Source organism: Panulirus ornatus, chromosome 1 (genome assembly GCF_036320965.1).
Source record: "Panulirus ornatus isolate Po-2019 chromosome 1, ASM3632096v1, whole genome shotgun sequence".
In the NCBI taxonomy this organism is placed as follows: domain Eukaryota; kingdom Metazoa; phylum Arthropoda; class Malacostraca; order Decapoda; family Palinuridae; genus Panulirus; species Panulirus ornatus.
In genome coordinates, this window is record NC_092224.1 from 36,213,881 (window position 1) to 36,285,969 (window position 72,089).

At 40.4% G+C, this 72,089-nt stretch overlaps 2 protein-coding genes across 7 annotated transcripts; both read left to right on the forward strand.

The window, feature by feature from the left end:
- The first annotated feature begins 6,579 nt into the window (after positions 1 to 6,579).
- LOC139748609 (glutamate receptor U1-like) lies at positions 6,580 to 33,574 on the forward strand. Its single transcript, XM_071661749.1, has 13 exons — positions 6,580 to 6,685; positions 16,452 to 16,604; positions 18,522 to 18,688; positions 19,164 to 19,354; positions 21,781 to 21,925; positions 22,531 to 22,634; positions 23,310 to 23,400; positions 25,304 to 25,462; positions 26,680 to 26,830; positions 28,678 to 28,892; positions 29,783 to 29,908; positions 32,509 to 32,657; positions 33,103 to 33,574. The coding sequence occupies exons 1-13, from the start codon at positions 6,610 to 6,612 to the stop codon at positions 33,326 to 33,328; spliced, it is 1,953 nt and encodes a 650-aa protein (XP_071517850.1). The 5' UTR covers positions 6,580 to 6,609; the 3' UTR covers positions 33,329 to 33,574.
- Positions 33,575 to 35,766: 2,192 nt separating this feature from the next.
- On the forward strand, positions 35,767 to 58,342 carry LOC139748613 (uncharacterized). Of its 6 annotated transcripts, XM_071661803.1 has the most exons (8): positions 35,767 to 35,897; positions 36,153 to 36,253; positions 43,942 to 44,048; positions 44,737 to 44,967; positions 48,021 to 48,102; positions 49,780 to 49,941; positions 54,779 to 55,269; positions 56,781 to 58,342. In XM_071661803.1, exons 4-8 carry the CDS (start codon positions 44,774 to 44,776, stop codon positions 57,385 to 57,387), a joined length of 1,536 nt encoding a protein of 511 aa, XP_071517904.1. In that variant the 5' UTR covers positions 35,767 to 35,897; positions 36,153 to 36,253; positions 43,942 to 44,048; positions 44,737 to 44,773; the 3' UTR covers positions 57,388 to 58,342. The 6 variants fall into 6 exon arrangements, with proteins under 6 accessions (XP_071517904.1, XP_071517883.1, XP_071517873.1 ...); XM_071661782.1 differs by lacking the exon at positions 43,942 to 44,048; XM_071661772.1 differs by having other exon boundaries at positions 35,807 to 36,253.
- Positions 58,343 to 72,089: the final 13,747 nt, after the last annotated feature.

Here is a 72,089-nt window from a genome sequence, read left to right on the forward strand (position 1 = left end):
TGTGTGACCCAGCTGCTTGTCTGGAACTCGAACCCGAACCCTTAAGACTCGAGTCGTGGTCTTGACGAGTACGATATTTATCATTGTGTGTGTTGTGTGTGTGTGTGTGTGTGTGTGTGTGTGTGTGTGTGTGTGTGTGTGTGTTTTATATACTGATTTATTCATGTGACTGTGTTGCTTATCCGGTGATGAGAACACATCCCGTGCTAAAGATATTGTAATGAGACTGCCTGCGGGGCAGTTAATGTTTCCTTAATGGGAACTTGTGCTGTATTGTAATAAGGTTATAGTCTTTTTGAGGTTTGTATGATATATATATATATATATATATATATATATATATATATATATATATATATATATATATATATATATTTATTCATATATTTATATCTATTTTGCTTTGTCGCTGTCTCCCGCGTTAGCGAGGCAGCGCAAGGAAACAGACGAAAGAATGGCCCAACCCACCCACATACGCATGTATATACATACACGTCCACACACGCAAATATACATACCTATACTTCTCAAACATATACATATATGTATACACACAACAACATATATTACACATATACATAATTCAAAACTGTCTGCCTTTATTCATTCCCATCCCACCTCGCCACACATAAAATAACGACCCCTCCCCCCTCATGTTGTGCGAGGTAAGCGCTAGGAAAGACAACAAAGGCCCCATTCGTTCACACTCAGTCTCTAGCTGCCATGTAATAATGCACTGAAACCACAACTCCCTTTCCACATCCAGGCCCCACAGAACTTCCAATGGTTTACTCCAGACGCTTCACATGCCCTGGTTCAATCCATTGACAGCACGTCGACCCCGGTATGCCACATCGTTCCAATTCACTCTATTCCTTGTACGCCTTTCACCCTCCTGCATGTTCAGGCCCCGATCATTCGAAATCTTTTTCATCCATCTTTCCACCTCTAATTTGGTCTCCCTTCTCGTTCCCTCCACCTCTGACACATATATCCTCTTGGTCAATCTTTCCTCACTCATTCTCTCCATGTGACCAAACCATTTCAAAACACCCTCTTCTGCTCTCTCAACCACTCTTTTTATTACCAAACATCTCTCTTACCCTTACATTACTTACTCGATCAAACCACCTCACACCACAATTGTCCTCAAACATCTCATTTCCAGCACATCCATCCTCCTGCGCACAACTCTATCCATAGCCCACGCCTCGCAACCATACAACATTGTTGGAACCACTATTCCTTCAAACATACCCCTTTTTGCTTTCCGAGATAATGTTCTCGACTTCCACACATTCTTCAATGCTCCCAGAATTTTCGCCCCCTCCCCCACCCTATGATCCACTTCCGCTTCCATGGTTCCATCCGCTGCCAAATCCACTCCAGATATCTAAACACTTCACTTCCTCCAGTTTTTCTCCATTCAAACTTACCTCCCAATTGACGACCCTCAACCTACTGTACCTAATAACCTTGCTTTATTCACATTTACTTTCAACTTTCTTCTCTCACACACTTTACCAAACTCAGTCACCAGCTTCTGCAGTTTCTCACATGAATCATCACTAGCGCTGTATCATCAGCGAACAACAACTGACTCACTTCCCAAGCTCTTCATCCACAACAGACTGCATACTTGCCCCTCTTTCCAAAACTCTTGCATTCACCTCCCTAACAACCCCATCCATAAACAATTAAACAACCATGGAGACATCACACACCCAGCCGCAAACCCACATCTACTGAGAACCAATCACTTTCCTCTCTTCCTACACGTACACATGCCTTACATCCTCGATTAAAAACTTTTCACTGCTTCTAACAACTTGCCTCCCACACCATATATTCTTAATACCTTCCACAGAGCATCTCTATCAACTCTATCATATGCCTTTCCAGATCCATAAATGCTACATACAAATCCATTTGCTTTTCTAAGTATTTCTCACATACATTCTTCAAAGCAAACACCTGATCCACACATCCTCTACCACTTCTGTGTTTCAGGTACTGTCATGAGACTACGTGTCTGCGTTGCGGGTACCGTCATGCTGTCCGTACCGTTGCTGGTGCTGGCCGCTGCGGCAGGTGTTCCTCGAGGTGCGGCCACCACACCAAACAGTCGGTAAGTCATGCAGACAACAGCAGTTTCTACGGCTGCTGGCATAAAATGGAGATATTGAAAAAATATAAACTGTAGCCACCTAGTGTCAACCGCTACAATGGAGTGTTTTTGAGAGATACGAGGAAAAGAAAACTGAATCAAGTTGGATATGGTCAGCAAGGCTTTGCTTCGAGGTAGCATGGTGTAATTGCATGATGTGATAATTACATGCATGCAGCACGTGTGTTGCACAGTTATGCTATGTCCAGTCTCTTGTCATGTAAATACTCGTAATACCTTCCACAGAGCATCTCTATCGACTCTATCATATGCCTTCTCCAGATCCATAAATGCTATATACAACTCCATTTGCTTTTCTAAGTATTTCTCACATACATTCTTCAAAGCAAACACCTGATCCACACATCCTCTACCGCTTCTAAAACCACACTGCTCTTCCCCAATCTGATGCTATGTACATGCCTTCACCCTCTCAGTCAGTACCCTCTCATATAATTTCCCAGGAATACTCAACAAACTTACACCTCTGTAATTTGAACAGTCACCTTTATCCCCTTTCCCCATTGTACAATGGCACTGCATGCATTCCGCCAATCCTCAGACACTTCACCATGAGCCATACATACTGAATATCCTCACCAACCAGTCAACAACATAGTCACCCCCTTTTTTGATAAATTCCACTGCAATACCATCCAAACCCGCCGCCTTGCCGGCTTTCATCTTCCGCAAAGCTTTCACTACCTCTTATCTGTTTACCAAACCATTCTCCCTGACCCTCTCACTTCGTATACCACCTCGACCAAAACACCCTATATCTGCCACTCTATCATCTAACACATTCTACAAACCTTCAAAATACTCACTCCATCTGCTTCTCACATCACCACTACTTGTTATTACCTCCCCATTAACCCCCTTCACTGATGTTCCCATTTGTTCTCTTGTCTTACGCACTTTATTTACTTCCTTCCAAAACATCTTTTTATTCTCCCTAGAATTTAATGATGCTCTCACCCCAACTCTCATTTGCCCTCTTTTTCACCTCTTGCACCTTTCTCTTGACCTCCTGCCTCATTCTTTTATACATCTCCTTGTCATTTGCACTATTTCCCTACAAAAATCGTCCAAATGCCTCTCTCTTCTCTTTCACTAATAATCTTACTTCTTCATCCCACCACTCACTACCCTTACTAATCTGCCCACCTCCCACGCTTCTCATGCCACAAACAACATTTTGCGCAAGCCATCACTGCTTCCCTGAATACATCCCATTCCTCCCCCACTTGGGAGGCAAGTTGTTAGAAGCAGTGAAAAGTTTTTTATCGAGGATGTAAGGCAAGTGTACGAGTAGGAAGAGAGGAAAGTGATTGGTTCCCAGTGAATGTCGGTTTGCGGCAGGGTTGTGTGATGTCTCCATGGTTGTTTAGTTTGTTTATGGATGGGGTTATTAAGGAGGTGGATGCAAGAGTTTTGGAATGAGGGGCAAATATGCAGTCTGTCGTGGATGAGAGGGCTTGGGAAGTGAGTCAGTTTTGTTCACTGATGATACAACGCTGGTGGCTGATTCGGGTGAGAAACTGCAGAAGCTGGTGACTGAGTTTGGTAAAGTGTGTGAAAGAAGAGAGCTGAGAGTAAATGTGAATAAGAGCAAGGTTATTAGGTACAGTAGGGTTGAGGGACAAGTCCAATGGGAGGTAAGTTTGAATGGATAAAAAGTGGAGGAAGTGAAGTGTTTTAGATATCTGGGAGTGGATTTGGCAGCGGATGGAGCCGAGTCACAGGGTGGGGGAGGGGGCGAAGGTTCTGGGAGCCTTGAAGAATGTGTGGAAGACGAGAACATTATCTCGTAAAGCAAAATAGGGTATGTTTGAAGGAATAGTGGTTCCAACAATGTTATATCGTTGCGAGGTGTGGGCTATAGATAGGGTCGTGCGGAGGAGGGTGGATGTGTTGGAAATGAGATGTTTGAGGACAATATGTGGTGTGAGGTGGTTTGATCGAGTAAGTAATGAAAGGGTATGAGAGATGTGTGGTAATAAAAAGAGTGTGGTTGAGAGAGCAGGAGAGGGTGTATTATAATGGTTTGGTCACATGGAGAGATTAAGTGAGGAAAGATTGACTAAGAGGGTATATGTGTCAGAGGTGGAGGGATCGAGAAGTGGGAGACCAGATTGGAGGTGGAAGGATGGAGTGAAAAAGATTTTAAGCGATCGGAGCCTGAACATGCAGGAGGGTGAAAAGCGTGCAAGGAATAGAGTGAATTGGAACGATGTGGTATACCGGGGTCGACGTGCTGTCAATGGATTGAACCAGGTCATGTGAAGCGTCTGGGGTAAGCCATGGAAAGTTTTGTGGGGCCTGGAGTGGAAAGGGAGCTGTGGTTTCGGTGCATTATACATGACAGCTAGAGACTGAGTGTGAACAGAATGTGGCCTTTGTTTATCTTTTCCTAGCGCTACCTCGCGCGCATGCGCGGGGGGGGGGTTGCCATTTCATGTGTGGCGGGGTGGCGACGGGGATGAATAAAGGCAGCAAGTATGAATTATGTACATGTGTATATGTGTATATTGTCTGTGTATGCATATATATGTATACGTTGAAATGTATAGGTATGAATAGTGCTTGTGTGGACGTGTATGTATATACATGCGTATGTGGGTGGGTTGGGCCATTCGTTTGTCTGTTACCTTGCTCTGCCTCGCTAACGCGGGAGACAGCGACAAAGTATAATATAATAAATATATATATATATATATATATATATATATATATATATATATATATTTATTTATTCATATATTTATATCTATTTTGCTTTGTCGCTGTCTCCCGCGTTAGCGAGGCAGCGCAAGGAAACAGACGAAAGAATGGCCCAACCCACCCACATACGCATGTATATACATACACGTCCACACACGCAAATATACATGCCTATACTTCTCAACATATACATATATGTATACACACACAGACATACATATATACACATATACATAATTCACACTGTCTGCCTTTATTCATTCCCATCCCACCTCGCCACACATAAAATAACGACCCCCTCCCCCCTCATGTGTGCGAGGTAGCGCTAGGAAAAGACAACAAAGGCCCCATTCGTTCACACTGTCTCTAGCTGCCATGTAATAATGCACTGAAACCACAACTCCCTTTCCACATCCAGGCCCCACAAAACTTTCCATGGTTTACCCCAGACGCTTCACATGCCCTGGTTCAATCCATTGACAGCACGTCGACCCCGGTATGCCACATCGTTCCAATTCACTCTATTCCTTGTACGCCTTTCACCCTCCTGCATGTTCAGGCCCCGATCATTCAAAATCTTTTTCACTCCATCTTTCCACCTCTAATTTGGTCTCCCACTTCTCCTCGTTCCCTCCACCTCTGACACATATATCCTCTTGGTCAATCTTTCCTCACTCATTCTCTCCATGTGACCAAACCATTTCAAAACACCCTCTTCTGCTCTCTCAACCACACTCTTTTTATTACCACACATCTCTCTTACCCTTACATTACTTACTCGATCAAACCACCTCACACCACATATTGTCCTCAAACATCTCATTTCCAGCATATCCACCCTCCTGCGCACAACTCTATCCATAGCCCACGCCTCGCAACCATACAACATTGTTGGAACCACTATTCCTTCAAACATACCCCTTTTTGCTTTCCGAGATAATGTTCTCGACTTCCACACATTCTTCAATGCTCCCAGAATTTTCGCCCCCTCCCCCACCCTATGATCCACTTCCGCTTCCATGGTTCCATCCGCTGCCAAATCCACTCCCAGATATCTAAAACACTTCACTTCCTCCAGTTTTTCTCCATTCAAACTTACCTCCCAATTGACGACCCTCAACCCTACTGTACCTAATAACCTTGCTCTTATTCACATTTACTTTCAACTTTCTTCTCTCACACACTTTACCAAACTCAGTCACCAGCTTCTGCAGTTTCTCACATGAATCATCCACTAGCGCTGTATCATCAGCGAACAACAACTGACTCACTTCCCAAGCTCTCTCATCCACAACAGACTGCATACTTGCCCCTCTTTCCAAAACTCTTGCATTCACCTCCCTAACAACCCCATCCATAAAGAAATTAAACAACCATGGAGACATCACACACCCCTGCCGCAAACCCACATCTACTGAGAACCAATCACTTTCCTCTCTTCCTACACGTACACATGCCTTACATCCTCGATAAAAACTTTTCACTGCTTCTAACAACTTGCCTCCCACACCATATATTCTTAATACCTTCCACAGAGTATCTCTATCAACTCTATCATATGCCTTCTCCAGATCCATAAATGCTACATACAAATCCATTTTCTTTTCTAAGTATTTCTCACATACATTCTTCAAAGCAAACACCTGATCCACACATCCTCTACCACTTCTGTGTTTCAGGTAGTCATGAGACTACGTGTCTGCGTTGCGGGTACCGTCATGCTGTCCGTACCGTTGCTGGTGCTGGCCGCTGCGGCAGGTGTTCCTCGAGGTGCGGCCACCACACCAACAGTCGGTAAGTCATGCAGACAACAGCAGTTTCTACGGCTGCTGGCATAAAATGGAGATATTGAAAAATATAAACTGTAGCCACCTAGTGTCAACCGCTACAATGGAGTGTTTTTGAGAGATACGAGGAAAAGAAAACTGAATCAAGTTGGATATGGTCAGCAAGGCTTTGCTTCGAGGTAGCATGGTGTAATTGCATGATGTGATAATTACATGCATGCAGCACGTGTGTTGCACAGTTATGCTATGTCCAGTCTCTTGTCATGTAAATACTCGTAATACCTTCCACAGAGCATCTCTATCGACTCTATCATATGCCTTCTCCAGATCCATAAATGCTATATACAACTCCATTTGCTTTTCTAAGTATTTCTCACATACATTCTTCAAAGCAAACACCTGATCCACACATCCTCTACCGCTTCTAAAACCACACTGCTCTTCCCCAATCTGATGCTCTGTACATGCCTTCACCCTCTCAGTCAGTACCCTCTCATATAATTTCCCAGGAATACTCAACAAACTTACACCTCTGTAATTTGAACAGTCACCTTTATCCCCTTTCCCCATTGTACAATGGCACTGCATGCATTCCGCCAATCCTCAGGCACTTCACCATGAGCCATACATACTGAATATCCTCACCAACCAGTCAACAACATAGTCACCCCCTTTTTTGATAAATTCCACTGCAATACCATCCAAACCCGCCGCCTTGCCGGCTTTCATCTTCCGCAAAGCTTTCACTACCTCTTATCTGTTTACCAAACCATTCTCCCTGACCCTCTCACTTCGTATATCACCTCGACCAAAACACCCTATATCTGCCACTCTATCATCTAACACATTCAACAAACCTTCAAAATACTCACTCCATCTGCTTCTCACATCACCACTACTTGTTATTACCTCCCCATTAACCCCCTTCACTGATGTTCCCATTTGTTCTCTTGTCTTACGCACTTTATTTACTTCCTTCCAAAACATCTTTTTATTCTCCCTAGAATTTAATGATGCTCTCACCCCAACTCTAATTTGCCCTCTTTTTCACCTCTTGCACCTTTCTCTTGACCTCCTGCCTCATTCTTTTATACATCTCCTTGTCATTTGCACTATTTCCCTACAAAAATCGTCCAAATGCCTCTCTCTTCTCTTTCACTAATAATCTTACTTCTTCATCCCACCACTCACTACCCTTACTAATCTGCCCACCTCCCACGCTTCTCATGCCACAAACAACATTTTGCGCAAGCCATCACTGCTTCCCTGAATACATCCCATTCCTCCCCCACTTGGGAGGCAAGTTGTTAGAAGCAGTGAAAAGTTTTTTATCGAGGATGTAAGGCAAGTGTACGAGTAGGAAGAGAGGAAAGTGATTGGTTCCCAGTGAATGTCGGTTTGCGGCAGGGTTGTGTGATGTCTCCATGGTTGTTTAGTTTGTTTATGGATGGGGTTATTAAGGAGGTGGATGCAAGAGTTTTGGAATGAGGGGCAAATATGCAGTCTGTCGTGGATGAGAGGGCTTGGGAAGTGAGTCAGTTTTGTTCACTGATGATACAACGCTGGTGACTGATTCGGGTGAGAAACTGCAGAAGCTGGTGACTGAGTTTGGTAAAGTGTGTGAAAGAAGAGAGCTGAGAGTAAATGTGAATAAGAGCAAGGTTATTAGGTACAGTAGGGTTGAGGGACAAGTCCAATGGGAGGTAAGTTTGAATGGATAAAAAGTGGAGGAAGTGAAGTGTTTTAGATATCTGGGAGTGGATTTGGCAGCGGATGGAGCCGAGTCACAGGGTGGGGGAGGGGGCGAATGTTCTGGGAGCCTTGAAGAATGTGTGGAAGACGAGAACATTATCTTGTAAAGCAAAATAGGGTATGTTTGAAGGAATAGTGGTTCCAACAATGTTATATCGTTGCGAGGTGTGGGCTATAGATAGGGTCGTGCGGAGGAGGGTGGATGTGTTGGAAATGAGATGTTTGAGGACAATATGTGGTGTGAGGTGGTTTGATCGAGTAAGTAATGAAAGGGTATGAGAGATGTGTGGTAATAAAAAGAGTGTGGTTGAGAGAGCAGAAGAGGGTGTATTATAATGGTTTGGTCACATGGAGAGATTAAGTGAGGAAAGATTGACTAAGAGGGTATATGTGTCAGAGGTGGAGGGATCGAGAAGTGGGAGACCAGATTGGAGGTGGAAGGATGGAGTGAAAAAGATTTTAAGCGATCGGAGCCTGAACATGCAGGAGGGTGAAAGGCGTGCAAGGAATAGAGGGAATTGGAACGATGTGGTATACCGGGGTCGACGTGCTGTCAATGGATTGAACCAGGTCATGTGAAGCGTCTGGGGTAAGCCATGGAAAGTTTTGTGGGGCCTGGATGTGGAAAGGGAGCTGTGGTTTCGGTGCATTATACATGACAGCTAGAGACTGAGTGTGAACGAATGTGGCCTTTGTTATCTTTTCCTAGCGCTACCTCGCGCGCATGCGCGGGGGGGGGGTTGCCATTTCATGTGTGGCGGGGTGGCGACGGGGATGAATAAAGGCAGCAAGTATGAATTATGTACATGTGTATATGTGTATATGTCTGTGTATGCATATATATGTATGCGTTGAAATGTATAGGTATGAATATGTGCTTGTGTGGACGTGTATGTATATACATGCGTATGTGGGTGGGTTGGGCCATTCGTTTGTCTGTTACCTTGCTCTGCCTCGCTAACGCGGGAGACAGCGACAAAGTATAATATAATAATATAATATAATAAGGAGATGGAATGAGTATTTTGAAGGTTTGTTGAATGTGTCTGATGACAGAGTGGCAGATATAGGGTGTTTGGGTCGAGGTGGTGTGCAAAGTGAGAGGGTTAGGGAAAATGATTTGGTAAACAGAGAAGAGGTAGTAAAAGCTTTGCGGAAGATGAAAGCCGGCAAGGCAGCAGGTTTGGATGGTATTGCAGTGGAATTTATTAAAAAAGGGGGTGACTGTATTGTTGACTGGTTGGTAAGGTTATTTAATGTATGTATGACTCATGGTGAGGTGCCTGAGGATTGGCGGAATGCTTGCATAGTGCCATTGTACAAAGGCAAAGGGGATAAGAGTGAGTGCTCAAATTACAGAGGTATAAGTTTGTTGAGTATTCCTGGTAAATTATATGGGAGGGTATTGATTGAGAGGGTGAAGGCATGTACAGAGCATCAGATTGGGGAAGAGCAGTGTGGTTTCAGAAGTGGTAGAGGATGTGTGGATCAGGTGTTTGCTTTGAAGAATGTATGTGAGAAATACTTAGAAAAGCAAATGGATTTGTATGTAGCATTTATGGATCTGGAGAAGGCATATGATAGAGTTGATAGAGATGCTCTGTGGAAGGTATTAAGAATATATGGTGTGGGAGGCAAGTTGTTAGAAGCAGTGAAAAGTTTTTATCGAGGATGTAAGGCATGTGTACGTGTGGGAAGAGAGGAAAGTGATTGGTTCTCAGTGAATGTAGGTTTGCGGCAGGGGTGTGTGATGTCTCCATGGTTGTTTAATTTGTTTATGGATGGGGTTGTTAGGGAGGTAAATGCAAGAGTTTTGGAAAGAGGGGCAAGTATGAAGTCTGTTGGGGATGAGAGAGCTTGGGAAGTGAGTCAGTTGTTGTTCGCTGATGATACAGCGCTGGTGGCGGATTCATGTGAGAAACTGCAGAAGCTGGTGACGGAGTTTGGTAAAGTGTGTGGAAGTAGAAAGTTAAGAGTAAATGTCAATAAGAGCAAGGTTATTAGGTACAGTAGGGTTGAGGGTCAAGTCAATTGGGAGGTGAGTTTGAATGGTGAGAGGCTGGAGGAAGTGAAGTGTTTTAGATATCTGGGAGTGGATCTGTCAGCGGATGGAACCATGGAAGCGGAAGTGGATCATAGGGTGGGGGAGGGGGCGAAAATTTTGGGAGCCTTGAAAAATGTGTGGAAGTCGAGAACATTATCCCGGAAAGCAAAAATGGGTATGTTTGAAGGAATAGTAGTTCCAACAATGTTGTATGGTTGCGAGGCGTGGGCTATGGATAGAGTTGTGCGCAGGAGGATGGATGTGCTGGAAATGAGATGTTTGAGGACAATGTGTGGTGTGGGGTGGTTTGATCGAGTAAGTAACGTAAGGGTAAGAGAGATGTGTGGAAATAAAAAGAGCGTGGTTGAGAGAGCAGAAGAGGGTGTTTTGAAATGGTTTGGGCACATGGAGAGAATGAGTGAGGAAAGATTGACCAAGAGGATATATGTGTCGGAGGTGGAGGGAACGAGGAGAAGAGGGAGACCAAATTGGAGGTGGAAAGATGGAGTGAAAAGGATTTTGTGTGATCGGGGCCTGAACATGCAGGAGGGTGAAAGGAGGGCAAGGAATAGAGTGAATTGGAGCGATGTGGTATACAGGGGTTGACGTGCTGTCAGTGGATTGAATCAAGGCATGTGAAGCGTCTGGGGTAAACCATGGAAAGCTGTGTAGGTATGTATATTTGCGTGTGTGGACGTGTGTATGTACATGTGTATGGGGGGGGTTGGGCCATTTCTTTCGTCTGTTTCCTTGCGCTACCTCGCAAACGCGGGAGACAGCGACAAAGTATGAAAAAAAAAAAAAAAAAAAAAAAAAAATATATATATATATATATATATATATATATATATATATATATATATATATATATATATATATATATATGGTTCTTGCAGGATATGATGGCAGGTGGATCTTATGATTTTGTTGATTTCACATCTCTAGTCTAAAAGAATTCGTATTTTCTCCGAAATGTTGGATTTCCTCTTGTTTCAAGATCTGTAATCGATGGAAAATGTCTCATGATAACATGGAACGTGCCACTTTCCTGGTGATTTTATTCGTCTTAGTCTCGAACGTTTCACATCAGAGTTGCTCCAGCAACGTTCCCTTTACTACAAGGCTCGGGGCTTTCTGTAGGAATGTATCTGTCCCTTCGTAGCAGAGCGCTAACCTCGCGGTATCTGTGCTTGAGACATGATAAGCACCACAAGCAAGAATGCACTTGGTGTAGTCTGACAGTTATTCTCAGCACCTGAAATAAGTGTCGAAGATTCCTTTTTTTGTTTTTATTTTTTCGTGTATGTGGTTGACGCTGACGTCCTAAATGACTAAGCAGCCAGCCAGCCAGCCAGTCGTTACGATGAACGTAAGACATTTGGTTAACGGTGATCATATTCACTGAATGTGAAGTGCCCTGATTAGCCTATGGGTCGTTTATTCACGAAGACCAAACAGGCGCAGGTTCAAAGAACATCCATCTTCTGTTAGTTTTCGCCTTTGACGTTGAGCATATTTTGGATTATATTTCTTGACGGGCATTAGCTCGACAAGATTGTTTGATATTACTACCGAATACCTCTGCACTAGCCAATACTTCTAAACATTCAAAGTTGTATTAACGACATACTTATGATTGTGTGTGTTTGCATATGTACATATTCATGCATAAAGATGTGTGTAACATGTGCTTTGACACATATTTATATCTAAATTCACGAAGGCGTGTCTGTTTACTTTTTTGTACGTGAATCTATATGTCTGTGGATGAATGAATGTGTAAATGAGGACGGATATGTGTGTGAGAGGGTGGCCACGTGAGTTGAGTGAGTATCGCACATGCTTATGGTAGAATGTGTGCCTTTATGCACATGTGTACGAGTACGCTTTACATCCTCGAGTTTATACATCTTCTTGTTTGTTCATGTGTGTACAAGTAAGCGTGTGGCGGAAGGAGGAGCATCAATTATGGCATGCAAGAAAAAAGTTACGTTAGATGTATGTGGGAACAAATCGGCCGTGGCCGGCTGACGACCGCCTCCCCGTTGATAAACGAGTTCCCTACCTCCTGGAAATTGCTGGTACAGAGGACAAAACGTGTAATAATAACCATAAAACATGCGCATGGTATCCTTCCTTTATGGTACTCTCTGATTCATAGGATAAGTTGTAAATGTCTGTGTTTATACTAAAAATCAGTCAAGTGTCTCACTTAAGAATTGAATGATGATTAATGATATTTGAAAAAGGTAGATTAACGACTCCGCCATACGTCATTGTTGAGATAATTGTTTTGTTATCGCTGACCTTAAGTGTAGTTGAATGTTGGAATGAGAGAATTACATTAGCAACATCAAGGAGGCTTACCACTCATGAGTATCTCAAGAGATCTGTATAAGACTCCATTCACCTGAAGAGTGTAGCCTTGTCTCCGGCCTTCTGCCACATTAAACTCTATACGAGAGGTCCTTCTTAACAAAGTAATTCGCGACATACGCCCTTGGATATATTATTACTCTGCTAAGCTACAATTGTTCAAATAGTTTAGTATGGGAGGCAAGTTGTTAGAAGCAGTGAAAAGTTTTTATCGAGGATGTAAGGCATGTGTACGTGTAGGAAGAGAGGAAAGTGATTGGTTCTCAGTGAATGTAGGTTTGCGGCAGGGGTGTGTGATGTCTCCATGGTTGTTTAATTTGTTTATGGATGGGGTTGTTAGGGAGGTAAATGCAAGAGTCTTGGAAAGAGGGGCAAGTATGAAGTCTGTTGGGGATGAGAGAGCTTGGGAAGTGAGTCAGTTGTTGTTCGCTGATGATACAGCGCTGGTGGCGGATTCATGTGAGAAACTGCAGAAGCTGGTGACGGAGTTTGGTAAAGTGTGTGGAAGAAGAAAGTTAAGAGTAAATGTGAATAAGAGCAAGGTTATTAGGTACAGTAGGGTTGAGGGTCAAGTCAATTGGGAGGTGAGTTTGAATGGAGAAAAACTGGAGGAAGTGAAGTGTTTTAGATATTTGGGAGTGGATCTGTCAGCGGATGGAACCATGGAAGCGGAAGTGGATCATAGGGTGGGGGAGGGGGCGAAAATTTTGGGAGCCTTGAAAAATGTGTGGGAGTCGAGAACATTATCCCGGAAAGCAAAAATGGGTATGTTTGAAGGAATAGTAGTTCCAACAATGTTGTATGGTTGCGAGGCGTGGGCTATGGATAGAGTTGTGCGCAGGAGGATGGATGTGCTGGAAATGAGATGTTTGAGGACAATGTGTTGTGTGAGGTGGTTTGATCGAGTAAGTAACGTAAGGGTAAGAGAGATGTGTGGAAATAAAAAGAGCGTGGTTGAGAGAGCAGAAGAGGGTGTTTTGAAATGGTTTGGGCACATGGAGAGAATGAGTGAGGAAAGATTGACCAAGAGGATATATGTGTCGGAGGTGGAGGGAACGAGGAGAAGAGGGAGACCAAATTGGAGGTGGAAAGATGGAGTGAAAAGGATTTTGTGTGATCGGGGCCTGAACATGCAGGAGGGTGAAAGGAGGGCAAGGAATAGAGGGAATTGGAGCGATGTGGTATACAGGGGTTGACGTGCTGTCAGTGGATTGAATCAAGGCATGTGAAGCGTCCGGGGTAAACCAAGGAAAGCTGTGTAGGTATGTATATTTGCGTGTGTGGACGTGTGTATGTACATGTGTATGGGGGGGGTTGGGCCATTTCTTTCGTCTGTTTCCTTGCGCTACCTCGCAAACGCGGGAGACAGCGACAAAGTATAAAAAAAAAAAAAAAAAAGTTTAGTATCAGAAAGTGGTGTTGACAACTCGAAGTTACGAGGTTTGGACAAACATCTGCTGGATACTGCCCCATCATGACACCGCCTGCCTCCTACGGTAAAGTCTTGAACCCTCACGCGTAGACTCAGTGCATGAAGGTGTAGTTATCGAACAGTTACACAAGCTTCAAGGTCAAGCGCTCGACGACGCCATGAGACTCGGCGAATGGTTCTCTTTCGTTTTAGCCATTCACCTCAGTTCCATCAGTTGCGCTTCCCTCCAGCAGTGGAAATGCTACTCTGGTTGGAAGGAAGACTTCAGATATATCTCCAATACCGAAGTCATCTCTCAGTGCGTTACGACTCATTACCTTCACCCACATCCCCAGCAGACTCTGAGAATGCTTTCTGTTGGACTGGACTTGCTCTTCATCTGCAGTTTTTTTTCGCTGAACAATGGATTCAATTGCCTTTTGTTTTAATAAATGATCTGCAACTCCATCACGGCTTCCAAGAGTATCCAAGTCCAACGGTATTAGCAGCCAGAGTGTTCAAGCCTGTCCCTGGACATGATGAAGAGGATGGAAGTGACGATCACAAAAGATAACTAGAGAAAAACCTCCCCGCAGAGTGCTCGTGTCAATGTTGACAAAGCGAAGCAGAAGACAGCGACTTCTATGTAAAACGTAAGGGCTGTTCTCTATATCGCGTCCTTGAGTGACCAGACGATTAAAGGAGTTACTCATATTCAGCAGTTCTGCACCTTACTACTCAAGAGTAAGGGGCAAGAAAGCCGTCTCCTCCACTTTATGGGGTATCGTCGGCAGTCATCCCCGAACAAGGCATCTTTTGAGGAATTTTCACCACTGGGCAAAATTTAGAAAGACGCCCTTTGTGCGCATATATATATATATATATATATATATATATATATATATATATATATTTTTTTTTTTTTTTTTTTTTATACCTCGTTGCTGTCTCCCGCGTTTGCGAGGTAGCGCAAGGAAACAGACGAAAGAAATTGCCCAACCCCCCCCATACACATGTACATACACACGTCCACACACGCAAATATACATACCTACACAGCTTCCCATGGTTTACCCCGGACGCTTCACATGCCTTGATTCAATCCACTGACAGCACGTCAACCCCTGTATACCACATCGCTCCAATTCACTCTATTCCTTGCCCTCCTTTCACCCTCCTGCATGTTCAGGCTCCGATCACACAAAATCCTTTTCACTCCATCTTTCCACCTCAATGAATGAAAGCTCAAAAGAAATATTACAATTCACATTTTTATTTCAAATGGCTCTGCTCTTGAGTACTGGGGGAAGAATAAAGGGGCTACTGCCCCATTACTATGTTAGAAGATGGCCTGTTCTCGGATGCCAACCCAGATAACCTTGTGGGCAGCGTCCTCGCCGTTGACATCTGGGTGAGACGGACATGAAGGTTGCAGAGTCATCTCTCACTGTCCATGGACGCTGGTCACACAATACACAGGAAAACTGGAGGAGTTTTTATCCCTTTTTTTTTTTTTTTTAGTGATTTAAAGGATTTTCGCATTTCTTTCTGGAATAACAGATTCTTTTTCGTTTTCTTTTGCTACTTAGAGAAGGATAAGTGATTTTTGATATATATTTTTTTTCGTTTTTGGGAATCCTTACCTGGAAAAGAACAAGAGTAATACAAACTGACAATAGGTGTACTCATCCCCAAAACCTGCACATTTACTTTTTTGTTAAACGATGTGACTGAAAAGACGATAGCTTTGATCTTTCCATTCTGTCCGGGGGAAGTATAAATATATATAAATATATAAATATATATATATATATAAATATATAAATATATAAATATATATATATATTTTTTTTTTTTTTTTTTTTTAAATGAAATATATACACGCACACGCGTGCTCGCCATTTCCTGCGTGAGCGAGGTAGCGTCAAGAACAGATGACAGGGCCTTGGAGGGAAAATTCCTCACTTAGCTCCCTGCTCTTTTGCTTCTTTCGGATAGTAATACAGGAAGTATTTCCAGCCACCCGCTCCCGCCCCTCTCTGTCGCCTTCTACGACATGCAGGGAAAACGTGGGAAGTATCTTTCTCCTTCCCCAAGGAAATATATATATATATATATATATATATATATATATATATATATATATATATATATATATATATATATATATCAGCGAATTGATCTTTGCAGGTCTTGCGCTTGAGAAGACGACGCAGGAGGCGACAGCGGTGGTGCAGGAGCAGGTGAGGGCAACGTTAGCGACCCTCAGCAAGACGCTTAACTTCCAGACCAGACAGCTCTACGTCAGCCCGCCCCTCTCCCACCAGCACCAACCTACTCAAGGTCAGGCAATACCGCACTCGGCCACCCCTCCCCTCCTGTGGTCATGCAGGAGAACTGACTGCCATGGCAAAAATCGTCAATATTATGTTGATGTGGATAAGCAGCTATCAATCAGTATTTATTTCTAAGCCTCACTTAATTGGCAATATTCAATAACTGAAACCTAGTATTTGATCTATGACTTGAACAAGCCAGTAAACAACACTCTTGACATAAACTTTTATAAGGGCTCTAAATGAGTCACCGTATAATTTCTCTAGCCTACAAGTATTTCCTTTCTTTACTTTTAATAAGTTTGTTCGAAGTCTTTACACTTACACAATGAGAGTTAGGAGCACTCAAGACCAGCTCTTGTCTTTTTAAGAAGAGGTGGAGGGATGACATGTCTATGATGTAAGTAGGGGAAGTGGAAAAATACCACAAGCATCCATGAAAGTAATATTTCTGAACATTTTACTGTGGCAACTATGGTGTAAATATAGCACTAGACGTGAGGCAGAGCGGCCAAGGAAGGATTCAAACAGACTGACAAAAGATGCCATGTATACTATAATTTATTTATGTTTTTCTCATCTATTATATGATAATTTTCAACAAATAAATTGAGAAACTTTATTAGAATTAAAGGGAAGCAAGAGGTTTATAGGGAAAAAATCAGTGAGTTACTGGAATACAGCAAATAATGTAAAAGTACCTTATTGCTAGTAGGCACCTGAGCCGTCTGTCGACTGTGATAGAAATAATTCACTTTTCTCTTAAGATACAACAGCTTATCTGTGAGTATTTTTGGAGGTTCTTTGAATGAACAATAATGAAGTTTTGTATGAAGTTTGTAATAAATTTTGTGCTGAAGTTTGATGTAGAAGATATTTATTATATAATTCTGACGGTTTGAATCTAGATCTGAGAGGGAAATAGATAATGTTAATCTCTCCAGATCAAACAAGGAGCTGGAATACGCCGCTTTTAAAAATCGCTTCCTTGAAGGGGATTTTGATGGTTTACAGACTGAAGAAGAGCTTGAGGAGTGATTGAAGGATGAAACACCTGGGGTAATAACGGATGGAAAATTACTCTCAGTGAGAGAGAAAAAAAAGAAGATACAGCGAGTGAAAAATACAAAAATAAAGACCATTGAAAATATGATTACAAAATCCATATATCAAAGGATTAGAGTAAGTTATCAGCTTCAGAAAATGGGCTGCATGTGGTGGAAAAAGTCAGTAGGCTTCTGTTGGGAGTCCCTGAGATAGGTTAGTTAACCCATTAAACCGAGACAACGGAAGGAAACAGTGAACAGTAGTTATCACTGTGTTTGAAGAAGAGAGACATGGGGTAGTAACTAGTGCAGAGGAACAAGTTTGGGGATAAACACAAAGGCAACAGTAATTTCCTAAGTGAAGCTATAGAAAATGCAATATAATGTTATAGAAAAAACAAGAGGAAATGTATTTGGTGAGAGATTTATCTAGATACAGAGTATTCAAATGCATGAAAGGCAAAATTGGAGGTTGATATTAAGAGATTATTGTGAAAGTCTCCAGTATTAGAAGTGATAGGTCGATGAGAGGGCTTGGTTAAAGAAATGTAAAGAAATCCTCCCATGATTGTAGAGCTGTTGAAACATGAAACAAGATAAGAGAGGTAACTGTGAATGTACACAGTAAAAACAAGTTCTAAATATTGTAAGAAACAAAAGAGAGTTTACATGATGGGAACCACCAACGCAAAACTCCCTTCTCGTATAACCCAAATAGGTTTCCACATCCATACACGCGCAGTCACATATAAAGACAAAAATGTACTTTACATAACTATATACATAGGACTGTATATATATAAATGTAAATATAGTTTCATTAATTGTTAGTACGAATTAGGGAATTTTAGTTTTATCAACTTTCGTCTATTTGCCAGGGTTGGTGGGCGTGGTGGTGGCAGCTGAGCGGTGCGGAGGTTATGACGGTCTGGCGGGTGTGGACATCCCAGTGTTGAGTCTCATGCTGGATGTGTGTGATGACCAGACACCAGAGCCTACTGCCATCCCTCTCTATACTCTCACGGCCAGGGTCTCATCATCTGCGGTCAGTGCCTAACTCACGGGCAACAACACACACGGTCAAACAATCAACAACAGAGACGGTCAGGGCCACAACACATGAGGTTTGGACCACAACACACACGGTCAGGGCCACATTTTACACGGCCCTGTGAGCCTGGCACATTGAGCTCTCGGGGGCTCTGTACCTTCACAGAACAAAAACATCGTCGCGCTAACAGTCTCGTTAACGTCTAGCGAACAAGTTTGCATGTTTCTTGTTGCCCATATATCATGACAGAGACACTGACCATCGATTTATTTATTTGTTTAATTATTCAACTATTTCATGCATGAAATTTCACTTGTACCGAGATATCTATCTTCACCAGAAGTAACAACTTCCATTATTGCACATTCTTGTGATAGACGACCATAGACTCATTCTATTATTACGGAGATAGGAAATAAATGTATATTTTCATTAGTAATATATTTTCAATACGTATTGCTTTCAGCAGGAGAGTCGTAGGGAGGACTGCCTGCCCATGGTGCTGAGACTGTGGGTAGAGAGAGTCCTGTCAGGCGTGGAGGACAGCGGGAAGCGAAGCAGCAGTGGTAGCGATCCGCTCCCACCGCCACCAGTCCGCTCCAACACCACCTTCCTCCCCCTCCTCCTCAGGCAACGCTTGGCCCACGCCTTCCCCATTAAGTAGGTGGTGTAGGTGTGTCTTGCTTCTGTAGGTGCGTAGTGCGAGAGGGGTAGAAATGTGGGCGTTGTCAAGTGAATGAGTGAATTATTGTCCTTTTAAGACATCTAAAAAAAAAAAAAAGCACAGACACACACAGATAGGGCACGAGGATAGAGCTCTTGTTTCCTCATCGTTATAAATATACTTCAGTGGACGTATCTCTTTCGATGAAAATACGTCGACGTCCCTGCCGTTGGTGTCAGCGTTGTCAGTGACTACATCGCCCTCCAGAGCGCCCTTGGCAGCCATCAGATAAAGAACCACCGCCAACCACTTCACCAGCGACCAAGCCAAGAACCTTAGCCATGAACATCAGCCTCGCGTCCAAGCCTCTCTCATCCCGTACAGTCTCGGTGGTCCCCCCTACTTCTCGATGCCATTTTGGACGATAAAGTAATCTCTGGACGGAAGATTTTGAGATAAATAGGATATATATTGATTGAATACAGAAAAGTCTTGAGCCATAAAAGGCTCGAAGGTTCTGGAAAAAATCACCAAATGTGCTGCAGATGTGTGGACATGCTAAATACGCCTCTTGAATTGAAATGCTGATAAAAATGTCACTGCAGAGGAGCAGAGTGCCAAGGGAATGGAAAAGGGCGAACTTCATATCTATCTTTAAGAAAGAAGACACGGAACAGGCAGTGAACTGAGGAAGGGTCATTGATGCGTGTGATCTGTAAGATGTCGGAAAAAAGATATTAAAGCAAATAGACGACATTCTACTGAGAGAGATTACCTGAGACAGCATGATTTTAGGAAGAAGAGTTCATATGTAACAAATCTTCGATTACTACGAAAGAGTGAGCTCATTTTTGAACAAAAGGGAAAGCTGGATAGATTGTTTATATCTGGAGTGCTAGAAAGCGTTCGACACTGCTGCTTAGGAGGCTGAATTAAAAGCTGGATCACCAGGCAGGAATAAGGTTGAAATTCCTTCATTGGATAGATTATCTTAGTGAAAGAGCCTATTCCTATTGGAATGAAATGGAGTTCTATTCTGGGACCATTACTAGTCTTGGTCTATGTAAATGACCTGCCTAAAGGTATAGAATCTTACCTGAATATGTTTGCTGATGATGCGAAGGTCATAAGGAAGTTGAAAAGCGAGGAGAATTATATCAACTTACTAAGGGGACCTAAACAGACCCCCAAAATTGGTCTGATGAATCAACCTGGGCAAATTTAAGTACTGAGGACGGGACAAAATGATAGAAGACTCCTAGTCTGATTATGATTATCTAGCAGGAAATAAGCTTCAGAAATCTGTGTGAAAGGAACTTTCGAGTTGACATCGTCCCTAACCTGTCGCCAGAGTCCCACATCAAAACACTTTAGGGGACAAACTGTCTGCTAACAAATATCAGAATAGCTTTCAAGCAAGCTGTTCCTTTCAAGCAAGCATATCCTACTTAAGACCAAAACTAGAATATGCTTTTCAGATTTGGTCGCTACTCCTACCGAGGCACAAAGAGCTAATAGAGAGGTCTAGAGGAGGGCAACAAAGACGGTAACAGCACTAAGAGAAGTGAGCTACAGGTATAGGTTATAGGCTTTAGATCTGACCTCACTGGAAGAGAGAAAAATGAGAGAGATGACCTGATAATAACTTAAGTTTTTAATACAGAACGATCACTTGAACAGTGGACAGTTCTTCGACAGATGCAGGTATAGAACAACCAGAAGGCATAACATGAAATTAAGAAAGAACAGGAAGGAACACTTAGTTTGTAGGTATAAGACAAACTAGTTTGTCAATCTGTTGTCAGTATGCATGCTATAGCTGCCACTCCTTCCCTTCTGACTACATTATTTGCCTCGTAATAAGATAGTCTGAAGCAAATGTTTCATATAATGTACAGGGTGTGTCAGAGGTTCGGATTCTAAGACAGGATTCGTTATTTACCTTTAGTTTAACAAATGTTCAGATTTCATGTCATTTAGTTCATTCAGTTGCCCCGGGAATCTGTTTCTTGAAAGGTTTTATCCCAGGATCCCTTTTCCAGGAGCTCCTGCAGCTTCAAGGCTGCGCTACTTCCAGGAGCAGGGAAATGAGGGACTCCTTTGGAGTGAGTTCTTCGACGAGACTGTACTCCCTTTCGTCAACAGACGATGATACAGCCTCGCCGAAGGTGACTTTTCACTCGCGGTGTAACCACAGGCAGGCGGAGTCCGGCAAGACTAATTGCGTCTCATGAACTGGCGTAACATAGACCCCCTCCCTTCCCCATGGGTATGTGTGTGTAAGGTCTGGACTTGCAATTTGAACATTTGTTGAACTAAAGGTAGATCGCAAATTCCAGCTTTGTATCCGGACTTTTGAGCCATCTTGTATAAACACTTGTGTGCTCCATTCTCACATGACGTCCTTGGTGTCTTTATGCAGCTACCTGGAGGAGATGAGGAAGTGCTTGAAGGAGTCTCCCTCTGCAGGCCTTGTGCTGGGAGGGGGCAGCTCGTACAGAGAAATGCTCAGGACCCGAACCAAGGCTTTGCTCCAGGGACATGTCGTATCCATCGTTCTTAAACACGTAAGAAGTTTATCCATTGAAGGTGAGGGTAGGGAGTACAGTGCACTTGGAGAGGACATAAAGGGTGAGGGAGTACAGTACACTAGGAAAGGACATTAAGGGTGAGGGTAAGAAAGTACAGTGCGCATGGAGAGGACATAGAGGTGAGGGAATGTAGTGCACCCGGAGAGGACTTTAAGGGTGAATATAGGAGAGTACAGTACACCATTCGAGACGACCAGTCATGTGCTCTCATGACTTTTGTTTATGACCACTTCTTCAAGGGACGTTTACATACAATATAGAAAATGGGTTTAACATATTATCTTAGACGCAGATATTAACTGGAATTATCTGAGACACATATCTTAACTGGAATCGCCTGATACACAGACCTTGACTAGAATTATCTGAGACACAGACCTTAACTGAAATATATCTGCCAGACACACCTGAACTGAAATAAGTCTTAGTCACAGACCTGAACTGAAATAAATCTGAGATACAGACCTGAACTGGAATAAATCTGAGCCACAGACCTGAACTGGAATAAATAAATCTGAGACGCCTCACGTCTGTGGTGGGAGTCGGCTGACAGTTGACGGTCTTGTTCCTCCCTCTGGCAGCGGACCCCCTACGTCTTCCTGCAGCTGGAGGGCCGAACGGTCCTGGGCTCCGACGGCATCCTCATCCAGCTGCTTCGAAGCCTCGCCCACATCTATAACTTCACGTGAGAACCAACCTGTCTGCTACATAACCTATCTGCTGCACACTGTCTGCTGCACATACTATCAGCTGCACTACCTGCCTGCTGCACACACAGTCTGCTACTTTAGAAACACGTAAGGTTGCTTACTTCAGAAACACGTAAGGTTACTTACCTTAGAAACACGTAAGTTTGCTTACTTTGCAAATACATAAGGTTGCTTAGTTATTACAAGTAAGATTGTTTTAGAAACACCACTGCTCTTAATTTTAGAAACAATATTGTTATTGTGTGAGTAAAAAACTTGCAAATTTGCCAGACCAAAAGAACGACGCGTAATTTTAAACCATATCATCATTATCGAAAAAGTGTTCCGTGCTAAGATATCAAGCCACCTCAAGACCCTATTACCCGCCACTTCCCTTAATGTTCACGACTTCATACTACTTCCTTAAGATACCCTGTGTTTCATGATCTAGTATGTATTAAATGATATTCAGTTTCTCGAGTATGATATCAAGTCAATGGGTAATTAGTAATGACATTCAAAAGCCTATCGACTTCATTGGCCATTAAGGCCGTCAACGTCAATATAACCAGCAGTCACAATAAGGGACACCACCTTCAGGTGTTCGAGATGTGTGCTACGGCCATACACGCCAACACTGCATACATGGTCCTTGTGTGTGTGTCCGGCAGGTACACCATGAAGCTGCCGGATGACGGCCAGTGGGGCTCCATACTCGCTGACGGCTCCTGGAACGGCATGGTGGGCGAGGTCTACAGAAATGTAAGTATACCTGCCTCCTATATTTTGGGATGGAATGGTTAGAGGAAAAGTGGAACAGGGGAAGGGATTGTTTGAAATGGAAGAGAAGATTGTGGTATAGGTGAGTGAGTAGGTTAGGACAGTGATTATTATAGTGGCCTTGACTAGGTGCAGTTTTTTGTTCTCTGGGAATACAAATACAAGGGAATACACAAGATTTCAAACAGCAACAGACTACTACTATTGAGGGGCATGTAATGAAAGTCGTGAATCTGAGGCGAAGGATTTATCACGTCTCACGGGCGTATCTCGGGGAAATAGCGCCAATGGCAAACACTGAAATTGCGCCCCTGGCTTGATTAAAAATCTACGTACAGTGGATGTATATGAAATTATATACAGTATAATTATAAACTGTTGAAGAGTTAGGCCAAACTTAGATTTGTATAAACTCTTAAAGACTTATTACAGTAGAAGCGGTAATGCAACTGATAGTAGCAAAATGTTGCTATAGTTGAAAGGTAGGCGAGTTTCTTTTTTATCTCTCAAAACCGAACCGTTACAAAGTGTAAATCGGGTAACATATGTCAAAAAAAAAAAAACCCTGAGTGGCGCCCCCTTCAAGTGGCGCCCAAGGCACCTGCCATACCCTAGATACGCCACTGTCAAGCCTTTTCTTAAAGATATCTATCGTACTGCTTTCAACCACTCTAACTGGCCAATCGTTGCGTATGTTAGCAGTCCTGTTGGATTAAAAGTACTTACGTGGCCTCATTCGAGGTGACAGAATCTGTATAGACTGGTCAGAGCTGCACGGAACTCTTTGTTGATACGATCAAAAACTCCTTGATGTTAATGTGTGACCCTAGATTCTGCAGCACTTCACGTGCGTTGTCGTGGTGGTACCTTCCATCGCTGGGTTTTATCCTTCCCAGCGTCGCTATAGATCAGACTTGTTTATGTTCGTTTTTATCTTCCAGTCCTTTTTCTCATCTTTTTTTTTTTTTTTTAGTCTGGTTGCCTCTGACTGTACTAAACGGGCATGTTCTAGGGATTAGTTGTCTCTCTCTCTCTCTCTCTCTCTCTCTCTCTCTCTCTCTCTCTCTCTCTCTCTCTCTCTCTCTCTCTCTCTCTCTCTCTCTCTCTCTCTCTCTCTCTCTCTGGAGGGCTTCCTGAGGGACAAGAGAAGTAGAAATGGTTTTAATATGTCTTCTGTCTCGTCATTATCAGACTCCGACCTTCCGCTGAAATTCTCTTTGGTCTTCAGATCAAAAGCTGCCATGTACCACTCGAATAACATACTCTGATCTCTCTAAGACACGAGTGTTTTTAACAGACTTGTCTATTGGAGGGTCTCGGTTAGTCTCGAAGCTCTTTGTCGATTTAACAGACTTACTTTACCTTCTACAAACTCGCGTCTTGAAGCGTCCCGGGTAGCCTATCAGCTGTCGGTACAGTTGCGAGTCTTCATACACAGTGGGAAGCAGGTCTTGTCCAGTAAGGCCAACACCTTAATAGATCCACATTCCAGTACTGGTAACGAACATTATGAAACATCAAGCCTGTCTCTCAGTAAAGTTAGAAATAGTCACGTAACATATATTTGGGTATTAGGAAAAAATGGCTATAGAAAGCTTAAAATGTGTTTGAAAATGGCTATATATCACCAGTGGATTAGTGTAGGCGACTGGAGCACGACTTGGAGATATTCTCAGTGTCATCAGGCCGTCACTCGTGTGGTGGTGAGTATTTTTGTGCTCAAACACTTTCCATAATTCCAGGTTATCAAAAATGGTCTAAAACACTGCCCAGTTGCTTGCTTGTAGACATTTTGAAGCCTGTACAGCGACACAAAGAAAGGACCCCCATCTTCTGTTGCTCTTTGAATTCCTTTGTATTCCTCTTTGTGTATCTGCTCCTTCAGGAGGTGGAGATGGCCCTGGGCCCGACCTCCATCACCGAAGAGCGGGAGAAGGCCATTGACTTCACGGTGCCCTTCGACTTCGAGCCGTGGGACATCATGATCCCGGCCTCGCAGGAGAACATCGATCTGGCCGCCTTTATGATACCCTTCAGCGGCGAGGTTAGTGGTAGAGAGGTGCCCATGGGTTACCACTTGGCTAGGAGCCAGTCTTACTCATGGGCCTCCACCCAGCCAGGGAGCCAGGCTGACCCATGGGCCGCCACCCAGCCAAGGGACCAGGCTAACCCATGGTCCGACACCCAGCCAGGGGACCAGACTGACCCATGGGCCGACATCCAGCCAGGGGACTAGACTGACCCATGGTCCGACACCCAGCCAGGCGACCAGACTGACCCATGGGCCGACATCCAGCCAAGGGATCAGACTGACCCATGGTCCGACACCCAACCAGGGGACCAGACTGACCCATTGGCCGACACCCAGCCAAGACTATGGGACCACGCCCTTTGCCCTCGCCTCCCCGGACTGTATGAGAGGTTTATGGCTCTTTGACCACGAAGGCACGACCCTTGTGGACGAAGTTAAGTCCTTGAGTACGACTGTACGACCCTCAAGTATGATGGATTGGCCTTCCAAAACCAATTATCCTCAAGGGTCGTACCGTCGTGCTCAATGGCCTTATCGCCGTGCTCCAAGGCCGTACCGTCGTGCTCAAGGGCCTTATCGTCGTGCTCCAAGGCCGTACCATCGTGCTTAAGGTACTGCTTGCAGACACGATCTCATACTCTGTGTATAACATATTCCCCAGTATATGGACGCATGTATATGCCGTGTATAACATATCCTTCTGTACACGGACGTATGTATAGGCTTTGTATAACATATCCTCCTTTATACATATAGTACGTATGTTATATGTTCATTGCATTTAGATAAGTTATTGACCTGGGCTTTCCACGGTACTCAAAACCTCCTACACTTTTCTCTCACACAACTGGCCCTCCGGGGCGAGGTTCTTGGAAAGATGAGCCAGATCTGTTTAGCAAACGAATGAAAAATATATTTTGAGGTATCAGTTTTTCGTGATTTAGATACAGTAATACCAATTTCTGTGAGGGATGCGTCAACTAAGGGATTCGTTTTCCGGGGCGTTTAAATATCCACTGAAACTCTCTAAACGTTGCTGAAACGTATCCTGAACGTTGCTGAAACGTGTCCTAAACGTTGCTGAAACGTATCCTAAACGTTGCTGAAACGTGTCCTAAACGTTGCTGAAACGTATCCTAAACGTTGCTGAAACGTGTCCTAAACGTTGCTGAAACGTATCCTAAACGTTTCTAAAAGAAATGATTAATTTCAACGTTTCTGCCCCTCAGGTGTGGGTGGGGCTGCTCACGTCGTGGGTAGTGGTGGGGGTGTTGCTCTACTTCCTAGCCCGGGCCACCGCCGCCCTGCCCAACACCACCGACTCCTCGCTCTCCATGGTCAAGGTCCTCCTCGACACCTTCGGATCACTAATCAGCCAGTGTAGGTACTCCAGGGGCTCGGGTGGTGGCCAGACTTACTTCCTTCATCCTCTAACATGATGCCTCAGTCGTAGCAACACTTTATATATATATATATATATATATATATATATATATATATATATATATATATATATATATATATGAGTGTGTGTGTGTGTGTGTGTGCGTAGATAAAGCCACAAGGAGACGGAAGATACGAAGTGCCAAGCGCTTTCGTATAATAACATCGTCAGGACTGAGTACAGATAATGAGAACCAGAATATAATTCACCAGCCGCCACTGGGCGGGGTTGGCAGGTGAATGAATTAAGAAACAAGTGAAGGGATTAGGTCACAGGTCACCCTCGAAGACCTCATCTCTCTCAAGCTACAAACTCAGGTTAACCTGTGTTCTGGGAAACATGTTTACATTTCATTTTTCACTTGCAGAGTTATCATATTCACATAAACCAACATGTTGATTCATATCAATTTCTCTGCAGTGTTAGATGAGACGATTCAGTATACATTTAACATTGTAATCGTTTTTCAATATATCATATTTTGTTTCCAGTATTTGACTAATTTTTGACAGACGATCATAAGGTAAAAGTACTACGTAGGTTTTCTGTGGACTTTCCTGTTTTAGATACAATCCAACAAAAAAAAAGTCTTCTTAGCAGTTCCTAGTGATTTTTCTATAAGCCACTCAAGGTACTTTGATTTATGGCCAAAACTGCAAAGTGTGTCAATTTCTTTATCCAGGAATTCAAGGTCACATATGTGTGCAGCTCTTTTGAACATCGGTGGGGAAAAAAAGAAAACAAAAAACAGACTTTAGTCCTTTCACTGTGTGCAGGATAATAATGTACATATGAAATATTATATATGATTATTTGTAGGTTTCCTAATGATGTAACATATGAAAAATTATGTATGATTATAACATAACATTATAACATTAGAACTAAACTTTCTGGCGACGCTGTGGATCTCACGATCTAGGAAAGGCAAAGAACAATCTTCGTCTATTTGAACAGTGAATATTTTTAGAGGGGAAAAGATTATTAAGTAAAGAAAGAAAATTATTTGAATCTTTGTCACCCGTCTAAAGACACAAAACATCATCCACGCACCTAAACCATCTCGCTGCTTCACGTAGAATATTGTTAAGGTGTATAAAGTACTGAGTAAGGGAGAAAGGCAAATTGCCGTGGACATACCATATTTCTGAGTAATGTTTGCCCTTACGCTCAAATTTACCGTCCTTTCTATATCAAATTTCTGTGGTTAATACTCACCATTGAATTCAAATTTACTACCCTTTATGCACAGTCTGAGAAAATTGTGTCATACTGGTAGAACAACATTGGGTAAAACATCAGGTAAAAAAATTCAATAAATCATCCACAAGAACATTAGTAAGCAGAGAAGTGACATCAGAACTAACCAATTTGAAATCACAGCCCCAATCAACAGCATAAAACTCATCAACTAAGTCGACCTTGTTTCTGATGTGAGAACTAGAGATTGTGGCTAGCCATTAGGGTAACGTATGTGAAACAGAACCAACTAGACTAACGATAAGTCCAGGTGGATTGTTGGTTTTACCAGTCCTCGAGGTTTCAAAATTGGTGGAGGATGTGTGGATCGGGTAATTGCTTTAAAGAACGTGTGTGTGTGTGTGTGTGTGTGTGTGTGTGTGTGTGTGAAATATATAGAGAAGGATTTGCTTGTGACTTTCACGCCTGAAGAGGCTTTTGACGGTAAAAGAAAAACCCATAATCTTTCCTCTTAACGTTAAGTCTAGATATCACAGAATCTGAGTCTCCGGTATGGGATCCATCTTTGTTTATCTTCGGCCAGGTGCGTGGCAGCCGAAGACTGCGGCAATGCGGGTGCTGGCCGGGTGGTGGTGGCTCTTCTGCGTCATCGCCATCACCTCCTACTCCAGCAAACTGATCGCATCTATCACAGTCCGCCTCACGGCGCCAGCCGTCACTTCCCTCCTGCAGATGGTGGAGGAGGAGAGCATCATTTGGACCTACCAGGCCAACAGCGCCATGGAGGAACTCTTCAAGGTGCTCCTCGCTCGTTCTTATAGGATTAAGTGTAAAAGTGGCCTCCTTTATTCGTCTCCACAGCTGTACAGCCCGGAGTTGAATGTGTATGTGAGGTCGAATGATCTTACTATGTGTGCACGTCTTGATATACATATGGTGCTAGCATATTGTACACACACACACACACACACAGAGTTCATCTCGGCACATTGCATATGCTCTCAGTCAGCTCACGAGTACACAAACCCATTCTCTCTCTCTCTCTCTCTCTCTCTCTCTCTCTCTCTCTCTCTCTCTCTCTCTCTCTCTCTCTCTCTCTCTCTCTCTCTCTCTCTCTCTATCTATCTATCTATCTATCTATCTATCTCCGTTACAGTCTTACCGGTCTGGTCTACATAAATGTTCGGTACGGAGGGATGACCACAAAAACGCGATCGCTAAACATTGTCATGAAAATGATCACCCCATAAGATCTTGAAAATCCCGTTATTTCATACCCCTCTGCTGATTATACCAGGCGTAACATCATTGAGTATGAGCTACCCAGGTCAACACCCGCCACCTGACCCACCATAATCACTCTCCTTTACAAGGGTTACGACCAGACATCAGACAGTGCTTGGCCTAGAAAGATTAGTGTACGGCGGGAGCCAAGTGTGATGTCGGGATTTAACTTTTTTAAGTATTGGCACCTGATGAGGTGGATTGTCTCCCCGAAACATGTCGTGCCACATGTATAGAAAAATTACATGTTAGATAAAATTGTATATATATATATATATATATATATATATATATATATATATATATATATATATATATATATATATATATATATATATATATATATATATATATATATATATATTGCTTCCTGCGCTAACCAGGCATACTCTCTGCCCTTGCAGTACTCGGAACCCAACAGCTTGTTTGGCAAGGTGGCCCAGTTGCATCGCAGGAGGGAAGGTCTTCTGGTCTACAGCTTTAACGAAGGAGTTGATGCGGTCCGCGACAAGGAATACGCCTACATAGAGGTTCCCCCACCACACCTACATATGCTCCTTGGTGTAGAAGGGTGGGATGCCATCATCTTCTACCACTCCTGAAGTCTCATCCTGAAGCCACATTGCTCTTCCTCAATCTAATACTTTGTTCATGCCCTCAGATACCTCACCTTCCCTAGACTAAACAAACATTGAATCGCCTATATAACCAATTAACATTACTGTCATAGGAATATTTGTTATATATATATATATATATATATATATATATATATATATATATATATATATATATACATATTTTTTACTTTCTCGCCGTCTCCCGCGTCAGCGAGGTAGCGCAAGGAAACAAACGAAAGAATGTCCCAACCCACCCACATACACACGCATATACATACACGTCCACACGCACATATACATGCCTATACATTTCAACGTATACATACATATACATACACAGACATATGCATATATACATATGTACACAATTCACAGTTGCTGCCTTTATTCATTTCCGTCGCCACCCCGCCACATATGAAATGACAACCCCCTTCCCGCACGCGCGCGAGGTAGCACTAGGAAAAGACAACAAAGGCCACATTCGTTCACACTCAATCTCTATCTGTCATGTATAATGCACCGAAACCACAGCTCCCTTTCCACATCCAGGCCCCACAAAACTTTCCATTGTTTACCCCAGACGCTCCACATGCCCTGGTTCAATCCATTAACAGCACGTCGACTCCGGTATACCACATCGTTCCAATTCACTCTATTCCTTGCACGTCTTTCACCCTCCTGAATGTTCAGGCCTCGATCGCTCAAAATCTTTTCACTCTATCCTTCCACCTCCAATTTGGTCTCCCACTTCTCGTTCTCTCCACCTCTGACACATATATCTTCTTTGTCACTCTTTCCTCACTCATTCTCTCCATGTGACCAAACCATTTCAATAAACCCTCTTCTGCTCTCTTAACCACACTCTTTTTATTATCACACATCTCTCATACCCTTTCTTTACTTACTCGATCAAAGCACCTCACACCACATATTGTCCTCAAACATCTCATTTCCAGCACATCCACCCTCCTCCGCACAACCCTATCTATAGCCCACGCCTCGCAACCATATAACATTGTTGGAACCACTATGACTATGACTGAGGGCATGTACAGAGCATTAGATTGAGGAGGAAGGAGCAATGTGGCTTCAGGAGTGGTAGAAGATGGGTGGACAAAGTGTTTGCCATGAAGACTTTGTGTGAGAAATATTCGGAGGAAAAGAGTGAATTGTATGTTTCCCTTATAAATCTGGAGAAAGCGTATGATAGGGCTGACAATGAGGGCTTGCGGAAGGTACTAAGAATATGTGGCGCGAAATCGGTAAGCGTTTAAATGGAGCGAGTAGTTTTTACCAAGAGAGAATGGCAGTTGCGAGAGTAGGAAGGGAGAAGAGTGAGTGGCTGTCAATGAAAGTGAGTGTGAGTCGAAGATGTTTGATGTTGACGTGTTTGTTTGAGCTGTTTATGGACGGATTCATGAGGGAGGTAAAGACAAGGGTCTTAGAGCGAGGATCGGGTCTAAGGCATTCCGGGGTTGGGGGAATCAGTTGCTGTTTGTAGATGACACGGCTCTGGTGGCAGACCTCAAATGAGGAATTCTAGAAGCTTGACGACGGAGTTTTGGATGTGTGTCAAAGGAGAAAGTTGAGAGTAAATGTGAATAAAAGTGAGGTAATGTGGAACAGCAATTAGATGACAGGATGGTTTGAGAATATGTCTGGTCGGGGAGAACCTGCAAGAAGTGAAGTGCGTTAGGTATCAGGGAGTGGACTAAGCAGTGGATGCAAGTAAGACAGCTGAAGGGAGAGAGAAGGGATATGGTTTTGACTGCACTGAAGAGCACGTGGAAGGAGAGGTCTGTTAGATCAACGGTGGGTATGTTTGAAGGTTATAGTAGTCCCGACAGTGTTATATGGATGTGAGTCTTGGGCCCAGAATACAAAAGAATGGAAGAAGGCAAGTAATGACAGTTTATGAGAGAGGTGTAATAGTAAGCGTAGTAAGATTGAGAACACTAACCAGGGTGAGCTGGAGTGGAATGGATATAAGGAAAGGATGAGCAAAGAAAGCTTGACCAAGAGATGTATGTGTCAAACGTGGAGGGTTCCCAGGAAAATGGGGGAGCGGGGACCAAGAAGGAGATGGAAGGAAAGAGTGAGAGAAGCTTTGGGATACTGGGATCTGAATATTTTGGATGGTCAGAGTCGTGCATGGGATAGAATGAATTAGGTCAATGTGGTATACGGGGAGCAACCAAGGCAGAAGTAACTTTTGGAGTAGTCTGTAGGGCTTGGCTGTGGATGGAAGGGTCTGTTTTCCGTGCTTTATGCACGACAACTTGAGAACGGATGTGAGCAACTGAGGCCTTTGTACGTCAGTTCCTGACGCTACCGCGCTTAGACGGGTGAAGCGATCGGTGTATGCATAAAAGGTGTATATGTATGCGTGTGTTTTGTTCTTTGTATATAGATAGATAGAGAGATAGATAGACAACATTCCAGACAAGTGCAAGTATCATCTAGGTGTATCAAGGTAAGAACATGAGTGACGGCGAGTGCCCGCCCTGCAGGACGCCTCCCTGCTTGAGTACGCCATCGCCGACGACCTGGCAGTCCACGGGTCCTGCCGCATGAGCCTCGTCCGTGACCACTTCTTCTCCACCAGGTTCGGGATGATCCTACAGCGCGGCTCGCCCTACAGAGAGGCCTTCAGTATGGAGTAAGTGGTTACTGAGAGCCCCTCACTCCGCCTTCAGTATGGAGTAAGTGGTAGTCGGAGACCCCTCACTCCATCTTCAGTATGGAGTAAGTGGTAGTCGGGGGCCCCTCACTCCATCTTCAGTATGGAGTAAGTGGTAGTCGGGGGCCCCTCACTCCATCTTCAGTATGGAGTAAGTGGTAGTCGGGGGCCCCTCACTCCATCTTCAGTATGGAGTAAGTGGTAGTCGGGGGCCCCTCACTCCGCCTTCAGTATGGAGTAAGTGGTAGTCGGGGGCCCTCAGTGTCTCAGCACTATCCTCCCGCCCCTCACTCAACCATCATTACGGTACTAGTGGTGTTGGATGGCCCATAATCAGCCATATATTCATGAACTTATATACTGGGAGTCGATCACGAACAGCACACGATACTTCACTAATATGGCACCTCCTCTGTGTTTCCAGGATCCTCTACTTCATCCAAACGGGGCTGATGGACGCCTGGAAGAAGGAGTTCTGGCCGGCCGCTAGCCGCTGCGTCGGCGCCGCTACGAAGAGGCCAGTTCGAGCCCTCAACTTCCTCGACATCGCCGGGACGTTGCTGCTCCTGCAGGCGGGGCTGACGATCTCTGCCCTCATCTTTCTCTTGGAGTTCGCTTGCGTGAGACGCTTACCCAAGTGTTGTTACTGACCCGCTCGCTACCCTTCGTCCGGGGTCTTGCTCGCCTTGACAACATGTTGTCGTTTGTCTGGCTATGGATGCCTAGTTGCTGGACGCGCGCCTACTGGCGTCGCTGCTCGCATCCTCCACAGGAACGGACCTGCTCAAAACCAACGGTTAACTTCCGAATTATTGATCTATGTTGTGTACTACTTCCTTCTGCAATGGATGGTGGTCATTACTGGATTGCAGCTGTCAATAAAGCGGTGTTCAGATCCTCGTTGTTTGATATTATGACATCTATTAGTTTTTTCAACCTCAGCATGTGGCTGGAAATCCTTGTCTCCTGTATTACATTAAAAAAAAAGGAACAGAGGAAAGGGGAAAATGACATTTTTTCCTCTGAGGCTCACTAACCTGGTCACGCGGAAATGGGTAAACAAATAAATAATTCATATATATATATATATATATATATATATATATATATATATATATATATATATATATATATATATATATATATAATACATGCAGGAGGGTGAGAGGCGTGCTAAGAATAGAATGAATTGGAATGATGTGGTATACCGGGGTCGACGTGCTGTCAGTGGATTGAACCAAGGCATGTGAAGCGTCTTAGGTAAACCATGGAAAGTTCTGTGGGGCCTGGATGTGGAAAGGGAGCTGCGATTTCGGTGCATTACACATGACATCTAGAGACTGGGTGTGAAAGAACGTTTTTTGTCTTTTCTTAGCGCTACCTCGCACGCGCGCGGAGGGGGAGGGGGATGCTATTTCATGAGTGACGGGGTGGCGACAGAAATGGATGAAGGCAGCATGTATATGTACATATGTGAATATAAGTATATATCTGTGTATGTATATGTATGTATATGTTGAAATATATAGGTATGTATATGTGCATGTGTTGGCGTTTATGTATATGCAGAATAGGAAAATTGCAGGAACATCACAACAGAGAGAAAGGAATGATTGAAAACAGTGGATAGTTGGAAAATGAATGAAACGAGGATTTTGGTTCGAGACTGGCTAATATGGAGCTACAGAAAAAGTCACTGTTAACTATAAACTTAGATACAGGCATGATTTCCCAGAAGGGCAGACGTGACTCAGCTATTACTCAACTGCCAATATTTCTTTTCAAAATCCCAATTTTTTTTCTATCTTTGATGGCTTTGTAATTCCAATATTCAACACAGTAAACATACTGGTATCATCGCAACATCTGATGTCCCTTGGAAACTCTACGTTATACATATAACACATACCTCACGAAAACAGTCCATTTCAGGTGCCGCAAATTTTGCTAAGACCATTTGCTTTGATTGTACAAAGGTGTGATGTGTGTTTGTATGCAGTGTTCTCCCGCATCTTACTTGACAAAGTCGAGTCCAAAGCAAACACCTCAACCTTGATAAACTTACCTGTAAGCCAGTGTTGTTTCTCTTTCCCTCTCTTTTGTAGATATTACTTTGGTTTCTGCTACCGAAAACTGGCAGATTGCATTCCCCGTGACTTTCGGCAAGCCACTGCATCATATGATTATCATTGTGTGGCCATTGTGACGTCTGTTTCTTTCTCTACACTGCTAAGCCTTGGAACTCTTTCTCGTCTTTTTCTTAGATCCTACGACATTTATAAATGGTTGATTTTCCAATTCTTAAACGCTTAGATCATAGTGGCATTCTCATACCACATTGCTTTTGCTTATTGTCTTCCTCCAAGTAAAACATACTAGCTCTGACCTTTGACTTTATCCTAATTAGTCAGGTCATCGGTCATAGTGTATATGCCGTAGTAAAGATTTGCATGTCGACAGTGAAGTGATACTGCGTTTGTCGACGGTTTAGTGGAGATGCGTCTGTGGAGGGGGGGGAGAATCTGGGTTTATTGAGGGAGTAGTGAAGATGAAGTTATTGGTGTCTCCAGCTTCAGTGAACAAGGTGGTAAGTGATAGTGGAGAGAGGAACGTCCTACATTCGCTCACGTATGTCGGCGTTTCTAGTTTTCGTCTCCTCTTTACTTCATCTTTCAGCACCTTATATATACATACATATATCATGTGAGGACTTTTCTTATTAATCAGCGCTGTTGTTGGTAATTAATATGATTTAGCAATTGTAATTACATACTGTTACAGTCCGTTTCCCCTTTTATGTGCGATGACACAGGTAGCTTTACAAATCTATAATCTCATGCAACCACAATCAGTATGGCGGGAAAGAACACCTTTTTTTCGAATTTCTCCTTCCACACCTACGCGACGTTTGCGAACTTAACTGCATCTGCGAAAGTACAAGAAGAAATATGATCACTAGATATGGATTTCCCATAGTTCTTATCAACGTGCATTTGTTAAAAAAAGAAAGATAGTGTGGAAATTCATATATTTTGTTATCCCGTAGAAAGAGTACTGCCATAAGTACGGGTTGGACGTACTAGATCTCGATTTTGATTGGTTAATGTTGCGAGGTTGGGCCAATCAGGGTTCGTGTCTCTAACTTCGCCAAGTAAACGGAATGGTGGCTTGTGAACGAAAACATTGGACGTCAATAATGGGGTTTTCCTGCAAAATTCGGTAAATCTCCATCGAGCTAATGTCAATTGGATGAGATAACTAGATGATGGATGCATAAGTTGACTTAAATTCTGCTGGATGATGGACAGTCACCTGTTCTGTTAGACGGTAATGGACAAAGTTTGTGGAGATGAAAATTAGCATGACCATCACCTACGATCAGTCAAGTTTCGGCTAGTCATTGGTATGAATTTTATATTGTATCTGTGTTGTGTCCAGAGAAAATGTCTGTTGCTAATTGGCTGTGTGTGACAGGATACTTGAAGGACTCACACTCGCTAGGCCAGGGGTCGGCAAACGTAACCTACCGTAGCAGACGTCTGACCCTATAGTTGGCGACTACATTAGCACCTAAGGTGAGTTGCGCCAATATTTGCCCTGACAGAACTACTCAGAATTTGTAGATACATAAGTAAAATCCCATTTTTGTACTGAATTGATGTTTTTATGATATTACAGTTTTGTATAGTAAGACACTGAAATGTAGGGGATGGGACTTGTAACAGTTGGGGGTTTATTGGAGTGAAGTTGAGCACCTGACTGCAGTTTTTCCATATTTTTTTTATTAAGATGAATAAGTAATTGCCTCCTATATATCTGATGCAGTAAATTAAAGGTAATGGAAAATTGAAGGAAATTTGCTAAGTCTTGTTATTGTGGGTAAAGTTTGAGTGAAGCTCATTTTATTATAACCTTATGGAATTTTTGACTAAACTGTTATTAGCAATTTTTTTTTACATATAGCAGAAGTGAGTTTACACCACCACTGTGTGACTTAGAGTAATATTAATATTTTTGTTATTGGATAGTATTTGTGGGGAGAGCAAAGATCAGGGAAAATATAGGGTTGGTTAATCTATAAGTTGGTGAAACACTAAGAGAAATTACCATAACCTATGGAAACCTCACCTGATTTACCGTATCAGCTGATGCTTATATTGATATAAATTACCATTGTTGAAATGCATGAGACATGTGGTTGAGAGTTGCTCCCGCTGATAGAAACCATAATTAAACAGACATCACATGAGACATATGACGTCACTCCCCAGGCTTTGAACAAGTTGGTATTGTACTTGGTCCCCCATTAACCTGGCCACATTAATGGTAGTGTGATTCATATATATATATATATATATATATATATATATATATATATATATATATATATATATATATATATCATGGCTGCTAGAAGTTTGGCATGTTTTTATAGGTTCTTTTGTTTTTTGAGAAAATGTTTCCTACATTTTCTTGAATAAACACCACGGCTTCCCTGATTTATGGAGCCCTGCCCACTATTACAGTATAATTATGATTGAAAGATTGAAAAAGAGATACTTCAAATCTTTACAACTAAATATGAGGAAAGTATGTATGGATACCATTTACATCCGATTTTCTAAAGAAATAAGTCAGTAGGGCTTTAATGACAGAGTATTTGACCTACCTGAGGTTGTTTCACTTGAATTCTTTCCTCATTTCACCCCAAAAGTGGAGAGGGCCTTGAAACAAGGAAGTTGATTAAAGAGGGAGGTTGACTGATTCCAAAGCACAGATTGATGTAGCCTAATAATTCCTTCAGTTTCCCAGTGTTTATCATTTGTTAATTGTATTGAAGTATGAATGACACATGCATGATTTTTGATAATCTTTCTTTAGCTTTACAGGAACATAACGAAGGTGGACAGCAGGATCAGAGAGAATAAGAGTACATAGGTGGTTGAAAAAAACTTTTACCTCAATTAGTTTAAGGATTGAAAATATGTTGTGATGTTGCACTAAAGTTTTAGTTTATTTTACAAATTTCCAGATGACAGTAACGAAAAAACAATATATTGGAGACCCATTTAAGCTAAGGGTTGAAAATATGGTTGTGACGTGTTTTACTAAAGATTTGGTTTATCTTGCATATTTCCTGGTGACAGTTTATGTAAACTAGTGCAACCAGATCTTATCTCTCCTGATGAAGATTAAATCTTGTCAATAGCTCAAGATCATACTTTACCATTGAATATTTTAGACTTTAATGTATCTGATGGCTTCTGTAGGCCACTGTAAATTGTACAGTATGAGTGACTGGAGAAATATGCATAATAAGGTGTAAGTAAACATAATAACGTGTGAATTTGAGGATCATTCAACAAACAGAAAATATAAAAAAATTATGATGTTATATGGAAACATGAAGATAATGGTCTAGTATATATATATAGAGACTGCAGATAGAGGTGAAACAAAAGAGATGTCATTCCATGTGCGAATTCTTACATGAATATTGTTGCATTCTAAGAGAACCCCACAAGGTGGGCAAAATTACTGAATTAGAAAGTGTTTGGAGATCTTTCACAGCCCATATTCATACATTAAAAGAACTTGATTACTGGGGATGAGTGAAATCTCTGAGGCTATACACCTGGAGAGCATACGGGAGAGGCATATCATCATCTATACTTGGAAAATCCATGAAGGTATGGTTCCCAACCTACATTTGGAAATAGCATCTTACTGGCATGATGGGCATGGAAGTCTTTGTAAAATACTACCTTTGGGATCTAAAGTTGTAATATGCACAGAAAGATAAAACACCGTAAACATCCTGGACTCAAGATTCTTCATCACCTTGCCATCTACCATTAGAAACAGCATGGGATGCATGGTAGAGAAGTTCAAGTGTGCATTAGACAAGTATGTATAAAGTACACCAAATCAGCCAGGCTGTGGGAGCGATGTAGGCCTGAGAGCTGCAGCTTCCAACATCTTGGTTGATTAACGAACCAATGCAGCAGCCTGGGCCAAGTGCTGGCTTTAGGGATGAAGATCCCTGAAGACTTTACTAGGAATCCAACAGCGACCTATCATTTATGGTTAAGATGATCATACAGTACCACAGGACAAAATGATAAAGAAATTGAGAAACTTCCGGAAACAAGATTTATCAAAAGCAAGAATAGAAAATGCTAGAATTCTGTATTGAATATTAGTGAGAAGAGTATAAAAATCAAGCAGAAATAGGATAGACATTTATTAGAAATGGAGCTCAGGAAATGAAAAATATTCCCGACCAACTTAGGAAGCACTTTGATATGGCTTTAACTGTTCACAACAAAACATGATTATTACTCCTTCCTGCTTGAGAAATCACATTACCAGATGTTGAAAAACAGGTAAAAGTAACAAAAGGAAAGGGAGCTCCGGTTTGTCAAAATAAAAAACATGCATAGAGAAACTAACGACATATTTGAATGATGTTTACCAAGACGCTGATATACCACCTTACCTGAAAATATCAAAAACATGCTTGCTGTCCAAGAAAAAGCAAACCTGTAGAAAAAGACCTAAGACCCATTGCATTGTATATCCAGACCTACAAAACATTTATAGGGATCATAGAGATACAAAAATAGGCTATGCACTTAAACCACACCCTTTAGAACCCTCTTTATGATTTCCATTCAGGCTTTATGGAAAAATTGGAGGGTCACAGATAACAAGTATAGGATACTGCATTGAAGATTTTTTTAAATCAAAGAAGCATTGTATGCTATATCAGTAAATTTGAAAAAGGTGTATGAATGAAGGGAATATTCCTCTGTCACTGGCCTACATGTAAACACATGATTGCACAAAGACCATCCAAGAACAAATGCAGACTGATATCACCTCAGGTATCAAACACATTTGAAATGGTTCCACTTTGCTATTCTTTCTTGTAACATTTTGTATCACACGAAACCTCTTGGTAAAAAGCCATGGATTCAAACACCAATTCTTTTAAATACTCGCACTTTTCTACCTGTATGATGAATTAATTCTTCCATGTGCTGAATATCAGAAGTGAATACTCAGACACCTGTGGAAATGGCTTTAGTGTGCACACTAGAAATAGAGAAAACAAAGAGGAACATACTAATCTGTAATTTAGCATGGAAGCAAAAGGCTGTGCCTGAGGATTGACTGAAAGCTATAATTGTTACTTTATTCAAAGGAAAAGGTGTTAAGAATGTATGTTGCAGTCATGAAGGAATAAGTCTTTTAAGTACAGAGGTATGGAATGCTTTATGGTCATGTTAGGATATATGGGGTAGGGGGACAACTGTTTGTATAGAAACTAATGCAAGTAAGACTGGATGGAGGGGAGAGCAAGTTTTGGTATGTGTACCTTGTGGTTGTGAGGCAGGGTTGTGCAGTGTCAGAGTAGCTTTTTAACATGTATATGGATGGAGTGATAAGAAAGATGAAAGCAAAAAACTTTTTGAATGGAGTGATAAGAAAGATGAAATTAAAACTAGGGAAAGAGGTGCAGAGATGGAGTGTGGTAATGAGGTATGTTGGTTGGTGATAAGTCTCTTTGTGGATGATACTGTGTTGCTTGCTGAGAGTGAAGTGTGTTTTATGATGTATGTAAGCATAGGCAGTTGAAGTTAAATGTGAGTAAAAGTGATGGTATTTGGAAGGAAACAGAGTGAAAGTTTGAATTTTGTAAAACCTTATAGAGTGAGAGAGGAAAGTGTACTATACTTTTGTATAGCCCCATAGAGTGAGAGAGGAAAGTGTACTAAATTGTGTTATAGATAGGAGGGGAAAAAGACTGGAAGAGGTGACTAAATTTAAGTATTTGGGAGCTATCTCAGGTAAGCTTGGTGATAAGAAATGTGAGGTAAAGGAGAGAGCTTTACATGGTAGAAGAGTCATTGGGTCCCTTAATAGAATAATGGAGGGTAGAGGTCTGTGTATGGATGGGAAGGGTAAAGTGATGAACCAGAAATAAAGCAGCATAGTAAAATGAAGTTTATCTGTTAAGTATTTCTTGATTTGCAGCACATTTTTGTCCAAGAATATCTTGCTACTGATATGCATTTTTTTTCCATTTTGAACCTTAAAAAGGATTAAGGGCATTGGGACACAGGAAAAGGGTAAGAATGAATTAACTGAAAAACCAAGACTAACCCCTAACCTGAAAGCAAAGCCCTCTCGACATACAGTCCTGCAAAAATATCCATTACATTTTCTAGACATTTTGTAGACCACAACATTAAGTTTTTCTGACAAAATTGATATATACTGATACTCCATAAATTACAGTTACCAGTAAAAAAATGCATGAGCATCATTGGCCAATTTAATAGCGAGTTATAGTGTTACTGATTTTAAAGCTCCTCCGTTGTAGCTCAATGTAGGACTAAGGTGTGGTGCTACTTATGCAAGATGCATAAGGGTGTCATTGGGGAAAGAGGAAAGGTAGGTCTGTGTTAGGCTAAGGCCCTGCAATTGTTTAATAACATTTAAAACTGTGCAACCCATAGTTCCCACATATTGTGCCTCCCCTTATGTGCCTGATAAGGTATACTACACTGTAGATCTTATTTGGTTTTTGATTTCTTAAGTAATTGGTCCATATTTACATTAATGCTGTGAAGTAATGAGTAACAGTTTTGGACTATAGACATTTTCAGGGTATAAAGTTACCTCATTGTATTTGATTTTAGTCAAGTTATATTTTACTGTTCCATACTTACTGTGTCAGTAAAAGAATTTATTTTTGGTGTACATTGGAGGCCTTGCCATCGAGGATTTCTCCTCTGTTTTTTTTTATTATATCTGGCCCTACTTTACCTAGTAGTTTGAATGAGTTTGTCATTCTCAGTATTTGCAATTTTTGACAAAGAGTCAGTATGGGATGTGAACGTTATTAACATCATTTTTACATTTTCTAATGCAGCTGTTTTGTCTGCCTTGAACGGTTATGTAATACTAAGATATTCCAGTCTGAAGACTGTAGATGCTTTAAAAACTAACCTATTTTGTCTCTAAAAGATTCACAAAATTCATCTTACCATCGAGTTGGCAGTAGATACTTTGTTGTTCTTATTGAAGGTAAGATCAAGAAATATGATTACTCGTAAAGAATTTTACATTCTTTTTCCTTTGATATGATGGTCCTTGCTTAATTCCAGCTTTTTACCTTGTAACATATTTGAATTTTATCTTGAGCATATCATGTGAAATCGGTGAAAAATGTGACAGTCTGGAACAAAAAAGAGTTTCAAATCTCATTGAGAAAGGCCACCAAAATTTGACAGTCTTGGAAGTAGGTTGTATTCAAAATTCCACAATTCAGCAACTATATTAGTCCTTGAATAATGATTTTTGTGTCATTTTAAAGTCAGTATGCTGGACTATCACACTTTTTTTGTACATTAAAGATGTACACTATCTTGTATGTTTTCTTTATTTTGCTGTATAATGTAGTTCAAATACCCAGCAGAGCTCTGTGTCATTTAAAATCAAGTGCCCTTCTGGAGATATTAAGTTGTACTTTCTTTTCTAGAATTGTACAGCTATCCCTTACTAGTTGGAGTAGATGATGCATCGTTCAGTGATCCATAGAGCATGGGCTGTTTTTACTTGGTACAGAAAGACCATTAGCTTATGTTAGATGATGTTATAGAATATTGATAAGGTTTAGAAATAGAAATAATGCTTATGCTTTTAACGCCTACCAGAGACTGGGACTATTACTCCATGAGGTTGTTTTGCATAAAGGTGTGGATGACTTACTACAAGGGAGAGGGAGGAGCAGTAGAATTGTCTGCCTCACCCCCAGAGTCATCTGTTTCTGCCGCTGACACTGCTACCAGTGGAGGAGAGGAGTATTCTTCCTCATGATTATGGGAGGAACCTTTTCAAAAAGTATATCCAAAAATAGCTGCTCTAAACAATCCATTTACTCTATTCAGCTCATCATAAATTTTGATCTTTTTATATACTCATTTGGAAATCTTTTAAGGCTATGTTCACCATTATCAGGAAGTAGTTACAAACCTGCCTCATGATATGAAAAAAGCTATAGGCATTTGCTTTTTAGTCAACTGATGTAAGGTGGGTGGAGCTATGTAACTCCAATACTCGCTTCCCCCCATTTTTGCTCCTCTTGTATCAGTTCCACATTTGACAGGTTTTCTCTCAGGGATTGCAGCAACTGTTACAAGGAGAGATCACTTTTTTTTCAATAAAGTTCCAGGCAAATAATATAGCTTCAAAAATTTAGGCCAACTTTTGATGTTGATAGAGAGCATTGTCGAATATAGTGTTTGAAATACAGTACATAATATGATATCTCAGTGTAAGAAAAATCAGGTGCTAGTGCATTATTGGCTTGGGCACGCCAAAGGTAAAAAAATGAAGACCATTTTTGTTTTTAATTTGATGAGACATAATCTCAGGACAAGAAAGATTGTTATGCATATTAGTTTTAAAAAGAGAAATCACAGGTTTAGGATTTTATGCACTGTACTTGAATAGTGAAATTTTGAATGCATCCACTCTTACGGTCCCATTAGTTTTGGTGACTTTTGTCTCAATAGTATAGACCACAGAGGCTTAAAATTTTAGTGATGAGTGTCTATGGTATATGTATACCAAAGTGCATGCCAAATTTCATCAGTATTAGATAGGTTCACTTTTCATGGAATCACCTTTAAGGAAATGTTCAATCAACTATTTACAGTGGGGTCACCACAGTTAGAGAATTATAAAAATCTGGTAAAGATCTAATAGAGAAGGTCCAGAGAAGGGCAACAAGAATGGTATCAGAATTGAGAGAGCTGAGTTTAAAAGGAGATAAGAGAAGACTGAACTATAACCTTCAAGTTTTCTAATCAATTTGACAGTGTTTTCAATGACAGTTCTTTGAAAGATGCAAAGAAAGAGTGACCAGAGGTTCTGGCAAGCTTCCTATTAGATCTAGGGTATGTAAAGATGTACTTTTATAGTGGCAGAATTATGATTTGAAGGAATAAACTAAATGTTGAAATTGTGAGTGGAGAGGGTAAAGAGGAATTTGAATAGTTGTATAATAAGATAGTAAAGAAAATTTAGGATGCTGAACTTGTTGGTCTAGAACTCTGTCCCCACAGTAGGTAGCTAATTTTGCTTAATGATATTGATAGAAAAGAAAATTCAAGATAATAGACCTTGTGAGTGTAGAAAACCCTCCCCACAGTAGGTAGCTAATTGTCTTACACTGTCATATTTTTTTCAGGGGGTGTCTTGCTGTAAATGGGAAACTGACATCACCATAACATTGTAAAAGTCAGATTTTGGATTTGTGTAGTGTCATTGGTACGGTACAAGCTGCAAATCATGAAGGTAGTTATTAGTTTGCTAGTTACCTACATATCCAGCTGATACTTTTTGATACTTTTGTGAACTGCATTGTTTTTGTTGGGAAATAGTTATAGAAGATGAAAACATCATAAGGTTACTTAAGCTACATTCACTGGCAAAAGTCTGTTCCCCAGCCCTATTAGTAGTATCTGACAGTAGATACTTAGTCATAGTAAACATGGCTCTTAGTATATCTGTAAAGTAGCTTCCTTACATTGTCCTGAGTCAGATATGTTCTCATGAGTGTAAACGTACGGTAGTTTAAGCGAGTGATAATTACACAGTTAGTCTTAACTAGGCCTATCGTCTATAACAGTTGTATTAGAGAGATGTGTATAGGTGTTTTCAGCATATTTGATTTATGTAGAGATGGTTAAGGGGAACAGACTTATGTTACTTACTGTCTTGTAATGTGTTTTAATGCTGCTGATTACACATGGAAATTTCATAATTCATGCAGCTTTATGGAAAAAACTCACATGCTTGTGTTGGTAAACTTCGTATTTGTGAGATTGCACCATATTTAATATATATATATATATGGTATAAAGAATATTGGTTTCTTATGCAAAAATTATTGTACTAGAGCAAGTTTTCAGAGGTGTGCATGTGATATTGGCATACTTTACAAAGAGTTTTAGAGAAAAATACTGTATTATTCTATTTGCAGAATGCTTTGGTGAAAGAGTGCAGAGAGCAGTGCCACAATGGATGTAGATGTTAGTGGGGCTAGTGTATCAGACAGTGAAGGATGTGGGAGTGGTCCATCCTCAAGTCATGTGAGTGGGCAAGGTGGGGTTGGCGGAGGAAGTAAACTCAAAAGATCTAGTAGTGCTCCTATGATTAATCAGCTGGTGCCACAGGGGCCAGTTACAGCACCTCCAATGTCATCTGTTACAAGGTGAGGCATTTCTGAGCATTTTAGTATCCTTTGTCTAAAAGTCTGCAGTAATTTTGAGTCATAATTATGCTTCATTTTTGCTATATTATCGAGATAATTCTAGATCATATATTAAAACCACATAGGAGTTGATGATTCTACTGCCTTTTTTTTTCTGTGTTGCCTGTGTAGCATGGCAGACACTTACCAATCAGTTTGTCTTATGTCCTCATCATCTGTCCATCATTGGAGTCATACTTTGATCTGCATGTTATCCTTGGTCATAACTTGAGTTGATATAAGGTACTTGATAAACTTTTTACACAGTTACCCCAATTAGTGCTTTGGATAAGTTCCTGGAAAATGGAGTGCCAAGAGAAACAGCTCAATATGGGGTCATCTATCACTCCATATAAAGATATGTGTTTCTGAAGACAATATTTTCTACCTATGATGTATATATGTATATATGTTTTATTATATTTAATCGCCGTCTCCCGATGTAGTGAGGTAGCACAAGGAAACAGACGAGGAATTGCCCAACCTACCCACATACACATGTACATACATAAACGCCCACACACGCACATATGTATACATATACATTTCAATGTATACATACATATACATACACAGACATATACATATATACACATATACATATTCATACTTGCTGCCTTCATCCATACCTATCGCTACCCCACCACACATGAAATAGAATCCCCCCAACCCACCCTCCCGCCTCCTGTGAGGTAGTGCTGGGAAAAGACAAAAAGGGCCACATTTATTCACACTCAGTCTCTAGCTGTCATGTGTAATGCACCGAAACCACAGCTCCCTTTCCACATCCAGGTTCCACATACCTTTCCATGGTTTACCCCAGATGCTTCACATGCCCTGATTCAGTCCATTGACAGCATGTCAACCCGGTATACTACATCGTTCCAATTCACTCTATTCCTTGCACGCCTTTCACCCTCCTGTATTTTCAGGCCCCAATCGCTCAAAATCTTTTTCATTCCATCCTTCCACCTCCGATTTGGTCTCCCACTTCTCCTTCTCTCCACATCTGACACATATATCCTTTTTGTCAATCTTTCCTCACTCATTCTCTCCATGTGACCAAACCATTTCAACACACCCTCTTCTGCTCTCTCAACCACACTTTTTATTACCACACATCTCTTACCCTTTCATTACTTAATCAAACCACCTCGCACCACGTATTGTCCTCAAACATTTCATTTACAACACATCCACCCTCCTCCGCACACAACCGCACATGCCTCGCAACCATATGACATTGTTGGAACTATTCCTTCAAACACTTATTTTTGTTTTCTGAGATAACATTCTCCCCTTCCACACATTCTTCATCACTCCCAGAACCTTCGCTTTCTCCCCCACCCAGTGACTCGCTTCCACTTCTATGGTTACATCTGCTGCTAAGTCCACTCCCAGATATCTAAAGCTCTTCACTTCCTCCAATTTTTCTCCATTCAAAGTTACATCCCAGTTAACTTGTTCCTCTACCCTACTGAATCTAATATATTACCTTGCTCTTATTCACATTTACTCTCAACTTTCTCCTTTCACACACTTTTTCAAACTCAGTCACCAACCTTTGCCGTTTCTCACAGCTGTATCATTGGCAAAGAACAACTGACTCATTTCCCAGGCCCTCTCCACAACATACTGCATACTCACCCCTTGCTCCAAGACTGTTGCATTTACTTCCCTTACCACCCCATCTGTAAACAAATTAAACAACCATGGGGACATCACACACCCCTGCTGCAGACTGACATTCACTGGGAACCAGTCATTCTCCTCTCTTCCTACTCGTATACATGCCTTACATCCTTGGTAAAAACTTTTCACTGCTTCAAGCACCTTACCTCCCTCACCATATACTCTTAAGACCTTCCACTAAGCATCTCTATCAACCATATCATATGCCTTCTCCAGATCCAGAAATGCTACATACAAATCCATATGTTTTTCTAAATATTTCTCTTATTCTTCAAAGCAAACACCTGATCCACACATCCTCTACCGCATCTGATACCACACTGCTCTCCCCCAACCTGATGCCCTATACATGCCTTCACCAACCAACCAGCAACATAGTCACCCCTTTTTTGGTAAATTCCACTGCAGTACTATCCAAACCCTCTACCTTGCTAGATTTCATCTTTAACAAAGCTTTCACTACTTCTTCCCTGTTTACCAAATCATTCTCCTTGACCCTTTCACTTTGCACACCACCTCAACCAAAACACCCTATATTTGCCACTCTATCATCAAACACCCTCCATCACCACCATCATGCCTTCCCTCCTTGGCCACCACTCCCTCCCCCTGGGGCTTCTACACTCTCCCTTCAGGGCTACCTCACCCTCCCTAACCACAGCCATTCTTTCCACACCACTACTGCTCAATCCTTTCCTCTCTGGCCACCAAACCATGAATGGCAGAATGACATTTTTGGTGGTTTCATTTGTTTCAACCCCTTACCTCACCCCCCCAGGTTGCTGGCACAACGACACAACCTAACAACTCAGGAGCAGATTATCTTCACAGAAATACATCACTCAAGCTATCTGTCTGTCTATATCTCTGATGCCTGTTCCCTCCTGAAAGTCTCTTAAGTGGTAGCCAAGGCAATTGAGTCTCCATAACTAGTGAACTCCATTGCCGCTTCTTAGGCTTGAGTGCCTCACCCTTAACAGGCCACTGGTAGAGGGTAACTCTAACACAGTGTTTGCAGAGGCTTACCTAATGGTCATTTTAACTACTTCTACCTAATGTTCACCCTTTTGATGCTACATAGTAAGTTGATATAGAAAGTTTATGACTTTTTCTGCCACTCTATGTATTGATGTATATTTTATATGACCCATTTGATTGTTGAGGTTTGTGTCATGCATTTGTACAGGGTAAAGGTAGCGTTTATAGGATATGCTTTTCCTTTGAAGCATATTGTTAGTATTAAGGGCTTAACATCATACTCAGCATTGATTATTATGACACAACTCCAAAATACAGGATTTCATGGTTTCTGACAATTTCAGGGATGCTGTTTTGGGGGAGGTTCAAGGAAGCCAGCCTCGGGTACGACGCTTCAGTGCCTCTTTTGGTCCTGTGTCCCCACTGGTACGTAAGGATGTTTAAAAGTGATGGCATTACTTGTATGGGTAATTGCATTTCTTTTAAATCACTTGTCTCTCCCTTTGAAACCCACATCCTCTTCTTGTAATATTTTACTTTTTTGCTCTTTTAGGCAGATCCATATAGAGAGAGTACTTGCTCACATATGGGTTCAGGTAGTATGATTAATAAGTAATATCCACCTGGATTTCATTCTCTTTAATAACCATAACATTTGTAGGGTCAGGTAATACTCGTTCTTAGAGATTCTAAAACCATATAACAACTTGCCAGTCCTGTGACATCATTGGTGTTGGCAGTGTAGTGCTAGGAAATAGACTAAGAAAGATCCATCCACACATATATACATACATGTACATATACGTATGGGTATGGAGGAGGGAAGGAAGAAGATACAAGTGCAGGGGCCTGTAGCAGAAAGGGAGGTAAGAAGGACAATAATGAGATTGAAGGTAGGAAATGCACCTGGAGTGGATTGAATTATGGCTGAGATGCTGAAGTATGGAGGAGAAAGTGTGATAGAGTGGATGCATCTTATATGTAATTTAGCATGGGGAAGGTTGTGCCTGAGGATTGGGTGCTGTGGATGTTTGTAGCAATCATAATAAGTCTGTTAAGTATATGAGGAAAAATGTATGCAAGAATATTTATTGACAAGAGTGATGGAGGTGACTGAATGCAGAATAAGTGATGAGCAAGGAGGAATTATTAAAGGTAGGGGATTAAAAGTGACTGTGGTAAAGTATTTAGCGAAAGGTGAGAATTTGTATGCAGCTTTTATGGATCTGGAGAAAGTGTCTGACAGATTTGAGTGGAATGCTTTGTGGGATGTGTTAAGGATATATGGTATAGGGGGACAACGGTTAGATGGTGTAAAAGCCTTCTATAGAGGAGCAAATTTGTGTGTAAGAGTGGATGGAGGGCTGAGCAAAAGTTTTGGATGCATGTCGGTGAGGCAGGATTGTGTGATGTCACCGTGGCTTTTTGATATATATATAGTGCTACCTCGCTAATGCATGAAATGGCGAATAGTATGAAAAAATACATGTAAAGTATAATAAATGATAATAGATATATTTTTTATTATTATACCTTGTTGCCGTCTCCTACGTAAGCTAGGCAGCGCAAGGAAATACGAAAGAATGGCCCAACCCACCCACATACACATGTACATACATAAATGCCCACACACACACACACACACACACACACACACACACACACACACACACACACACACACACACACACACCTATACATTTCAATGCATACATACATATTCATACACAGACATATACATATATACACATGTACATATCCATACTTGCTGCCTTCATCCATTCCCATCATCCCACCACACATGAAAATGGCACCCCCATCCCCCCCATGCACATGATAGGTAGCGCTAGGAAAAGACAACAAAGGCCACATTTATTCACACTCAGTCTCTAGGTGTCATGTGTAATGCACCAAAACTACAGCTTTCTTTCCACATCCAGGCCCCACAAAACTTTCCATGGTTTACCTCAGATGCATCACATGCCCTGGTTCACTCCATTGACAGCATGTCAACCCCGGTATACCACATCATTCCAGTTCACTATATTCCTTGCAAGCATTGATTGTTTGATACAACTTTAGTAGATAGAATCTCTTTTACAGTCACCAGGAAGTTCTCGAGGGAGTGGTCCTTTGCGTGTTTGTCAGCTACGTGTGGAGGAAGGCATGGATGTTGTAAACCGTGAGGCTGCCCATGAGCGAACTGTTCAGTCAACACTACAAATCACAGACAGTCTTTCACAGTCTTGGGAAGACCTTACATTAGTAAGTAGCAGTATCTATTTCCAGTCAATGTCATAGTGAGGCATTTTCATTTCAGTTTCATATTTACAAAGAAAGGAAAAATGACACACTTGTCTCAGGTTTGCAACATTTTTGTTAAATGTTTCATGTTTATAGAAGGCAAATGTAGACAAAAATGTATCTCATTCATATGAACGTGTTGTCTATAGTGGAGCCTTACCAAGGAGTCTTGTGTCTTAAGAATCTTTATTTCAGTTGTAGAGCCAAGAGAGGCCAACTACTGTGTAATGGTCTCTTGAAGTGTTTGTTATTATAGTATACTTCATACTTTCTGAACCTTTCACTGCTTCATGTATTTTTTCTTTTTCCTTTAAAATTGTAGAGACTGTTGAGTGGGACAACTGTAGATCATGTGCAATCACATTAACTTTTTCCTCCTTCATATTGGATGATTACCTTCACTTTCAATTACAAATCGAGCATCTTCCTTAGCACCTTGCCAGATCTATCAACATGTGACTGGTTTTTTCCTCTTGTTCATCATCTTCTTTGGGGTTTAATACAAAAGTAGTGTTATCCAGGATGAAATTTCGTTAGATTCACTCGAATAATGTGCACTTACTGAATGGTAACTTATGATGAGAACTGCCCTGATGTACACAGTGCCGAGATATCATCTAACAGTCACTGTCATACGCATGCAGCCATTAGCACTGGCAGATGTACAACCAAGCTAAATTTTTATATTTACTTATATTTTGTTAATGTGCTGAGAGGTGCAACTGGAGGGATGTCTGAACATTATCTTGTGGAGGCGAAGGTGAAGATTTGTAGAGGTTTTCAGAAAAGAAGAGAGAATGATGGGGTGAAAAGAGTGGTGAGAGTAAGTGAGCTTGGGAAGGAGTCTTGTGTGAGGAAGTACCAGGAGAGACTGAGTACAGAATGGAAAATGGTGAGAACAAAGGACGTGAGGGGAGTGGGGGGAGGAATGGGATGTATTTAGGGAAGCAGTGATGGCTTGCACAAAAGATGCTTGTGGCATGAGAAGCGTGGGAGGTGGGCAGATTAGAAAAGGTAAAGAGTGGTGGGATGAAGAAGTAAGATTATTAGTGAAAGAGAAGAGAGAGGCATGTGGACGATTTTTGCAGGGAAATAATGCAAATGAGTGGGAGATGTATAAAAGAAAGAGGCAGGAGGTCAAGAGAAAGGTGCAAGAAGTGAAAAAGAGGGCAAATGAGAGTTGGGGTGAGAGAGTATCATTAAATTTTAGGGAGAATAAAAAGATGTTTTGGAAGGAGGTAAATAAAGTGCGTAAGACAAGGGAACAAATGGGAACTTCAGTGAAAGGGGCTAATGGGGAGGTGATAACAAGTAGTTGTGATGTGAGAAGGAGATGGAGTGAGTATTTTGAAGGTTTGTTGAATGTGTTTGATGATAGAGTGGCAGATATAGGGTGTTTTGGTCGAGGTGGTGTGCAAAGTGAGAGGGCTAGGGAGAATGATTTGGTGAACAGAAGAGGTAGTAAAACCTTTGCGGAAGATGAAAGCCGGCAAGGCAGCGGGTTTGGATGGTATTGCAGTGGAATTTGTTAAAAAAGGGAGTGACTGTATTGTTGACTGGTTGGTAAGGTTATTTAATGTATGTATGACTCATGGTGAGGTGCCTGAGGATTGGCGGAATGCTTTCATAGTGCCGTTGTACAAAGGCAAAGGGGATGAAAGTGAGTGCTCAAATTACAGAGGTATAAGTTTGAGTATTCCTGGGAAATCATATGGGAGGGTATTGATTGAGAGGGTGAAGGCATGTACAGAGCATCAGATTGGGGAAGAGCAGTGTGGTTTCAGAAGTGGTAGAGGATGTGTGGATCAGGTGTTTGCTTTGAAGAATGTTTTTTTTTTTTTTTTTTTTTTTTTTTTTTATACTTTGTCGCTGTCTCCCGCGTTTGCGAGGTAGCGCAAGGAAACAGACGAAAGAAATGGCCCAACCCACCCCCATACACATGTATATACATACATCCACACACGCAAATATACATACCTACACAGCTTTCCATGGTTTACCCCTGACGCTTCACATGCCTTGATTCAATCCACTGACAGCACGTCAACCCCGGTATACCACATCGCTCCAATTCACTCTATTCCTTGCCCTCCTTTCACCCTCCTGCATGTTCAGGCCCCGATCACACAAAATCTTTTTCACTCCATCTTTCCACCTCCAATTTGGTCTCCCTCTTCTCCTCGTTCCCTCCACCTCCGACACATATATCCTCTTGGTCAATCTTTCCTCACTCATTCTCTCGATGTGACCAAACCATTTCAAAACACCCTCTTCTGCTCTCTCAACCACGCTCTTTTTATTTCCACACATCTCTCTTACCCTTACGTTACTTACTCGATCAAACCACCTCACACCACACATTGTCCTCAAACATCTCATTTCCAGCACATCCATCCTCCTGCGCACAACTCTATCCACAGTCCACGCCTCGCAACCATACAACATTGTTGGAACCACTATTCCTTCAAACATACCCATTTTTGCTTTCCAAGATAATGTTCTCGACTTCCACACATTCTTCAAGGCTCCCAGAATTTTCGCCCCCTCCCCCACCCTATGATCCACTTCCGCTTCCATGTTTCCATCCGCTGCCAGATCCACTCTCAGATATCTAAAACACTTCACTTCCTCCAGTTTTTCTCCATTCAAACTCACCTCCCAATTGACTTGACCCTCAACCCTACTGTACCTAATAACCTTGCTCTTATTCACATTTACTCTTAACTTTCTTCTTTCACACACTTTACCAAACTCAGTCACCAGCTTCTGCAGTTTCTCACATGAATCAGCCACCAGCGCTGTATCATCAGCGAACAACAACTGACTCACTTCCCAAGCTCTCTCATCCCCAACAGACTTCATCCTTGCCCCTCTTTCCAAAACTCTTGCATTCACCTCCCTAACAACCCCATCCATAAACAAATTAAACAACCATGGAGACATCACACACCCCTGCCGCAAACCTACATTCACTGAGAACCAATCACTTTCCTCTCTTTCCTCTCTTCCTTTGAAGAATGTATGTGAGAAATACTTAGAAAAGCAAATGGATTTGTATGTTGCATTTATGGATCTGGAGAAGGCATATGATAGAGTTGATAGAGATGCTCTGTGGAAGGTATTAATAGTATATGGTCTGGGAGGCAAGATGTTGGAAGCAGTGAAAAGTTTTTATCGAGGATGTAAGGCACGTGTACTTGTAGGAAGAGAGGAAAGTGATTGGTTCTCAGTGAATGTAGGTTTGCGGCAGGGGTGTGTGATGTCTCCATGGTTGTTTAATTTGTTTATGGATGGGGTTGTTAGGGAGGTGAATGCAAGAGTTTTGGAAAGAGGGGCAAGTATTCAGTCTGTTGTGGATGAGAGAACTTGGGAAGTGAGTCAGTTGTTGTTCGCTGATGATACAGCGCTGGAGGCTGATTCGTGTGAGAAACTGCAGAAGCTGGCGACTGAGTTTGGTAAAGTGTGCGAAAGAAGAAAGATGAGAGTAAATGTGAATAAGAGCAAGGTTATTAGGTACAGTAGGGTTGAGGGACAAGTCAACTGGGAGGTAAGTTTGAATGGAGAAAGACTGGAGGAAGTGAAGTGTTTTAGATATCTGGGAGTGGATCTGGCAGCGAATCGAACCATGGAAGCACAAGTGAATCATAGGGTGGGGGAGGGGGCAAAAGTTTTGGGAGCTTTGAAGAATGTGTGGAAGTCGAGAACATTATCTCGGAAAGCAAAAATGGGTATGTTTGCCGGAATAGTGGTGCCAACAATGTTATATGGTTGCAAGGCATGGGCTATAGATAGAGTTGTGTGGAGGAGGGTGGATGTGCTGGAAATTAGATGTTTGAGGACAATATGTGGTGTGAGGTGGTTTGATCGAATAAGTAATGTAAGGGTAAGAGAGATGTGTGGTAATAAAAAGAGCGTGGTTGAGAGAGCAGAAGAGGGTGTTTTGAAATGGTTTGGTCACATGGGAAGAATGAGTGAGGAAAGATTGACAAAGAGGATATATGTGTCAGGTGGAGGGAACGAGGAGAAGCGGGAGACCAAATTGGAGGTGGAAGGATGGAGTGAAACAGATTTTAAGTGATTGTGGCCTGAACATGCAGGAGGATGAGAGGCATGCAAGGAATAGAGTGAATTGGAACGGTGTGGTATACCGGGGTCAATATGCTGTCAATGGATTGAACCAGGGCATGTGAAGCATCTGGGGTAAACCATGGAAAGTTTTGTGGGGCCTGGATATGGAAGGAGAGCTGTGGTTTCGGTGCATTACGCATGACAGCTAGATACTGAGTATGAACAAATGTGGCCTTTTTTGTCTTGTCCTAGTGCTACCTTGCTGGTGGGGGCAGGATGTTATTTCATGTGTGGCGGGGTGTTGACAGGAATGGATGAAGGCAGCAAGTATGAATGTGTATATGTCGATGTATGTATATGTATGTATACATTGAAATGTATAGGTATGTATATGTGGGTGTGTGGGCGTTTATGTATATACATGTGTATATGGGTAGGTTGGGCCATTCTTTCGTCTGTTTCCTTGTGCTTCCTCGCCAATGCAGGAGACGGCGATTAAGTGTAATACAAAAAGATAAGCTTTACTGGTATTGTATGACAGTGCATATCAGATGGTTCTTGAATGAAAATGAATTAACAGTAAATGGAATTATTGTAGCTGTATCCCAGTTTGGAGTTTAATCACAGTGTTGAAAGAATTCTTACCATGAGCATTATGTATAAAGAATGTGTAGCAAATAATGTTAGGTTTTGCATCTCAGAAATTTAATCAACTTTTTCTTTTCCAAAGACAGAGGATGTGGGACGACCTAAGGCACATAGTGTTAGTAGTGGAAGTGTTCCAACAAGCATATCTTCACCAATTAATGTCTCCAGTAGTGTGACTTCAAATGTGTCAGGAACAGTGTCAGGGGCGATGTCTACAATGCGACGAGATTTTACTGACCCACTCCACTTGACAATAGTACCTACTGTAGTTCCCATAACTGGATGTGGTGCCTCTCCCACTCGGGGTGTTGGTCGCCAGTGTTTCTCACCATCTCTCCAGCAGCATGTTCGGAACACGTCATTTTGCCCATCTCCATCCCCAACTAAGAAGACTTTTGCAACACGAAGAAGTTTAAGTCCAATTGCTCTGCGTCCATCACCTCTTGGGGCAGGGCTCAAACGGAAGTGGGAAATGGATGACCGGTGTGAACCTTTCTTGACCCCTAGCAAGCGTGCCTCCACTTGTACTCCAGACCGTTGTGTTGGTGGTCTTCTTATAACACAACCTCATAGGTAACTATGTTTCAGATGTGATATTTGTTCCTTAGTATTAATTGATGTATTTAAGATATATGTATACTATATTTGTTTTCTCTTAGTACTATCTATCTATCTATATGTATCTCTGAATCCCATTCCCTTTGGGAACTCCCTCAAGGGTGTGGCCATGGCAAAAGAGTCTCCAAAACTGTTTGTTGACTGAATGCCTGCAGTCCACATGTGGATGAGGCAGAAAGGAAAGACGGCTGCCTGCCAGCTACTGCTTACCAATTAACTAATTGCCTCTCTTGTAGCAAGGTAGTGTCAGGAACAATGAATGTAGCCTCATTTGCATAGACAGGTCTTGAGCTGTCACGGATGATATACTGAAATCAGAGCCAACAGTCCATATTCAAGCCCCATAGACTGCTGCATAGTTTACCTTGACTGCTTCATGTGCTCAGGATGCCATTGATGGCACATTGCCCCCATATACTACAAAAATTATAATTTTATCCAATGCATGCCTCATACCCTCTTAAATTTAGTCCTCAGTATCCCAGTCGTCTTGTGTCCATCCTTATATCTCCTGCTTTGTCCCATCATCCCTCCATGCCCCCTACACTTTTGACTTGATGGTTCTCTTAGTCATTCCTCATTTGTGTATCCTGTTCCCAAATCACTTCAGCATATCCAAGTTGGCCCTTGCAGGCAAACTTTGCTTACAGCTCTGTCATTCATTATACAGCCAATCTGCTTACATCCTTCCTTTACCGTTCATTTGTTTCTACATCCAGGGAATCATGCCAGGATTACTACACTTTCAAACATATTTGCCTTTGCTCTTCAGACAGTGACCTCTCCTTCCACTTGTTCCATAATGCAAACAGACTGTCGGGACTACTATACATTTTATAAGAGATGAGTAACAGGTGGGAGCCAGGTGCTGGAAACCCTCCCCTCTTATGTTATCACTTTCCAAAAACAAGAGGAGAAGAAAGAGCCATGTAAGAATTTTCCCTCATAGGCTCAGGCTGAAGTGTCTGATTGTGCTTGGATGTAATGGTAATAAGGGGAAAGATAGTTGCTGTTTCATGAAAGAAACCTGGATGTTCTAGCTCTCAGTGAAACTAAGTTGAACTGAAGGGTTTGGGATTGTTTAGGGGATAAAGAATGGGTTTAGGGAGAAGGCAAGAGGAAGGGAGATTCTAGCTTTTCCGATGAAGGAGGAGAGGGGGGGACTCTATAAAAGAGTGAGTGGAAAAAAAATGAAAAAAACCTAACCATCTCTTCCATGCAGTGACTAAATTCGACCCCTTTGGTTTAAACTTTTGCTCTTTCCACTCACTGGTACTTAAAGTGTTCTATATCCTTCAGGTCCTCCCCATTTAAACTCATTCTCAAACCATTCCATGTGTCTCATCCCTACGTTACATTTCCATTGGGTATATTTGTGTGGATTCCTAAGGCCAAAGATGTTATATTCATAAAGCATTTTATTTTCATTGATTGTAATATTTTGTAATATTTGTATCTTTGTGCAGTGTTGGCAGTTTGGAAAGCACGCCAAGCCCTGCAGGTCCAGGGTCTTTAGGCAGTGTGGGTACTCCAGAGTCAGTTTGTTCATCTGGTTCCCCAGGTCTTTCTGCCCCTCCATATTCTCCAGCATCCTTGGCTGAAACTCCTGCCCCAACACCTGATCCTCCACCACATCTCTTCAAGCCTGTTTCTCCTGCATTAAATACAGACCAGACAGCTTCATTTGGGAACCAGGAACATGGAGAACGGTTTGGAAGTCAGGAGCATGGGAATCGATATAGTGGTCAGGAGCACAGTGATGGCTTTAGTAGCCGAGATCACAATGATCGATTTGGAGGAAGGGAATCCAGGAACCGTTTTGTTGGACAGGAACATAACGATCACTTTGGGGGACAGGAACATAGCAATCAAATTGTTGATCAGGAGCAGAGGGATCAGTTTGGAGCTCAGGAACATGGAGACCGATTTGATGGTCAAGTTAAAGGAGCAGATACAAGTGATGGAAGTAGCAGCGATGCTATGATTACCGAAGATGTGCCAGCAAGTGACCTCAAGAGTTACCAGGATATGGACCTTAGTGAATCATTAACACAACCACCACTTAACATCTGACATCACGTTTGACTGTCACACCCTTGGCTCACTTGGTACATCACTACAGGTAGTAGGGGTTGTCCAGTGGAGCTGCAGTGTGAACAGTAATGCTTATCATTATTATCATATATCATCTAGTGTCATCTGTGGACAGGTATAGACTTCTCAATGTGATATGTAGATTTCCTCTTCATTACTAACCTACAAAGCTGTGATGTCATTATATTTTATGTGACAATTGTGCACTTCTTACAAACTTGTGAGTGTAATTTGTGTAAAATATGAGGACTGAATCTTGAATTCCCAGTGAACTGTTACTGTATTTTAGAACCCTGCATTTATATGCCAATTCCTCGTTTGAGGAAATCATGATATTGGTCAGTTGAAGCTTTATGTCACTCGTAATTTTTAAGAACTTATAATCTTTTTCCTCCCTATAGGACTTTCTCTTTACATTGTGATATTTATCATACTGATATTCCTGGGCTGAATTTGACATATCTGTATCCATATAGTATGTATGAGTGTTGTATCACTACCTTGCTATTTCACAAATTTCATGGATCATATTGTGTTAACTAGTCGCATTGTATAAAGAACTACTTTAAGAATGGGAGTGTTATTATAACAGAAGAAAATAGAAATGAAGCTCCCTGTGTAGGAAATATTCATGTATTCTGCTGGATTTTTTTATTATTAATATGCCAGCATTACTCATAATGCAAAAGTGTTTAGTTTTGAAAACTTGTCTGTATTATGTCATTTGTGCTAAAGTCAGTAGAGATACTTATACAAGCATTTTGATTTGCTGTGCTAAGATGTCTGTATGAATTTTACTAAATAACTATTTCTGGCTGTAATAAGTCATATGGTTGATATGCCTTTATGAAGATTTTTCAGTGATCTTGAATATGTAAAATGTGAATCTGTGATTCACGGACTGTGTTACAAAAGAAAAATAGAGCCATTGTCAGTTTTGTCCTTTTTTCAACCTTGTGAGGTATGTACTTACTAATTAAAACTGATTTGCTTGTGAGGCATGAACTTGTTAATTGTGACTGATTTATTGATATATTATTTTCCTACTCTAACTTTAGATTTTTAAAGCATTATGATGCAGAAATCCACCTGCGCTTACCAAAGTGGAATCTGAGATGAATCACTTACAATTTCTGTTCATGTGGAAGACCTTTTTCAGTTTAACCCACATCTATACATTCATCACTGTTTCATGGAAGATTTGCTTCTTACAAAGTTTTTCACATCAAGAAACATCCTGAGATTCTTATTGTACTATACTCATCCAATCTCCAAGTCTATAACCACATTGCCACAAACTTCCCTGACAGCCTTTGTTGATGCACTCTATAACTGCCTCCACATAACCTTAACCTTACTCAATACTATTTTATTGATAGCTCTCAGCTTTATAAATAAACTTTTTATGAAATTTCAGTTTGATATTTGTGCTTCAACTTATAAAGTTTTTTTCACATTTGATTGTCATTTCCTGCTTCGGTGATGTAGCGCTAGGAAATAAATGAAGAAAAACACGTCCACTCACATACACATATATGTACATATATACACATACACCTATATATACATGTATATACATACAAATTCATATATATACACATACATAAGTTACAGAGGTATAAGTTTGTTGAGTATTCCTGGGAAGGTATATGGGAGGGTATTGATTGAGAGGGTGAAGGCATGTACAGAGCATCAGATTGGGGAAGAGCAGTGTGGTTTTAGAAGTGGTAGAGGATGTGTGGATCAGGTGTTTGCTTTAAAGAATGTATGTGAGAAATACTTACAAAAACAAGCGGATCTGTATGGAGCATTTATGGATCACAAAAACAAGCGGATCTGTATGGAGCATTTATGGATCTGGAGAAGGCATATGATAGAGTTGATAGAGATGCTCTGTGGAAGGTATTAAGAGTATGTGGTGTGGGAGGTAAGTTGCTAGAAGCAGTGAAAAGTTTTTATCAAGGATGTAAGGCATGTGTACAAGTAGGAACAGAGGAAAGTGATTGGTTCCCAGTGAATGTCGGTTTGCGGCAGGGGTGCGTGAAGTCTCCATGGTGGTTTAATTTCTTTATGGATGGGGTTGTTAGAGGGGTGAATGGAAGAGTTTAGGTAAGAGGGGCAAGTATGCAGTCTGTTGTGGATGAGAGGGCTTGGGAAGCGAGTCAGTTGTTGTTCGCTGATGATACAGCGCTGGCGGCCGATTCGTGTGAGAAACTGCAAAAAATGGTAAAGTGTGAGAAAGAAGAAAGCGGAGAGTAAATGTGAATAAGAGCAAGGGTTGAGGGACAAGTCAATTGGGAGGTAAGTTTTAATGGGGAAAATCTGGAGGAGGTGAAGTGTTTTAGATATCTGGGAAGGGATTTAGCAGCAGATGGAACCATGGAAGCAGAAGTGAGTCATAGGGTGGGGGAGGGGGTGAAGGTTCTGGGAGCGTTGGAGAATGCGTGGAAGTCCAGGATGTTATCTCGGAGAGAAAAATGGGTATGTTTGAAGGAATAGTGGTTCAAACAATGTTATATGGTTGCGAGGCGTGGGCTATGGATAGAGTTGTGCGCAGGAGGGTGGATGTGCTGGAAATGAGATGTTTGAGGACAATATGTGGTGTGAGGTGGTTTGATCGAGTAAGTAATGTAAGGGTAAGAGAGATGTGTGGAAATAAAAAGAGCATGGTTGAGAGAGCAGAAGAGGGTGTTTTGAAATGGTTTGGGCACATGGAGAGAATGAGTGAGGAAAGATTGACCAAGAGGATATATGTGTCGGAGGTGGAGGGAACGAGAAGTGGGAGACCAAATTGGAGGTGGAAAGATGGAGTGAAAAAGATTTTGAGTGATTGGGGGCCTGAACATGCAGGAGGGTGAAAGGCGGGCAAGGAATAGAGTGAATTGGATCGATGTGGTATACCGGGGTCGATGTGTTGTCAATGGATTGAATCAGGGCATGTGAAGCGTCTGGGGTAAACATGGAAAGTTCTGTGGGGCTTGGATGTGGAAAGGGAGCTGTGGTTTCGGGCATTATTGCATGACAGCTGGAGGTTGAGTGTGAACGAATGGGGCCTTTGTTGTCTTTTCCTGGTGCTGCCTCGCACACATGAGGGGGGAGGGGGATGTTATTCCGTGTGTGGCGGGGTGGGGATGGGGGTGAGTAGGGGCAGATAGTGTGAATTGTGTGCATGTGTGTCTGTGTGTGTATATATGTGTATACGTTGGGATGTGTGGGTGTGTATGTTTGCGTGCGTGGACGTGTGTGTGTGTGCATGTGTGTGGGGGTGGGTTGGGCCATTTCTTTCGTGTTTCCCTTTTTTTTTTTTTTTCCAAAAGAAGAAACAGAGAAGGGGGCCAGGTGAGGATATTCCCTCAAAGGCCCAGTCCTCATCCTCTGTTCTTAATGCTACCTCTCTAATGCAGGAAATGGCGATTAGTATAAAAAAAGAAAAAAATTTAAATTTTCCAAAAGAAGGAACAGAAGGGGCCAGGTGAGGATATTCCAAAAAAGGCCCAGTCCTCTGTTCCTAACGCTACCTCGCTAACGCGGGAAATGGCGAATAGTATAATAGAAAAAATATATATATATATATATATATATCCCTGGGGATAGGGGAGAAAGAATACTTCCCACGTATTCCCTGCGTGTCGTAGAAGGCGACTAAAAGGGAAGGGAGTGGGGGGCTGGAAATCCTCCCCTCTCATTTTTTTGTTTTGATTTTCCAAGGGAGGGAGCAGAGGGGGGGGGCCGGGTGGGGGTGTTCCCTCGGGGGCCCAGTCCTCTGTTCTTAACGCTACCTCGCTATCGCGGGAAATGGCGAATAGTATGAAAAAAAAATATATATATATATATATATATATATATATTAAGGGAGTGGGGGCTGGAAATCCCCCTCTCTCATTTTTAGTTGTCCAAAAGAAGAAACAGAGGAGGGGGCCAAGTGAGGATATTCCCCTCAAGGCTCAGCCCTCTGTTCTTAACGCTACCTCGCTAATGCGGGAAATGGGGAATGGTACGAAAAAAAAAAAAAATATATATATACATATATATATATATATATATACACATCATCCTTTCCTGATGCCACCCCACCCCACAGGAAACAGCACAAATGCAAGAAGGAAAAAAGATAACATATACATTCTCTTCTTTCTCTCCACACCTGATCACCTTCCCGCTGCATTAGTAAGGTAGCACCAGGAAGCAGATGAAGAAAGGACATATCTGCTCTTATCCATACATGAGCTGTCATTTGTAATGCACCAAAACCACAGCTCCCCTTTCACATCCAGGATCCACAGACTTTTCCATGGTTTACACCAGACATTTTACATGCCCTGGTTCAGTCCATTGGTGGCATGTTGTCCTCAGCGTACCACATCTTGATCATCAGTCCCATGTTAGTGAGGTAGCACCAAGAACAGACAAGGAAAGGCAACGTTTTCTTGCATACATTCTCTAGCTGTCATCAGCAATGCATTGAAACCACATCCCCTTATCCAGAGTCAGGCCCCACAGACCTTTCTGTGGTTTACCTCAGCTGCTTCACACTCCTTAGTTCAGTCTGTTGACAGTATATCAAGTTATGTATACCACATATATCCAGTTCACTATCCATGCATGTTTTCCCCACTCTTGCATGTTCAGATTCCAATCACTCAATCTTTTTCACCTCATCCTATCTATCTATCTTTTTATCTATATCTGTTGAACTCCAGTGCTGCTTCTTATCCATTAGTGACTCCCCAATCACTCAAAAATCTATTTCACTCCATCTTTCCACCTCCAATTTTGTCTCCCACTACTCCTTGTTCCCCTCCACCTCTGACACATACATCCTCTTTGACAAATTTTCCTCATTCATTCTCTCCATGTCAAAACCATATCAACACACTCCTCTTCTCTCTTCACCACACTCTTTTTATTACCACACATCTCTCTTACCCATTCATTACTTACTCGATCAAACCACTTCACACCACACATTGTCCTCGCATTTCATTTCCAAGACATCCAACAGAACTTATATTCGTATATGTATTATCCAGTGACCTGAAAAAATTCTCAACCCTGCCCCTTCCTAGACTGCATATCATACTTATTGCCATGCTCCTTTTCGTTAATTTTTTTAAACAGAGAACCCTTGAAATGGACTATTTAAGATAGGCCAGTCAGATGAATCAATTTTTGTGATATATATATAATTGGTTCCTTATCAAACCTTTATGTCATTTGGACTTACAGCCCAATAAGACTTATGATTGTCTGAAGTGGCCACATTAGGTTGGATACTTGATAAATATTGCTGTATCTGCTTGTAATTTTATGTATTGACCCTTACTCACAGTAAAATAGTACTACAGCATTACAATAACTTTAATGAGCAGAAACTACTGTATTTACCAGAGCAGTTGTTGGTGGTACACTAGAACCTGTTGTGATTATGCAGCTTGAAGTGATGATGGTGGTGTGGTTGGAGGCAACGGTAGAGATGGTAGCAGATTTCATGTACTCTAATATGTACTGCACGCACAATAATAATTTCATATTACATTTAGATGTCTAGTATTATACACTTGCTATAAAAGCAAATACTTAGGTTTAATGGATCAAGAATGTCTGGATTCAAAGTGGTTAGGTGACAAGGCAAGACTAGCCTAATACTGGGTAGCCAGAAAGAAGAGACCTTCATACACCAATGATACTTCAGTATACATGTATGGATGTTTATTATAGTAGTGAAATCTTTACTGTGTAGATAAATACTTAATTATTATCATTATAGGTGTGGTAGATTTCATATCCCTAAAGAAACATCACACAGTTGTATTCATAGTGCAGTAGACATGTTACCAGGAAAATATTAATTTTTCATGCATTTATCCTGTAATGAAGTTTTAATTTGTACTATATGTTAATGTACACAGTGTTAGAACAGGAGGATACAATAGTACAATACTATTTATGTTCAGAAACTGTACTTTACATACCAGAGCAAATGCTGGTGACTGCAAGCATTGTTTGCTTTCTACTGTTATTGGATGTATCAGAGTAATTCAGATTAATTTAATGATTATGGTCCAGATGGGCTTTGGGTGTCTCATAAAGCTGATTTCTGCACATGCAATGTCCAGTAAGTGAGGTTTTATTGTAATTGCCTTTCCAGCTTTGATAAGGTAATGTCTGGAACATGAACAATAGTTTCATATGCAACTGCTAAAATCCTTACCTGTCACATGTAAAGTACCTGAACTAGAAATATATCAGTGATCCTTTTGTTTAGATATTGTATATATCATGAGTTGGGACATAATTATCCTAAAATTACACATTTTAACACGGCATCACTGATGTACATATTCTGTGCTCTTTACCCAGGGCCCCATCTGTATTGACCTTTGTATTACCCCTATCCCATCCATTCAAATTATCCATCATAGTTTCACCTCTGGATCCACATCCTTAGCGCTAATACTTTTTCTCCAGATGGTAATATTAACCTCTAATTCTCCATCATTGCATGGCACATATGCACCAGTTCTATATCTGTGCCTGCATACATGAATTACACAATTTTGTCTGGCCAACACATTTATAATCAGACTGTAGATCTCGTTAACATTTGCACTTCTCTCATGTGTTGTATTGCAAGGCCAGTCTCACATCCAGCTCCACTTTCTTCATTTATGCATTGAAATGAATAGAATGCTAATGAACATCTCATGAGGTGAATGTGGATGAATGAGAAGGTAGAATTGCATATTAGATGCCTAAGAAGGGTAACGATGAAACAAAATGAATACTGGAAAGAATGAATTGCATTATTATGTAGAAGATGTGATATAAAGTAAGTGCTGTAGTCAAGTACGCCATGTTAAAGCAAAGATTGTAATCCATTGTTTGAAGCTAGAGGATGTTATATGCATTGTAAGAACTGCAAAAAAAAGGAATGTCGTAGCATAGGCAGCTGGGTTTATGTTTGGACTGATTAAGAGAATTATTCAACCAGTTGTTGGTGGAATTAAGATGATTGTGAGAACCATTTTAGTTTTTTAATTTGGATAGTAGGCAAACAAAAAAAAATGGCATTTAGAATCAGTGAACTGAATGGTAGTTATTTGTTAGTCCTCCACCAAGAAATGGCAGGAATGAAGAATACCTTTTTAGGGGGGAGGAAGTTAGTGACTGCTTTGGAAGAATATATTAATGCATGGGATCTTGCTCGGTCCAACTCTGTATTAAAAACTTAGCATCTTCACTAAAATTTCCACACCCATTACATAATTGGCTGCTTCTCAGCATCTCTCTTGGGAAGAAACCTTCAATTAAATTGAGAACAATAAAGAATACTTCCCACGTATTCCCTGCGTGTCGTAGAAGGCGACTAAAAGGGAAGGGAGCGGTGGGCTGGAAATCCTCCCCTCTCATTTTTTTAATTTTCCAAAAGAAGGAACAGAGAAGGGGGCCAGGTGAGGATATTTCCTTAAAGGCCCAGTCCTCTGTTCTTAACGCTACCTCGCTAATGTGGGAAATGGCGAATAGTATGAAAGAAAGAAAATGTAACATCTGAGCTAACAGTGACCGACATTTGTGCTTGCTGAAGGTAAACTCCTCAGACATACTCCCAGTCAATGAATTTCTGTCATATATTTATTTATGTTTGTTGTTGTGCTCACTTCCAAAAACTAAATTTCCCCTTGCCCAAAGTAACTAAAGCGTCACCAGAATAAACAGTATACATTTCATTGGCACTCCAGAAGACTTGACTAAGAGAGTCATATAAACTGAAAGTAACATTAACGGATTGCATTTGTGATAGTCGTAGGTAATAACTTTGTAATGTGCCATCAAGTTGCAGGTAACCAAAAGTTACGAATAACGGGAGATCCTCCTCTAGAAATAATTAAGTTAATGGTAACAGCAGTAAGGCTTATGAAACCAAGTTAGGGATGAGAACAGTAATTATAGAATAACAAAAGTATGTCACGGGTAAGAACTGTAAGTTTAAGGTAACAATAGTAAGTTTAGTAGTAAGTCTCAGGTAACAACAGTAAATTTTTATGGAAGAACAGTGAGTATCAGGTAACAAAAGTAAGTTACTGATAGAAATGGTAATTCACAGGAAACAATGGTTAGTCTCAGATAACAATAGATCAACTGGTAACATCAGTAAGTATCATCAACGGTTCAGTCTCAAGTAACATAGGCAAGTCACAGAGAACAGTAAGTTACATGGAAAGCTAAAAGGTAACAATACTAGATAACAGCTGGAAAAAAAACGCAATCACTTAAAGCATTAATTACAGATAAGAGGAAGTCAAAATCATTGATAATTGGTATGTCCATGAATCATATCCATGAGTCCTTGATAAATGCTATATCCATGAAAAAAGTATAGCTGTAAGTCACAGATGATGATTATAATCATGAATCAGGTATATCTGTTATTCAGTCAAAGCTAATGGCAATATTCATGAATAAAAGGTTTAATTGATAGCCACACCTAACAGCTTTAACCTAAATCACAGATATAACCATTAGCCATAGATATCAGCTATAATCACAGATATATCTGTTAGTCATATTTATGGCTTTAACCATGAAGCACTGGTATAAACGTCAAATAACCGCTATAACCATGAATCGCTAGAAGTGATTAAGTCAAAGGGAAAATAACAAATTGTAGTCAGTAATCCAAAGGCAATATGCAGGTTTCATGCACAGAGTTAATGGAGAAGGTACAGAGGACAACAAAGATGCAACCAGATTTAAGAGGGCAGGTTTACAGTGAGAGCTTAAGGTGTCTTAAACTTGTCCATTATGAAGGTAGTAAAGGGTAACTTGATCACAACCAAGATTTTAAAGTGGTAGTGTGAAAATTAAAGTAGTCCGAAAGAGAGGAAACTAAATACAAAGGCCACTACATGAAATCAAGGTACTTGTTAAAAAAAAAAAAATATATATTTTCCATACAATGCCGGATGGGAAGTTAGGCAAGCACCTTGGATTGTGGTCGAATAACTTGTCGGATGTTTCCTCCCGATTACTTCTGAAGAAACATTTCCAAAGTTGTTTCATAGTTCCCCGTAAATGTAGACTATGAATTATGGTTGTTTCGTTATCAGCAATAGTAATTCTTTCCTCGATGTCCTCGTACATTTTCCAGGTCAGTTTCACTACCTGGAGTAATATCTTCCAAAGCAGCTTTACCAACATGTAATATCTTGTTCCACATTATGGTGTTTGTTGTCTTCCTTCAAAATTCTTATAAAGCATTATTATCCTTACCCATCGTCTATTTTACATTTTTCCTTTTCAGAAAGGCAAAAATGTTCGTTTGTGTGTGTGCGTATGTGTCACGATGAATATGACGTGAATTTCTTGTGGAGGGGACATGAGAGTTGGATCTCCTGGAGCATGTGGAATTGGGAAACCTGCTAGCGAGGACAAAAGCAGGTACGTTTAATCATGGAGTGAGGACATTTGTAAAGGTGTAGAGCCTTAGATATGAAAACGCGGGTGCAAGAGAATAGAAGAAAGATTAACTTTCAATAAAGAACCTCAACAAACACCAGAACATAAAATTGTATTTAGAAGTACTATCACATTTGAGGAATCGGCAACAGCCGCAATGGTAGGGAACTTGAAGGAAAGGAAATGGTTACTGGATCATCTCCATCAGATAGACATTCCAGTGCTAATCTTCAGTGGTAGCGGGAAACTGAAAATCCAATACAATACTTGTATGCTCTCAGTTACCAATAGATACCCCGTAAATGCAATGCAAATGATCAGGTAATTCCTTAAAATTGTTTATTTAACAGCTTATTTAAAGGTCATAGACAACCAAACAATATCTTAACCCCAGATTTATATTCAGCATGAAAACTTTATCTTATAATGAGATTTTGAAGGAAATCTATTTTTCAGAAAAACACCAACATTTTTCAGCTCAAAACACGTTATTTCAAAATTGAAACATCAAACATTTTACATTTTAAATAATTATTGAAAACATATGATAATGCTCTCAGCTACCGATAGATACCCAGTAAATACAATGCAAACAAAATATTACTTTATGAATTATTCATTTCACAGATTTTTTCAACCCCAGAATTGTATTCAGCATTTAATCTTAACTTATAATGAGGTTTTGAAGGAAATCTATTTTTCTTAGAAAAATATCAAAAAATGGATGTTTGAAGGAAATTTGTTTTCTGAGAAAAATACCAAAAATTACAGGGAATTTTTTAGCTGAAAAAACCTTTCATTTCAAAATTGAAACATAACATATTCAAACGCTTCTATACATGAAATAAGCAAGGAAAATATATAGTTGTGCTCTCAGTTACCGAAAGGAACCAAGAAAATTCGATGCAAATGATCAGATATTACTTTGAATTTCTCTTTACTTAAGAGCTTACTTAAAGGTAATAAAGACGACCAAACGAAATTTTAACAACAGTATTGTATTCAGCATGTAAATCACATTTTATAATGAGGTTCTGAAGAAACTATATTTTTCTGAGAAAAATACCAAAAATTACAAGTAATATATTGTTCAATGTATTTTTCAGCTGAAAAAACTTTTTATTTCAAAATTGAAGCATAATATATTCAAACACTTCTATACTTGATATAATTATGGAAAATATATGATAAAGCTCTGAGGTAACGTTAGATACCCAGTAAATACAATGTAAATAATCAGATATTACATAAGGCTTGTGTTCATTTAACAACATATTTAAAGGTGAAACAGACGGCCAAATTATAGTCTGCAATTCATTATATGAACCGCTTAATTAGCACCTGGACTAATTATGATAAAATTTGAATGCTAATTACTCGAGTAATTACACGAATTTCTAGATTTTGACATCAGATTCGTATTCAACATACATAAAAGTGTCTAAGCTGAAAATGTCAGAAAATCTATTTTTTCAAAAAAATCAAGAAAAATCCTATGGTATAGCCTAGCATTTTTTTTTTTTTTGCTCAGATATTCAACTTCCTCAGATTTTAATGAAAATGAGTGTATAGATGCTATTTTATATGGTATATAAGTATTTGGAGTCAAAAGACTGTAATTTTTAATATTAACCGTTTAATTAGCACCTTGACTAATTATAAAATTTATTTGCTAATTAGTCTAGTAATTATACGAATTTTTAGATTTTGACCAATTCATATTGAGCATACATAGAAGTGTCTATGCTGAAAATTTCAAGAAGATCTATTTCAAAAAAATAGAAAAAAATCCGAGGATATATATAGCCTTGCATTTTTTTTGCTCAGATTTTCAACTTCCTCAGAATTTAATGAAAATCTGTGTATAGATGTTATTTTATATGGTATTTAAGTATTTGGAGTCAAAAGACTCTAATTCATTATATTAACCGTTTAATTAGCACCTGGACTAATTGTTATAAAATTTAAATACTAATTACTTGAGAAATTATACGAATTTTTAGATTTTGACCACAGATTCGTATTCAGCATACATAAAAGTATCTATGCTAAAAATTTCAAGAAAATCTATTTTTTCAAAAAATCAAGAAAAATCCATTTTTTTTGCTCAAATTTTCAACTTCCTCAGATTTAAATGAAAATCAGTGTATATATGTTATTTTATATGGTATTTAAGTATTTGGAGTCGAAAGTCTGCAATTCATTATATTAACCGCTTAATTAGCACCTGGACTAATTGTGATAAAATTTGAATGCTAATTACTCGAGTAATTATACGAATTTTTCGATTTTAACATCAGATTCGTATTCAGAATACATAAAAGTGCCTATGCTGAAAATTTCGAGAAAATCTATTATTTCAAAAAAATCAAGAAAAATCCTATGGTATAGCCTTGCATTTTTTTGCTCAGATTTTCACCTTCCTCAGATTTTAATGAGAATCAGTGTATAGATGCAATTTTAAATGGTATTTAAGTATTTGGAATCAAAAGACTGTAATTCTTAATATTAACCGTTTAATTAGCACCTGGACTAATTAAGATAAAATTTATATGCTAATTAGTCTAGTAATTATGCGAATTTTTAGATTTTGACCACCAATTCGTATTGAGCATACATAAAAGTATCTATGCTGAAAATTTCAAGAAAATCTACTTTTTCAAACAAAAAAATGAAAAAAAAAATCCAAGCCTATAGATAGCCTTGTATTTTTATTGCTCCGATTTTCAACTTCCTAAGATTTTAATGAAAATCTGTGTATAGATGTTATTTTATGTTATTTAAGCATTTGGAGTCAAAAGACTGTAATTCATAATATTAACAGTTTAATTAGCACCTGGACTAATTATGATGAAGTTTAAATGCTAATTACTCGACTAATTTTACGAATTTTTTATATTTTGACATCAGATTCGTATTCAGTATACATAAAAGTATCTATGCTGAAAATTTCAAGAAAATCTACTTTTTCAAAAAAATAAAAAATAATCCAAGGGTATATAGCCTTGCATTTTTTTTGCTCAAATTTTCAACTTCCTGAGATTTTAATGAAAATCTGTGTATAGATATTATTTCATATAGTATTTAAGTATTTGGAGTCAAAAGTCTGCAATTCATAATATTAACAGTTTAATTAGCACCTGGACTAATTATGATGAAATTTAAATGCTAATTACTCGACTAATTATACGATTTTTTTGATTTTGACATCAGATTCGTATTCAGCATACATAAAAGTGTCTATGCTGAAAATTTCAAGAAATTCTACTTTTTCAAAAAAATCAAGAAAAATCCAAGGGTATAGCCTTGCATTTTTTTTTTTTTTTTGCTCAGATTTTCAACTTCCTCAGTTTTAATGAAAATCTGTGTATAGATGTTATTTTATATGGTATTTAAGTATTTGGAGTCAAAAGACTCTAATTCATAATATTAACCGTTTAATTAGCACCTGGACTAATTATGATAAAATTCAAATGCTAATTACTTGAGGAATTATACGAATTTTTATATTTTGACCACAGATTCGTATTCAGCATACATAAAAGTATCTATGCTGAAAATTTCAAGAAAATCTACTTTTTCAAAAAAAAATCAAGAAAAATCCCATGGTATAGCCTTGCATTTTTTTTTTTTGCTCAGATTTTCAACTTCCTCAGATTTTAATGAGAATCAGTGTATAGATGCTATTTTATATGGTATTTAAGTATTTGGAGTCAAAAGACTGTAATTCTTAGTATTAAACGTTTAATTAGCACCTTGACTAATTCTAAGATTTATATGCTAATTAGTCTAGTAATTATACGAATTTTTAGATTTTGACCACCAATTCGTATTGATCATACATAAAAGTGTCTCTGCTGAAAATTTCAAGAAAATCTATTTCAAAAAAATAGAAAGAAAAATCCAAGGCTTATATATAGCCTTGCGCATTTTTTTTGCTCAAATTTTCAACTTCCTCAGATTTAAATGAAAATTAGTGTATAGATGTTATTTTATTTGGTATTTAAGTATTTGGAGTCAAAAGTCTGCAGTTCATTATATTAACCGCTTAATTAGAACCTCGACTAATTATGATAAATGTTGAATGCTAATTACTCGAGCAATTATACGAATTTTTCGATTTTAACATCAGATTCGTATTCAGGATACATAAAAGTGTCTATGCTGAAAATTTCAAAAAAATTATTTTTTCAAAAAAATCAAGAGAAATGCCTTGCATTTTTTTTTTGCTCAGATTTTCAACTTCCTCACTTTTTAATGAGAATCAGTGTATAAATGCTATTTTATATGGTATTTAAGTATTTGGAGTCAGAAGACTGTAATTCTTAATATTAACCGTTTAATTAGCACCTGGACTAATTATGGTAAAATTTATATGCTAATTAGTCTAGTAATTATACGAATTTTTAGATTTTGACCACCAATTCGTATTGAGCATACATAAAAGTATCTATGCTGAAAATTTCAATAAATCCTACTTTTTCAAAAAAAAAAAAATCCAAGGCTATATATAGCCTTGTATTTTTTTTTTTTTTTTGCTCGGATTGTCAACTTCCTAAGATTTTAATGAAAATCTGTGTATAGATGTTATTTTATATGTTATTTAAGTATTTGGAGTCAAAAGACTGTAATTCATAATATTAACAGTTTACTTATCACCTACACTAATTATGATGAAGTTTGAATGCTAATTACTCGACTAATTTTACGAATTTTTTTTGCTCAAATTTTCAACTTCCTCAGATTTAAATGAAAATCAGCGTATAGCTGTTATTTTATATGGTATTTAAGTATTTGGAGTCAAAAGACTGCAATTCATTATATGAAACGCTTAATTAGCACCTGGACTGATTATAAAATTTGAATGCTAATTACTCGAGTAATTACACGATGTTTAGATTTTGACATCAGATTCGTATTCAACATACATAAAAGTGTCTAAGCTGAAAATATCAAGAAAATCTATTTTTTCAAAAAATTCAAGAAAAATCCCTTGCATTGTTTTTCTCAGATTTTCAACTTCCTCAGATTTTAATGACAATCAGTGTATAGATGCTATTTTATATGGTATTTAAGTATTTGGAGTCAAAAGTCTGCAATTCATTATATGAACCGCTTAATTAGCACCTGGACTAATTATGATAAAATTTGAATGCTAATTACTCGGGTAATCATACGAAGTTTAGATTTTAACATCAGATTCGTATCCAGCATACATAAAAGAG

Bases quoted from the DNA above. Each gene is read 5' to 3' on its own strand.
- LOC139748609 (XM_071661749.1), top strand. From the start codon at position 6,610: ATGCTGTCCGTACCGTTGCTGGTGCTGGCCGCTGCGGCAGGTGTTCCT. The intron at 23,401-25,303 runs GTAAGTATACCT...CTGCTCCTTCAG, and splicing joins TGGGCGAGGTCTACAGAAAT to GAGGTGGAGATGGCCCTGGG. The intron at 28,893-29,782 runs GTGCTCCTCGCT...CTGCCCTTGCAG, and splicing joins CCATGGAGGAACTCTTCAAG to TACTCGGAACCCAACAGCTT.
- LOC139748613 (XM_071661803.1), top strand. From the start codon at position 44,774: ATGGATGTAGATGTTAGTGGGGCTAGTGTATCAGACAGTGAAGGATGT. The intron at 44,968-48,020 runs GTGAGGCATTTC...TGACAATTTCAG, and splicing joins CCAATGTCATCTGTTACAAG to GGATGCTGTTTTGGGGGAGG. The intron at 49,942-54,778 runs GTAAGTAGCAGT...TCTTTTCCAAAG, and splicing joins CTTGGGAAGACCTTACATTA to ACAGAGGATGTGGGACGACC.